The sequence below is a fragment of the Camellia sinensis genome, chromosome 15, assembly GCF_055761805.1.
Source record: "Camellia sinensis isolate YWXY chromosome 15, ASM5576180v1, whole genome shotgun sequence".
Lineage (NCBI taxonomy): Eukaryota > Viridiplantae > Streptophyta > Magnoliopsida > Ericales > Theaceae > Camellia > Camellia sinensis.
The window spans coordinates 15,717,854-15,778,801 of NC_138975.1; the positions used below are offsets into that span (position 1 = coordinate 15,717,854).

The 60,948-nt window shown below is 38.4% G+C and overlaps 3 protein-coding genes and 1 pseudogene across 3 annotated transcripts; all 4 read left to right on the forward strand.

Moving 5' to 3' along the window:
• Window positions 1-8,710: 8,710 nt before the first annotated feature.
• LOC114292939 (protein FAR1-RELATED SEQUENCE 5 pseudogene) lies at window positions 8,711-9,889 on the forward strand (annotated as a pseudogene).
• A 10,326-nt stretch (window positions 9,890-20,215) lies between these two features.
• LOC145812818 (uncharacterized) lies at window positions 20,216-22,663 on the forward strand. Its single transcript, XM_082908044.1, has 3 exons — window positions 20,216-20,708; window positions 21,339-21,710; window positions 22,104-22,663. Exons 1-3 carry the CDS (start codon window positions 20,216-20,218, stop codon window positions 22,661-22,663), a joined length of 1,425 nt encoding a protein of 474 aa, XP_082764170.1.
• Window positions 22,664-24,557: 1,894 nt separating this feature from the next.
• RH20 (DEA(D/H)-box RNA helicase family protein) lies at window positions 24,558-50,917 on the forward strand. The gene is made up of 10 exons (XM_082908665.1): window positions 24,558-24,757; window positions 24,853-25,112; window positions 26,106-26,285; window positions 26,393-26,554; window positions 26,708-26,862; window positions 43,840-43,932; window positions 44,317-44,402; window positions 44,511-44,737; window positions 49,518-49,748; window positions 50,559-50,917. Exons 1-10 carry the CDS (start codon window positions 24,702-24,704, stop codon window positions 50,615-50,617), a joined length of 1,509 nt encoding a protein of 502 aa, XP_082764791.1. The 5' UTR covers window positions 24,558-24,701; the 3' UTR covers window positions 50,618-50,917.
• A 2,978-nt stretch (window positions 50,918-53,895) lies between these two features.
• LOC114278691 (WAS/WASL-interacting family protein) lies at window positions 53,896-58,423 on the forward strand. Its single transcript, XM_028220788.2, has 3 exons — window positions 53,896-54,235; window positions 54,437-54,595; window positions 58,052-58,423. The coding sequence occupies exons 1-3, from the start codon at window positions 54,193-54,195 to the stop codon at window positions 58,369-58,371; spliced, it is 522 nt and encodes a 173-aa protein (XP_028076589.2). The 5' UTR covers window positions 53,896-54,192; the 3' UTR covers window positions 58,372-58,423.
• Window positions 58,424-60,948: the final 2,525 nt, after the last annotated feature.

Genomic DNA, 60,948 nt, shown 5'->3' on the forward strand with positions numbered 1-60,948 from the left:
TGTCGCTTCTCCCTCACTGCCGCTTGTGAACAGATCGTGACCGTTGCCACCACCGATCACTGATCTGAACAGATTACAGATCGTGAAGCTCTATCTCTCTCTACCTCTATGTATGTATGTATGTATGTATGTATGTATGTATATATATATGTGTGTGTGTGTGTGTGTGATGATGATTGTTGATGATGCTGATAGATAGATAGATATATATATATATACGTATGTGTGGGTGATGAACAGAACAATCTCAGATCTCTCTTCTTCTTCTTTTTATGTTGATGATGATGATAGATACAATTTCAGATTTTATTTTTTTTTAAAGTTGTTGATGATGAGTGTTGATGATGATGATGAATACTGAAAAAACAGATTAAATTTTGATGATAAATTCAATTTTTTTTTTGTTGTGAAAAAACAGATTAATTTTGTGTTAAAAAAAAAGATCGGGGATATTTCGGGGTCGGGGAAACCCGATCCCCGATCGGGGGCGGGGGCGGGAGGAGCGATGAGCTCCCCGCTGGGGATCGGGGACGGGGACGGGGAATTTGTCACTTTCAGGGATCGAAGACGGTGGGTGTGGTCCCCGGCCCCGCCCCGTTGCCATTCCTACCATTGACGGCCATCTTGTCAGCATCACCGAATCCATGATTGCTGACGCGTTAGGATTTTTCTCCAAGCCATAATACCAGCCCTTCCCGGAAACAACCATACATAGCCTCACCCAGCAGTACTTTCCAGGGGCTCACGGTGACACCAGTTTCACATGCCTGCAGCGGAGCAAGCTGCCTGGTCGCTTGCTATTCATTGATTCTGTGGTCCATAAGAATGCCCTTCCACTTGGGCATAAAGTTGAGCGCCGCTTGGAGTTTGTTTGGGTCTTACACGGTTATCAGCATGGCTATCAGGTTTCGCTTGCGCACATTATCTTAAACCATTTGCGAAAATTTCTACGGGAGGCAGTTCGGCCTCAGCCTATGCAGAACCTGACTTGGCCACTACCATTTTCCAATTTGCTGACACTTGTCTTTGAGCTGAACGGTCTCCCCATTGATTCGAACGAGGAGATTAATAGAGATTATCCGACTTTCGGCTAGCAGGAATGGCAGCAGAGCATATCTCGCAGCCCGCAGTAAGTTGGTGCCCCGGTTGATGAGGCCCAGGACCCTGCCTATGACCAACCACCTCATCCTGCCCCCCCTATGCCTCATCAAGGGGACCCATTCTACATGACTCGCGAGGAGTACTTACAGCTTCAGCACTCTGTGGATCAAGTCTACAGTACTCTTCATGATCACCACCAGAGTCTCATGGGGTTGCACACGGATTTTCAGGCGCATCGAGACTATTCTCAGGCGGCTTTCGACCAGCTACACGCTCGCCAGCTCGACATTCAGCAGTTAGTTGCATCACTGCAAACTAACTTTTATACATGTCGAGAGTCGAGCCAGCAACGTTTTGATCAGCTCGGCCAACGGGTTCAAGATGAAGCCTTTGAGACGCGATCTTTGATGCACGCCTTGTTTGCCCAGCATTTCTCACCACCATTGCCACCGGATTCTCTCTAGTACCGATCTATTTTCTGCTTTGTCTCTTTTCTTTTTATTTTTCTTTTTAGTTATTTCTTATTTTCAAAAAAAAAAATGTGAAACATGTGTGTATGTTACTATATGCCTACCTGGATGTGCACCTACAATCTCCGATAATCTTCTCTCATTTTTCTTTACTTTTCCATTGAGGACAGTGTCATATTCAAGTTGGGGGATGGGGTTATATTTTCTTTTGTGCATTTCTATTTGGCTCATAATTCATGCTTATACCTGTTTCACTTAATTGCATTACTTTGCTTGATGTGACTTGTTGCTAGTATGGTGATGATATTTGCATATGTTAATTGGAGAGCATAGTAAACTTGTATGAAAAGGGTTTATTGGGTAGATACTTGCATGCGATGTTTGCATGAGGAGAGTTGTTTGTGTTTATGGTATTAGTACATTTGTCATGAGTATGCCTTAATTCATATGAACAAACTATCATAGCGGTGATCTTTTTATTATAATCACTGGTGTACATCATTGATAATAGCTAGGGTTGCAGAAAAGAATAAATGAGGAGCCAAGATTCTTAACCAAAAAAAAAAAAAAAAAACCTTGACTTGTTTGGGTTCGTAGCCTTTTTAACTCGAGTTATTAAGTCCGTAGGGGTGTCTCTACACCTAGTGCCCTAAAACCGTCTGGTTTGGGAGTCATTGGCCCAATACTTGCTACATGGGTTAATTAGAAAGCTTAAGAGACTTAGACATTGCACAGTTAAGGAAAAATAAGAAGAATGACTTGTTCGGATTCGTAACCTTTTTAACTCGAGTTATTAAGCCCGTAGGGGTGTCTTCACACCTAGCGCCCTAAAACCGTCTGGTTTGGGAGTCATTGGCCTAATACTTGCTACATGGGTTAATTAAAAAGCTTAATGGATCAAGATATTGCACAGTCATTAAAAAAATAAAAATAAAATAAAAATAACTTTTGAGAATCTTGGCTGCAACAATTTAGTTTTTTTTGTATATGTTGGGTGTTATTATGAGTTACATTGGGCTACTATAGTGGACAGTTAATTAATATAGAGATTGCACTTTACACCGAGGGTACTGATGATTTGTCTACTAGCATGCACAAGTACATGAGACTTTACTTTTGTATTAACTGAATTGTGGTTTTGACTCAATAGGTTCCTTCATGCTTGTCCATTGTGCCTTTAATGACTCATTATGTCTCAATATCACACTATAGTGGCACATAAGTTGATTGTTAGATGGAGTAATGTGGTAAATTGTTGTTGAGTATTGAGAGGGTAATTCATGAGCAAATTGGGCCAAGCTGGGTAATGGGTTGTTCTATGAGCCATAGTAAGAAGGGCTTAGTAAGTGGACCGTAGTCCAAGTGTTAGCTCGGTCCAGGTATGGTAGCGACCTAGCAAGGGTTAGCTCGGTCCGGGAATAATCATGGTTGCCACGGTCAGAGTAGATAGTTAACCCGGTCCAAGAGAGCTCCACCGTTAGCTCGGTCACCACACTCAGAACGGTAACAGTTAGCTCGGTCATACTATGTTGGGCCGAAGTATGTTGAGATTTCCTCAGAAACTTGCTATTGATTAGCTTGGTCCGAGCTCAATGTGATCAGTCCGGTTTCAGACAACCCAATTGGAATATGTCAACCGAGATACACGCGCAGTGAAAGAAAGAACCGAGCTAGTTGGAGCTCGGTCTAGTCTGCGGCTTTAGCGTGGCCATGTTATCTCGGTCGTATTGACAACCAACCATGGTAAAACCATCTCACTTGGTTTAAGCAGTGCGGGGGGTATTGAAGGATAAGCATTATCTTTCATGAATGTGATTCCTATGAGGACTCTACATGGAGGAGTAAGAGTCCTACTAGGATTGTGCTATACGGAACCTATAAAAACTCATAACATCACCTATGGAGAGGTAACACAACTTTGATTCCCGAATACACAGAGTTTTTTGTCTATTTGTTTATTTTGCTGACTTAGGCATCGGAGAGGTATCCGGTACACACCCGCCGGCTAGCTCACGTTTGTGTTTTCAAGGAGTAAAGCGACGTCGTACGGAAGAGCGCAGACTTGATCAACAGGATTATACGATAAAGAATATTTCTTGCTCGTACAAGTATATATGAATATGTTAATGTTTGTGGGTATCATTTCTGGAAACCTTCACAAGACTTTACTCGTCCATTTGGGGTAACTTTGTGGTTTAAAGGCTTGTTGCATATACTAAATGCAACCGTTTTTCCACGAAAGAGGACATAGCTGGATTTTGTTTAATTTTATTTTAGGGCAAATTACATATACCTCCCTTGAGGTTTGGTTAAATTACAGATACCCCCATAAGGTTTCAAAAATTACATCCTGCCCCCTAAGGTTTGTATTTTCATAACAATTTGTCCCCTGAGGTTTAAATTTCATAACAAATTACCCTCTAATTTGTTATGCAAATATAGCATTCAGGGGAAAATTTGTAATTTCTCAAACCTCAGGGGGATATTTGTAATTTAGCCAAACCTCGAGGGGGTATATGTAATTTGCCTACTTGCTTGAAAATTAGCAAGTTGTAAGTTGGGGGATGTGATTAAGGTCGAATTGTGCAACATTGAGGCCGTTAATTATGATCTCTTAACTTTACTTGCTTGTCAAACTGTATATTTTATGTGTGTTTAATGTCAATCAGGTTGTACATAGTCGGAGCATAAAATGGGCAAAAAGACAGAATTTAGAGAGAAAACAGATTCCCGCACGTGTGTTGACTTTCCCGCACGTGCGTTGACTTTTTTGGGAAATGGGCCCGATGTTTTAAACCTGTTTGCAAGACATCAAAAGTATAAATAGGCAATAAAATAGCTTGATTAGGGTTCTGAAATTGTTTTTGCAAAGAAAGAGAGGCTAAAGTTCCAAGAGGTGATTTTCTCCAAAAAGCTTGAAGGACACTTCCATGGGGTCTTCTTCCTCATCTTCTTTCTCTTTCCACTCCTCCATGAGTGGCTAGTCTTCTTTTCTAGGATTTTGATGAAACCCTAGCCATGTAATTAGTTTTTCTTTTTGATTTTCAATTATGTAAAGGTTTAAACAATTGTATAGTGTTTTAGAAGTTTTATATTTATATATATATATATATATATCTTCCATTATTTCTTCAAGTATTTGGGTTTCTGTGATTGTTGAATGTTTTCCATACAAGAGGTTTATATTCTTTCTCATTTAAGGTACGAGACGAACGATACTACGATGGACGAGTCGTGTCACTACCCTAGTTTAGAGTGAACGATTCGTACTACTTGAGATGGTTCGTGCTCGTACATTGAATGTGATGATTTTCTTGTTAAATGTTTTGAACTTTTAGTTGCAAGGCATTATCCCATTCGAACCATAACATAATTGATTTCAATTGAAAATCCTATTTACGTGACTAGTGGTAGACTCTTTGCCCTAGGTTTTTTCCCAAATCAGTAAATCCAATTTTATTTATAATTGATAATTTAATTACTTAGTTTAATTTATTTGTTATTAAATTAGGTTATGAACAATCAATCTTTTTATCAAAATTAATTTAGGAATTTAACAATTAAATTAGTTTAATTTCACAATTGTCCCTGTGGATCGATACCTGGATTTGCCATTATTTTAAAAGAATTTAGTGTAGTTTAGTGTTTAATTTTGGTGTGTGTAACGACCGATCAGATAATCATATTGTCCCAAAATTAAAGATGGATGCACACAATTTAATAACATAAATGGATGTGTGTGTTTATGTAGTTTGAATTTTCAGTAAATAAAGTTTTATTTTTATTTTTTATAATTCAATATATAATTTTTATTATTTAGATGTATTTTAAAATTTTGTATTATAATTGTTTTTTTCCCCAATAATTAATAACAATTTTTTTTAATAGATAGAATTAATAACAAATTGTTGATTTAAAGGACAATTATAATTTTAGAAAATGTTTTAGGCCCACGCAAAATCTCCCAATTCACAACGATGTGACAAGATAAATTTTAATTATTAATTTGTTACCACTTAGTTGTGTAAGGTCTATTTTTTTTGTCACGTGATTATAGATCAAATTAACCATTCAAATTGTGAATCTCTAACACTACTCTTAAAATTTTATATGCCAATTCATAAGTCCATATTTTTATGGTTTCATTTGGTTATGTGAGTTGGGTTAGGACTAAATCAACTATTAAAAGATAAAATATGTTAAAAAATTAATAAAATAAAAGATTATATTTAAATCATAATTATTTCACAAATTTTTTTTTCAAACAAATTTTTTAAAACTCAAATTTAAAATTCCAAATAAAAAAAGTCACCTAAATTTTTTTTTTTACCAAATGACAACTAGATCGATCAGTAAGGTTGAAGCCTTAGGAATCTATCATATATAAGTCAACCCGACTGTATGACTTGTTGATCGGTCAAAGCACATGGCTTGGAATTGGGCCTTCAATTTTTTTTTGCCTAGGCCGGCACATTGTAGAGGTGTTGGGGAAGTTGAGAATGATTTAAATAAGTATTTTATTTTTATTTTTTATAAAAAATATATGTAAAAAAAATAAAGGGATAGTGTAATTCAAAATAATAAAAAGTATACTTTTTAAGACAGGCCAAAACTCTCTTAGATAAATTACATACAATTAGTATATTTTAAAAAAAATATTACATTAATTAATAAATTTTAAATTTAGTTCGGGCAAATTACACCTATTAAAAAAAAGAAAGCAGCTTGTCTTCAGTCCTTAATTGGATTGGACGGTATTGTTCGGCAATGGGGATCCGCCATCGGTTCCATTTTGATAATCCGAACCGTCAATGTGTACAACTCGTCGAGTACTATATTCTTATAAAAAATCACGTTGATCGGATATCGATAGCTATCTCATCTTATCAGTTTTTTGTCAACTATTAATTTGTTCACTATCTATTTTTTTTATAAAAAACTGATTTGATTATATAGCTATCGATATCCGATCAACGTGATTTTTTACAGACATATAGTACTCGACAAGTTGTATATATTGAACGATTCAAATTATCAAAACAAAACCTATGGTAAATTTTCACAAACTGAATAGTACCATCTAATTCGATTAAGGACGAGAGACAAACAGCTCCCTAAAAAAAATTACTTAATAAAATTCAAACAACTGTGCAGGAAACATACCTGTCAATCATTTAAGACAATCCCATAACAACAAACAAAGCAGCACATTAGGTGGCACAGTCTCATTTTCGAATCTCCCGCTACTGGATTGGGTGTCTAAACCGAATCAAACCCCCTCCTTGAGTTTTCTACTTGACTTCTTACTTATTAGATTATTAGACTCACTTTTAAGTTCAACAAAGCTGCTACAGACCTCGAATATAATTGGCGCGAATGGCGCGAATGAAGCAATTTATCCATTCATCACGCACAGCAATAACTGTGGATTTCACGCTCCTACAAAACAATATTACGACCTAGCAACTCTGCTTCTTGGGAGATAGAAAGACCACGACGTAGCTGGCGACGATGATGACGACCTAGAAGACCACCGGTGACCATTGACCACCGTCTACCACTCTCCAATTCCTCCGATTTCACTGAAAATTTCGGCTCCACCACCAACAACGAACTGATTCGTGGGTCACTGGTATTGCTTCAAACATTGACATTTGCTTTACATTGGTTGAAATCTGGTTAGTCTATGATTTTGCTCATATTTTCTTTACATTGGTTGTAATCTTCTTGGTCCATAACAAGATTTTGGTATTTTTGTATTGATGCATTGTATGTGTTTGTTGAAAGTCCACATAGAAAGAATATGTAGAATTTCTGAGGCCAAGATGCTCTGTGTTTGTGTTAGAATTTCTGAAGCAGAATCCAATAGTATATCCAAGGAACCATTGTCTCTATGACTATGAACCCCTCACCATTCTTCTTCTTGTTTGGTTCTGATCCCATCTAACTTGTTTGTTTCCATCTTGACAATTGCTAAATGAACCAAAGTCTATATAGAATTCTATGACCACATTTTTTGTCATTTTCTGAACATTCATTGAACAAAATCTGTTACCCATTATGAAATTTTTTTTTTTTGTTTACATACGTATCCATTATGAATTTTGTTTTTTGAACAGAATATGTTATCCATTATTTTCTTTACATATGTGTTTTTTTGTTTTTGTTTTTTGTTTACATACGTATCCATTATGAATTTTGTTTTTTGAACAGAATGTATTATTCATTATTTTCTTTACATATGTGACCACATTTTTTGTCATTTTCTGAACATTCATTGAACAAAATCTGTTACCCATTATGAATTTTTTTTTTTGTTTACATACGTATCCATTATGAATTTTGTTTTTTGAACAGAATATGTTATCCATTATTTTCTTTACATATGTGTTTTTTTGTTTTTGTTTTTTGTTTACATACGTATCCATTATGAATTTTGTTTTTTGAACAGAATGTGTTATTCATTATTTTCTTTACATATGTGACCACATTTTTTGTCATTTTCTGAACATTCATTGAACAAAATTTGTTACCCATTATGAATTTTTTTTTTTGGTTTACATACGTATCCATTATGAATTTTGTTTTTTGAACAGAATATGTTATCCATTATTTTATTTACATATGTGTTTTTTTGTTTTTATTTTTTGTTTACATACGTATCCACTATGAATTTTGTTTTTTGAACAGAATGTGTTATTCATTATTTTCTTTACATATGTGTTTTTTTGTTTTTCTTGCTCTGTTTCATTATGAATTTTTCATGCCAATTATTTGTTGTTTTCTTGCTCTATTTTGTTTCATTGTGAATTTTCCATGGATTATTGAAACCTTCTCAAGCTTAACATTATTGGTTTGTTATTCATTGTGAAGCTGTTATCCATTTTCTTATTGAGAGGCCCATTTTCTTCAAATAACGGATGGAAGGTTCAAACAATCCTAGTCAGGAAGGTGAAGAACCCGAGAGTGGTGAAGTTGAAGAACCAAAGCAGGGGATGTGTTTTACTTCAAAGTAAGAAGTGTATGCATTTTATGCAAAATATGCGAAGCACTTTGGATTTGCTATAGCTTATGGAACACAAAATTATGATAATGATGGGAAACTAAAATACTTTGGAATTGAATGTACTCGAGCAAGGATGAGAAGAAAAAGATCGGAAGTGAACCCGCTAGAACCATCTTTGTCATCTAAAAATGATTGTAAAGCAAAAGTAAGAGGGAGTCTACAGAAGGATGGAACATTTAAGTTGACAACCGTTGTGCTGGAGCATACTCACGACTTGGTTCCTAGTGACTCACGGCATTTTGCAATGAATAAGAGAATTCTAACTCCTGTGAAAAGAAGATTAGAAATAAATGATGAGGCAGGGATAGGAGTGGCTAGGAATTTTCATTCTATGGTTGTTGAAGCGGGGGGATTTGAGGCATTAACATTTGACGAACGAGATGCCAGGAATCACATTAACAAGGCTAGAAGATTGAGGCTTGGAGTAGGAGATGCCGAATCAGTTGCGTTTTATTTTCATAGGATGCAACAACAAAATTCGAACTTCTACTCTGAAATGGACTTTGATGGAGAAGGACGCTTGCGGAACTTATTTTGGGCAGATGCAAGGAGTAGGGCAGCTTATAAAGCATTTGGAGATGTTGTCACATTTGACACAACCTATCTGACAAACAAATATGACATGCCGTTTGCTCCATTTGTAGGAGTTAATCACCATGGGCAGTCAATTTTGTTTGGTTATGGGTTGTTATGTAATGAGAACACTGAGACATTTGTATGGCTATTCAGAGCTTGGTTAAGTTGCATGTCAGACACTCCTCCGAATGCTATAATAACTGACCAGTGCAAAGCTATGCAAAATGCTATACAAATTGTCTTCCCACAAGCTCGACATCGTTGGTGTTTATGGCATATACTGAAGAAAATTTCGAAAAAATTGAGAGCCTGTTCACAATATGAATCCATAAAGTTTGCTTTGCAAAAGGCAGTTTATGAGTCTTTCACAAAAAATGAATTTGATGAAGAATGGCAAGCAATGATTGCAAAGTTTGGTCTACATGATAACGATTGGTTGGGGGGATTGTATGATGAGCGACATAGGTGGATCCCTGCCTATGTGAAAGACATGTTTTGGGCTGGTATGTCAACCACACAACGAAGTGAGAGTATGAATGCATTTTTTGATGGATATGTCAACTCGAAAACTACTTTAAAGCAATTTGTTGAGCAGTATGACAATGCCTTACGAAGTAAGGTGGAGAAGAGACCAAAGCAGATTTTAAATCTCGAAACAAATTGTATGATTGCCTAACGATGTATGCTTTTGAGAAGCAATTTCATGCAGCATACACAAACACAAAATTTAAAGAGGTTCAAGTAGAAATGAAACGATTATTGTATTGTCATGCGACTCTTGTGGAAGAGAAAGGATCAATTTGTACTTATCATGTAAAAGAGGCTATTCCAGTTGGTGAGCAAATGAAGAAAGTGGAATTTGTTGTGTACTGTAATTCCATTGAATGCGACATCCAATGCATGTGTCGGTGGTTTGAATTTAGGAACATCATGTGTGCCCATTCACTTAGTGTGCTCCTTGAGAGGTCCACATATGAGGTTCCGGATAAGTACATTGTGCAGAGGTGGAGAAAAGATTTGGAAAGAGGGTACACATGCATTCCTACCACATACACTACATATGGGGTTGTTCTGAATGCAAAGGTACATGATAACTACCACAAGACAATGGATGAAATTATAGAAATTGCTTCCAACGATGATGCTAAGCACAAAGTCATTCAACTTGGGTTAATAGAAATCAAGGATAGAGTGAGACAGGTTGAGGCCGGTTGTGCGAGTAATTTGCCACCTTCTACTAGTAGTGTCCCACATTCTACTAGTACTGTCCAACCTTCTAATACTTCCCCCAAAACTCAGGCCGGTCGTAGTTCTACAAATGCAAGCATGACTCACAAGGTGCTTAGTCCTATGGTTGCTCGCCGAAGAGGTCGTCCATGTACAAAACGGAAAGTTAGCAAAGTGGATGAAATAGTAAATCGGTTGAAGGGGAAGAATAAAAGGGCATCAAAAGTACAGGTAAAATTTTTATTTTGTTTGATATGTAAATCTCAGAATTTTGTTTACTTCAATCACTCACCAATGTGTGTTCCTATAGGGTCGTAAGTTGAATTTTGCTTCTATGGATGGAATGCAAGCGAGTCCGTGTATTGATGGCACACAGGAGAGTATGTACGTACCGGTATGTTTTAAACATATGACATGAAATTTTTTTTCCTTATTTTCATTTGTAGATATATTTGTGAATTTCTTCATATTATTTACTTTGTCATTGAATAGGCACAAGGTAGCCCAATGCAAATGGTGGATAATATTGGAAGCGGATCTGTTAGTCGTTCACGAATGGTCACCAATATAAACAGTCAAAGTGGACCAATTGGTTCAAAATTTATTGAGTTGAATATAGATGTGGATCCAAATGCCCCTTTCTATTTCTAGTTTTTTAGTAGTTATTGTAAGACTTTGTTTTGTAAACGTTCAATCAAGTCTCATATAGTTTAAAGTGATTTTGGATCCAATCAAGTCTCATATGGGGCTGTTTTGTCAAGTTCTGTTACAGGTCTGAGCATAGCTTCCTGGTTGGTACTTTTCTACTTTGCTGAGCATCTGCTGCACTGCTATACTTTGATCCTCATCTGCTATGCTGCCTATTGTTCTGCTGTGCTGCTATAGGCTTTGTTCTGCTGTGTTCTGTGCTGCTGCGGATCTGTTGTGCTGTGTTGCTATATGCTTTGTTCTGCTGTGTTATGTTGTGTTGCTGCTGCGGATCTGTTGTGCTGTGTTGCGTTGTGCTGTCTCATATTGTGCTGTGCTATGTTGTGTTTAGGTTCCCTATTGAACAGCTTGTTTTCTTGCTAGATAAATGTTTTTAGAACAATGAATTTTTTGGGGAAAGGTTGAATGCATAATCTCTTTTTAATGCATTTCCTATTTTTAGGTGCTGTGAATTTTTTAGTATGAATGCATTTCCTCTTTATTGGTTACTTGCTCTTGGCCTGTGCATGTTTGGCTGTTATTCTGGGTTTTTGGCTTGAGAATGATGCAAATTTTTTGGACCATTCTGCATGTCTTGAGCCAATTGGTGAGTGTCATTGTGGTCCAAGGATCCAATACAAGTTGAATGAGTATTATTTGATGTTTGAATGTTAAATACATAATTGGTGCATCATGTATGGAGATTGGAAGAATGATTGTTTAATGTTAACAAACATAATTGAGCATTGTCAAAATTGTGTATGTGACTAACCTTATTCAGAGTTACTACATCATGCAGATTGTTTGATATAGGAGGCAAACTTAGAAACAAAGCAGATTGTTGTCCAGCATTCTTTAAGGGTACAAGTTCTTGGCATCTCTCTTTCTATCTCTGTAAATTCACAGAACTTGATCCACATAGCCCACCCAGGAGCACTGAGATTAGATTAGAAAATAATAATGAAATGAAGGTGGCATTACCTATGATTTTTAGATTGTATTAGAACAAAATCCAAAACAACTTCAAAACTCCTACCATCTGCCTCTTCTACATATCACTCAAATATGATTCATGATAATAATAACAGATGATTGAAGTTAGATGTGATGATCATTGATTAGAGGCACAATAATATATAAATTAAATATCACACCATAATATATAAATTAAATCCTTCACATATTAAATTGGTTTTTCAGAATCTTTTTGTTTACACCATTTTTTCCTTTCTTTATTTCAGAATTTCAGTTAAAAAATAAGACAAGGCGGCCTCTAAGCTACTTCCTTGAGCATATAACCCAAAAGGAGAAGAACACAAAACCAGCACAATAACATTTACAACCAACCAAAAACTCCATTGTTGCTTTGCCATAGAAGGTTCAATTCCTTACAAAACCAGCATAATAACTTGTACACCCAAATGTATAAGTTTACGACATTCATTTTAACATTAAACAAATTACAAGCATTAGCATGTTAAAACCAGTACACACTATGCTTGCCATTGTAAGGAATTTCATAGTTCCTACATTTGCCTCAAGCTGCTCCAATCTTCGCTCCAATCTTCGCTCCAATTTGTCCAAAGCTTCATAGTTTCTTTCAGCATCATTCTTCCAGTCATCTTCATTGTTCCTCTGACTAGGATTAGGCCTCCATTGGATATCCGCTGCATTGCCATGTTGGCTAGTAGGCGCCCACCATGCAAAGAAATCGCATTTGCCATCTGTACACTTGAAATAAAGCCTCCCTGGATTTTTCACTGAGTTCGATATCTTAACGGCTGTTTTTTTCTCACATTTGCAACGTCGATTTTCAAAAAGGCGACCATCATTGCTTGAACTAGTCGAGGTGTAAGCCATTGACATGTTACTCCTAACAGTAGCATTTTCATAAATAAGTAGTACATTAGTCATCAAAAACAAAAACAAAAACAACAATAATAATGTGAAATGGCCCATGGAAGCACAAAACATTTCATTGAGGCATTTTATTATACACTTTCAATTCTCACACATGCCTTCAATTCATCATTTCAATAGGTTGATTTTTCTTCCAAAAACACAACACATTTCAACATGTTGAAGCATTACTAACAAGTTTACATTTTTTTTTACATACTGAATTTTATCATTCATTTTCTTACATGAATGAGAGGTCCATTTTCTTACATGAATGAGAGGTCCATTACTAACAAGTCTACTGGACCTCTTTGTAGACAACTTGTCACGACCCAAACCCGGCCCTATGGGTTTAGCACCGTAACCGGCCAGTAATCCGGGATTACCGAAGGCCTGCAGAACAGTAATACAGTAAAACAGAGTACAGGGCCTGGCGGAAGCCAATACAGTAAGTAAATAGTGTCCATTGAGCTGTGACAGTCTGTATGCCAAAAAGATTTTTCATGCATTCATGCATACACAAACAGTACAGTCTATACAGAATTTACAGTCACACAGTACGGGGACCTAATCCCCTGATAACAGTACGGTAAGCAGTCAGTGTATACAGAACAGTTAGACAGTATGAAGACAGGCGGGGGAAAACAAACAAAACACCCCCAAGCCATAGCATGGCAACTCGGAACCTCGCAGTGAGGCACAAAGGCTGGCTTGACAAAACTGGAGTTACCCTGACGCTCCTAGCTCCGATCTGGTGCCTGTACACCTACATATATATATATATGAGCAGTGAGCTAAAGCCCAGTGAATAACATAAAGCGTAAAGGGGTTTAGAATGAATGTCCTTACAGTAATGAAAACAGTTCAATTCAATCAGTATTTCAGTTGTTTAGTACAGTAAACAGTCATATGTGGTACATCCATTAGCATAACAGTGACAGTAGGTCTTAAAAGACCGAACAGTAATGATGGCCATCAGTCAGTAAACAGTAGTGGTTCCAACAAGGGAACCGACAGAGATCTCTGTAACAGTAACAGTAAACAGTAGGTGCTAAGGATGCCACAACACAGTTCAGAATATAGGACATACATTCATTCAGTTAACAGTAATCAGTTCAGAAAGCAGTACAGTTCAGTTCAGTATTCAAAAGATATCAGTTGAACATATCTTTACACAATTGTTACTCACAGAGTTCTGGGCTACAGTATGCTAGAGCGTGTCTCCCCAGTTGCCAACCCTACACAGTTCACAGGTTGAACACACACTAAGCTACACAGTTGGGAAATATCATAACTTAATCCCTAATTTGCCTTGGTGTGTTCTACAACGATATCCTCATCTAAATGTCTTAAACTAGGCCTAAGAATGCCTAGGATGGGATGAGGATGCAAAAATACACTTAGAAAACATTTCGCAAAGTTTGCTGAAACTAGGAGCCTCGCTCGAGCGGGACTTTCTCCGCTCGAGCGTAAGTCCAAAATCAAAGGCTTCGCTCGAGCGAGGAATCCTTCGCTCGAGCGGTCTGCAAAACAGTAAAAATACTGGATGCTGAGATTTTGCGCGCGATGGTCGCTCGAGCGGAGCCCTGGACAAAGGTGCTCGCTCGAGCGGGTAATCCTTCGCTCGAGCGAGGAATCCAAATCTGGAATTTCCAGATCTGCCTCCCAAGCTCAAACCAAGCATTCTACCACTCCAAACTCGACCTCTTGGGCCCAAATTCTGGAAAACATAACTAAATTCAATGTATAACAAGTTTCAAAGCTCAATTTATGAATTCAAGCCCCAAAGGTGAGTCAATTAAAACCATATTCAAACCCATTTTCAAACCAATTTCAAGAACAATATGAACATGCAACATGCATGATCTCAAATCATTTTCAAAGCTTTAATGCTGTTTCAAAAGAGCTCAAACCTTCAAAAACAAGATGAACTCATGGAGTATGACCAAAAGATGGACATGCATGTGAGGAAACATGGACTACAACCTCAAAACTTCAATATATGTACATGCATGCAACAATTAAGTTTCAATTCAACAACAGTGAACCAAAACATGATTTAGTTCTACAATGAAGCATGAATCATGCAAGAACTAGCTCAATGGCAACAATAAGAAGGTGAGTTTCCTACCTTAGTCTTGTATTCAAGGTTTAGGAGCTCAAATATGTTATCTACTCTTCAACAATTCTTCAATTAGCAAGCAAACCCAAGATGGAAGACAAGTTCTCTCACTCTCTCCCTCTCATGGTCGGCTAAGCTCAAGAGAAATGGCTGATGGAAATGTTTTGAGTCAAGTATGCAAGGCTCTAGCATCACTAGGTAGTGGGCCACTAAGGGTGGCAATATGGTAAATAAACCAAACTCTTTAATTAGCTTATTTTAATCTAATTTAATCATACCTAATCAGTTTTCAGATTATTATACCATAAAATCACATTAATTCTGAGGATCGTGGAACATCAATCGGTTTCTAATTCGGCCGCCGATATGGCCTTCAATTAGCAGTTTAAACATATAAGCATGAACAGATAATCATACAGTCAAACAGATAGAATGCAATCTAACTAACATATACTCAATCAATTCGGTTTCCAATTTCAGTCAGTCAGTTCAGTACTTTAATCAGTTCAATTATCAGTCATAATCAATTCAGTTTAACGGTAATCGATGGTTATCGGTAATCAATCAGTCATAAGTCGGTAAACAGTATGAGGGTTGTTACACAACTCCACTATTAACAAGTCCAAAACAAGAAGTAATGGGCATGGAAAGAAAATCCATGTACCAAAATTCACAATGAAACAAAACTTGGAAGAAAACAGAGCAAGAAAATTCATGTACCAAAATTCATGTACCAAGAACTCTACTGTTAAGCTTGGAAGAAAACAGAGCAAGAAAATTCATGTACCAAAATTCACAATGAATAAAATTTGGGTATCTACGGCTTGATCAGAACATATAATACGGTTATCGAAAATTCATCGATAACGGGAGGATTTTCAATAATGGGAGGAACATATATTATTTTGGTAGGGAGGATTTAAAAATATGTTCGATAAGTATGTTCTGAGCAAGAAAATCCTACCAAAATAATGGGAGGATTTAAAAATGCAAATTTTTTTGAAAAATCACACAACTACGTCGCTCGAAAAGGATTAATAAAAATCAAAAATCAAAAAATCTGACCTTTTCTTGCTTGTCAATGGAGGAGATTTGGGGATCTAGGGCTTAGGAACGGAGAAGATTTGGGTATCTACGACTTGGGTAAACAAAGTTTCGTCGTCGAAAAACGCCTACAGACCTCCACCGCCGGCTGATGGGTTGGCTAAATTCAGGGCCGAATCAGTTTATGGGTTTCAATAGAGAGAGATGGAAGCTTCATTTTCGGGTTTGAGGCTTGTTAATGGGTTTGTGGGGTTGAATACCGTAAAGTAGAAGAGAGGGAGCGTGAATCACACGCGTCGAGGCATTCGCGCCTCACTTTGTCGAGGCACCAATCTTTTTCCTAAGTTCAATTTCAATAATTCGAACTGTTCACATTTTAAGATTTGTTGAGTATATTATACCTGTTAAAAATCAAGTTGATCGGATATTATAAAGCATGTGTTCGGATCATCAAACTAAAAACTATTTTTTTTTTAAATTTAATAAACAGTTTTCCGAACACATGCTTTCTGATATCCGATCAACTTGATTTTTTACAGGTATGATATAATCAACAAATCTTAAAATGTGAACGGTTCGTATTATCGAAATTGGGCCTAAAAGTAAGCCTAATAACCTAACAAGTATGAAGTCAAAGAGGAAACTCAATGAGTGATCCTGATTCGTCTAAACCGACGCTTGGGCTTGTGACTTGTTTGGCACATATTTAGTTTCTTATTGATTTTTTTGGTCTCTTGGTTTGTTTCTTTATATTTTCCTCCGATAAAACTAAAAATAAAAAAAAAAACATTTAGGACAACCCTCAATATTACATTATTGCATTTTAAACATCGAGGTTTAGGATTTGGAGAAATTAAAGAAAAGTAAAAAATTTATAGGGTTATGGATGGGCTAAACACCTAAGTATCGCTTCCGTCCATACTCTTATTTTTTATATTTTTGTATATTTCATTTTTTGAGTTCTATTTTAGGTTCACAGTGATAATTTAAACAGTTTATATTAAAATCACACAATAAAAACTGCCTGCGTAAAAAATTAACTTCATTTGACATCGATGAATATATAAACAAATTTTTTGTTTTATAAAAAGGTTTAAGTTTAAACTTATAATTACTATTTATTTTAAAAAATAAAATGTAATTTATTGATATCTAGTGATATCTGATAAAATTAATTTTTTTACATAACACATATAAATTATTAGAATTATGAAATGACCGACTTAGTTTGTCAATATAAAAGTAGAATAGAGCATAAAAAATAAAAGGGTAAATTACAAACATACTTCTGAGATTTTACTTAAATTATAAATTATTCCCGTGATTTTAGAAATTATATTATGCCTCATAAGGTTTCTAATTTCAAAACAAATAGGCTCTTTTATTAATAAATCATGAAGTTAATTAATAGTTTTTAATAATGTTAAAATTTTATTTCAATTAATAATTCAAATAATTTTATTATTGCATAAGTGAACAATTAAAAATTTTATTTTTTTAATTAATTCTGATAAATAAAAAATTCTAATAAAGAGATATTTGTAATTTTTCAAATCACAATGAGTAATTTAGTGTATTTATAATTTACCCAAAATAAAATATCAAAAAATATAAAGTATAAAGGTATGAAGAAACTAAAAACCAGTACTTACTCTCTCTCTCTCTCTAGAATGAGTGACCCAACGAATTGCAACACAGACTCAGTTACGAAATCCCAAGAGGAAGAAGATCATTTGATCAGAAGCATTAAAAAGATCAAAAGCCAAGAAGATACAGGTGAAGCAAGCATGGATATTGCTGAAATCCCTAGCTTGTCCTCTCACCAATTAACCGAGCATGAATCGCAAGCCACTGCAAAGCATCCTCTGATAACGGAGGGCCAGAAGTTAAAATCGTTCAAGGAAGCTCTAGCAGCCCCCAAAAATAATGATTTCTACTTTGATGAGACTATGGATCAAATTTCGATAGATAAGGAAGATGATGAGGGAGACACCTACATCCATGAAGGAAATCTTCCCTAGACCCACCAGGGTATCTCACAGGTACAAATTCCTAAGAAATTGCTGGAGTAGATTCGAAAACCTTGGACTAATACTCTAATAGTTCGACTTCTGGGTAAAAGCATCGGATACAAACTGCTCTATACAAGAGTTAAAATATTATGGGGCCTACAAGATGAATTCAATGCCATAGATCTAGGCAACAATGATTTCTTATTCAAATTCTCATCCAAGGATGACTGTGCTAAAGTTTATCCAGGAAGACCGTGCGTCATTATGGACCACTACCTAACAGTGCGCAAATGGCAGCCTGACTTTAAGGCGTCGGAAGCCTTTGAAACCTCTACCGCTGTGTGGGTTAGGTTTCCGGAGCTTCCGATAGAATATTTTCAAGAGAAGATGCTCTATGCAATAGCCAGACAGATTGGTAAACCCTTAAAAATTGATATGACCATAACCATGGCTACCAGAGGTCGCTTTGCTTGGGTGTGCATTGAAGTGGATTTGAGCAAACCATTATGTCCCAGATTCATATTAGGTAAGAAAAGTTACAATATAGAATATGAATCCATCCACTCATTCTGTTTTTACAGTGGAAGGGTCGATCATCGCAAAGAACTGTGCAAATATCAAGCGGCGAATCACAAACCACAAGAGGCCCACCGAAGTAGGCCGCCGACAGAGGAACGTTAACTAGCCGTTACAGGGAATATGGATCAAACTACAACGACTACCTCTGGTACCAACGGCAACCTGCAACATACGAACAGAGAAAATGATACATATGGACCTTGGATGATGGTCACTAAGAGATCTTGGGAGGTCACGATTCATAGAAAGGCCCAACCATCTGGGTCAAGCCCAAACACAAACAGGTTCACAAAATTAGGTAAAGGAGTCCAACAATAAGAGGCCCACGGTAGAGGGAAGAAAACTACAAGATTGGGCCTAGATAAAGAAGCATGCAATCCTCACTTTCAAACCCAAGTTGGGTCAAGCAAGACCAAAACAGCTAATCCACAAGCTCTCAACCCACAACAATCTGACATGAATCAAAAACAAATCCATAGCCAACCAGAACAGTCTCCACCTAAAGCTAATAAAACTAAAGACAAGGACTCTCTGTCCCAGGCAACCCGTAGTCAACAACCTAGTGTTCAGCTGACTGCCAACCTCAGTCCTTTGGGAAAAGAAATTGAAACCCCAAAAATATTAATGGCTGAATCATCTGGGGAAGTACCTTCAAACCAAACATCTCACCCACCTTCATCAGATCTCTTACCTAGAAGCAGAGATGTACTCTCAACTCCCAAACACAGAAAACTGCCTGATCCAGGAATCCATCATAGAGACCGAAGAAATCCCACGGCCGGAGGTCTTAATACATAGGATGAAGAATCACCCTCTGAGCCTAATGTTAGATCAAGGGAGAGAAGCAATTCACCTCATCACTACGGTATGGTGGATCGAACAACTACGGTTGAGAATAGAGCCAAACTGGTCATCCAGAGTGGAGCCATCAACTCACTTAGTTCAGATGGCATCAATGAGATCAAGGGACCAAGATCATAGAAGGATTAGAAGCATCCTTACAAGTTTGGCTACTGACCTCCTCCATGATTACCCTGTTATGAATTCTCTCAATATGATGTTTTGAAACTGCCGAGGGACAGGCAACAATGCCTTTAAACGCAACATGAGGGAGCTTCTCAGCACTCACAAACCAACTATACTAATACTCATGGAAACTAAAATCCCTTACAGTGCTATGGGCAATTTCTTCAATAACTTGGGGTTCACTGTTGCAACCATAGTGGACCCAATAGGAAGAGCATGAGGAATTTGGCTACTATGAGACACTGACCAAGTCAACATCAGAGCATCTCATGCTACGAATCAAGTTATCCAAGCTACCATACATAAGGAGGACTATGAGGAATGGATCCTATCAGCTGTATATGCTAGCCCAAACTCATCTCAAAGGGAGGAACTATGGGTCAACCTTGAAGAGACTGCTAAAACCATGGAGAAACCTTGGCTAGTTGTAGGGGACTTTAACAACTTCACCAACCAAAATGAAAGAATAAGCTATTCTCAAACTTACAACCATAGCAGAGCTCAAAAATTCATAAAGAGAATCAACAATTGCAACCTCATTGACCTCGGGAGTATCGACCCCAGACTCACCTGGACAAACAATAGAAAAAGCTTGGCTAACACCATGGAGCGGCTGGACAGAGCCATAAGCAATGACAAATGGAGAGCCCTTTTTCCAGAAGGCACTGTGAGGACTCTACCCCGCACCTACTCAGACCACTCTCCACTGGTTGTACTTACCCAAGGTATGCACTCCTCTAATCCTAAAAACAGGCCTTTTAGATTCGAAGCTTCATGGCTTTGTCACCCGAATTTTTCTGATGTTGTCTTGAATTCTTGGGCTAACATGAACTCTAATCTTATGGAAGCTATCAAAGAGTTTACCAATAATGTGCAAACTTGGAATAAGGAAGTCTTTGGTAATGTCTACAGAAGGAAAAGATCTCTCTTAGCTCGTATATAATGCATCCAAAAATTCCAAACCCATAATTATTCCCATAATCTTTTCCTGCTTGAACAAGATCTCATCAAACAATATAATTCCACCATTTTTTAGGAAGAACTTATCTGGTTTCAAAAACCTAGAGTCAAGTGGATCACCTTGGGTGATCAAAATACCAATTTTTTCTACATATCCACCCTTAATAAACGCAAGAAATTGAAAATCAATTTACTTATGAATGATACTGGTAACTGGCTTGTTAATTTTGATGAAATCAAAAATCATATCCTTCATCATTTTAGGGAGTGATTTAACCCAGGGGGGAGTATTATTTTGGATAATTGGGGGAATATCAATAACACCTGGTTTACTAGAGAGGACAATAAGAGCCTGCAAGCTCCCATTTCCAATCATGAGATTTGGCTAGCCATTAAAAGCATAAAAGCCTTCAAAGCGCCCGGGTCTGATAGCTTACAAGCTATTTTTTATCACCAAAATTAGAGCATAGTGGGCCCCTCTATGTGTTATTTTGTCAAACATTATTTTTCTACCAATACCATTCCCAAAGAGATCAATGAAACTCTAATTGTTCTGATTCCAAAACTAGACAATCCTGAAAACATTAAGCAATTTAGGCCCATAAGTCTGTGCAATGTGACTTACAAGACTATCACCAAACTCATTGTCAACAGAATTAGACCTTTGCTTCCTGATCTCATTAGCCCCAACCAGAGTAGCTTCATCCCTGGTAGAACTACCACTGACAATATTATCATAACTCAAGAAATTATTCACACCCTCAGGAATAAGAAGGGCAAATCTGGTGGTATGGTGCTTAAGATTGACCTTGAGAAAGCCAATGATCGTATATCCTGGAATTTTATTCACCACACACTTAAGGAATTTAACTTGAACCCTGATTGGATTAATCTCATCATGAATTGTGTTATTTCTGTTAATTCTTCTAGCCTTTGGAATGGTGAGCGTCTTCCTAGCATTAATATTGGAAGGGGTCTTAGACAAGGGGACCCCTTATCCCCTTACTTGTTTGTGCTTTGCATGGAGAACCTTTCTAACATGATTAGACTCAAAACCTAGAATGGAGTTTGGAAAGGTCTTAAGGCTGCCAACCATAGCACCCCTATCTCTCATCTCTTTTTTGCTGATGACCTTATATTATTTGCTAAAGCTAACAGAATAAACTGTGATTGCATCATGGAAGTTTTGACTGAATTTTGTGATATTTCTGGACAAAAAATTAATCTTCACAAGTCAAAACTGTTTGTTTCCCCTAACTTTCCCAGGAGTGAGGCCCTTCCCCCTAGCTACCAATGTGGTATACTTCTTACTAATGATCTTGGCAAATATCTAGGTACCCCTCATCTTCATAGTAGACTTAACAGAAACCATGTTAAAGACATCATTGCTAAACTTACTAACAGGTTGTCTGGTTGGAAAGCTATAAATCTTTCTCTATCTAGCAGAATTACTCTTGTGAAATCAGTTACTTTAGTTATCCCTAACCATCTTATGCAAACTATGGAAATTCCTAGAAATATTTGTGACAAAATAGATAATTTAAACAGGAACTTCACTTGGGGCAGTACTGACACTGCCAGAAAAGTCCATCTTATGAATTGGAATCAAGTTTGCAAAAGTAAGAAACAAGGTGGGTTGGGCATCAGGAAAACTAGAGAGCAAAACTCTGCTTTAATTTCTAAACTAGGTTGGAAAATTGCTAGCAATGCTGAGAACCTTTGGTGTAATGTCCTCAAATCTAAATATCTTCAACATCATTCCATTTCCAACTGGCCCATAAAGAGGAATGCATCTCATACTTGGAAGAGTATAATTAAAAACAAGGAGGTCTTAGAGGCTAATATCAAATGGAATGTAGGGAATGAGAAGAACATTGCACTCTGGACTGATTAGTGGTGTGGCACTCAACCTTTGTGTAACACTAATCAAAGCTCTAATATTGACTATAACACGATATTTAGTTCTATTCTTGATGAAGAAGGGAATTGGGATCTGACCACAATCCAGCACCTCATCTCACTACAGGACAATGATAACATCCTTAGTATCTACAGATCAAGATTTGTGACTTTCATGGACACTCCAACTTGGCAAAGAACCACAAATGATAACTTCTCTACATTTGCAGCCTACAATGCTCTTACTAAACAAGATGAAAATGAAGTTGATTAGCACTAGATATGGCAAATGAAAGCCCCTCAAAAGCTTAAAACCTTTCTTTGGTTAGCCATGTATGGTGGACTTCTTACAAACCAGATGAGACTCACAAGAAAACTTATTGATTCTGATATCTGCCACAGATGCCAAAGTCACAGAGAAGACATGATACATTTGCTTGGAGGTTGCCCCAAAGCTAAAGCCATATGGCTTCAGTTGAAAGGTCTCCATTGGTAGATCATAGAAGACAACAAGTCACTAGCTGAATGGCTCAAATCCAACTTGAAATGTAAAGGAAAGATAACTGATCTCCAATGGCCAACAACTTTCTTAACAGTTATCTGGAACATATGGAAAGATAGGAATAAGGAGGTGTTTGACAATCAAATTCAACCTGCCCATGTCAGTACAAAAAGAATCCTCCAACAGGCCAAATAAATACATGAAACATTTCAAAACCCCCTTAATTCTAATTACTTAGAACTAAGACTAATTGATTGGTCTGCTCTTTTTGCAGGGAAACTAAAACTGAACACAGATGGAAGTTCTAAAGGTAATCCAGGTTAGTCCGGTTATAGAGGATTGTTGAGGGATGGAACAGGTACCTGGCTGTGGGGCTACCATGAATACCTAGGAAACTGCACAAGATTGGAAGTTGAACTTTGGGGACTTTACAAAGGTCTCACAATCATCATGCAAAAAGGACTGGCCAACATAGAGCTGGAGACAGATTCCCAGCTTGCCATGAAGCTAATTCAGGATGAAGCTGAAAGTTCATCCCCCTATAGAGCACTGATTGAGGACGCCAATTTCATGTTGAAGAGATGCAAGTGTAGCATCAAATATATCCCAAGAGAAGCAAATCAATGTGCAGATGCACTTGCCAACATTGGAGTCAACCAATCTGAGCACCTGGTGTTCCTTGATGACCCTCCTAGCTCTATGTCTTCTCTTCTGATTGCAAACATAGTTTCTTCTAGTGTAGCTAGGGTCTGATGGCCTTTGTTTGATTATTTGTTTGTACCTAAACTCTGTTACTTTATTCTTTTTTCACTTGAATCAAAAAAAAGAAAAAAAAAAAGAAAAAAAAAAGAAGAAACTAAAAACCGGTTCAAAGTTATTCTCATGCTTTTGATTAGAGTATAACTCCACGGTCCAACCAAGCGAACCAAATAGGGTTTCGTTCAAAAAGTATTAGAGACCTCAAAAATTCTATTAAAAGTTTTATCAAATGTCTCACGTGTGACGTGGGACTCACATAGGACCTATTTGTGTGGGTCCCACACCCATGTGAGACATTTGATAAATTTTTTGAAATTTCTAACATTTTTTTTTCGTTTCTATTTCGCTTAATCAAAATAGTTATGCTAGAGATTTTAAATATTCTATCAAATCTCTTATATATACACATGTGAATTTGTATGAGACCCACTTATATAAGAGGTTTGATAGAATATTTGGTCGGTGGTGTTACATGTACTAATTAATATACTAACTAGTAACTAGTATATCAATACTATTTATAATATTATTATTAATGTTACTCATTAATCATATTTTAACTACCAAAATTTTTTTAAATTATGTCATATTATGAGTTTATACATACCGTGCATATGACATTTTATTCATATTTGGTACATAGCATTTCTCTAATAAAAAACACGAAGAACAGTAAATATAAATAAATAAATAAATAAAATCTACACAAACCCTTCAAAACCTCCCAATCCACACTCTCAATCTCACTTCCAATCCCCAATAATCCCAATCCATGAGCCGCTACGACAGCCGCTCCGCCGACCCCGGCTCCTACCGCGACCGCCGAACGTAACCCTAGCTCTCTCTCTCTCTCTCTCTCTCTCTCTCTCTAGGGTTTTAGCTGAATTTATTGTAATTTCACGTGAATTCGTGTGTTTTTGCAGTGATTCAGGGTTTGGTGGTGCTTCGAGTTACAGTGGAGCTCGTTCATCGTCGAAGAAGGACTACGATGGGGCAGAGTCACCGCGCAAGTTGGATTTGGATGGGTTGACTCCGTTCGAGAAGAATTTCTACACAGAGTCGCCTGCTGTGGCAGCAATGTCGGAGAGTGAAGCTGAGGAGTATCGGAAGCGAAGGGAAATCACCGTTGAAGGCCGGGATGTGCCCAAGCCTGTCAAGGCTTTCAGGGACGTTGGGTTTCCAGGTAAATTTGTGTGGTGTTGGATTGAGAGACTCTATTTTTATTGCAGCATGAAAATTATGAAATTGTGGGTTTTGTTTTACCGCTCTGATGATATTGTGTGTTGGATAGTGTTCAATTTTGTACCAAAAAGCAGAATGTGTACTTTGTTTGGATTTATATTTTTGGGAAAAATTAAATTAAAAAAAGGCTAAAGTAATTGGGGAAAAAAATTTGTTCGCAAAATAATTGGGAACGATTCCATCTTTGGAGAGAAATGAAATGATAGAACAACACTAGTTAATGGGGATTGGCGAGAGAAGGCACAAACTTCTGTGGAGATGACTTTCTTTTGAGTGATGAGCATATTTATTGGGGCTTTTTATATTATTCATTTGGCTAACTAATCAATGTTAGCTTTGTTGCTTTAGATGATGGTATGTGTTATTTGTCAAAACCCCATTTGAATTCATGGAAAACAATATGAATTCATACTGGCTTATTTTCAAATTTTAATTGTAGAATTGAGATGGTGCAACTATGGAGATAGTTTTGTTGTTGTTATTAGTATTCTTACGTGGTTCTCCTGAATTGGATTGTTTCTCCCTTTATGCAATGAACTCCCAAAATTCAGCTGAAGAAAATGGAGTAGGGGGTTTGAGCAATAACACAATGCAATTGAACATGAATAGAGGAATAACAATTCTCCACGTTAGAATAAAAATTAAAAAAAAAAAAAAAACCTGAAGTGATTTTGAAATATATAGACAGATGCCCAACGAAACTATGTAGAGAACTACTGGTTCTTCTTCTTCTTCATGCTTTCATGGCAATACTTACATCTTGCAGTAACTACATTTTCTGGTCATATACTTCTAGCTACTCCATCGTATCTCGGTGATACTAACTCTCATATTAAATAAAATTTTGAAAATAAAATGACTACTTTTTTGATAGTTAAGGGCTAATACGCCCTTGAAGTCTAACTATTACACATGTATACCTTTATGACTCCAGAATACGTCATTCAAGAAATTGTAAAAGCTGGCTTTACTGAACCCACACCTATTCAAGCTCAAGGATGGCCAATGGCTTTAAAGGGCCGTGATCTAGTTGGAATTGCTGAAACAGGTTCAGGAAAGACACTTGCCTACCTATTGCCTGCAATTGTCCATGTCAATGCTCAGCCAATTTTAGGTAATCCTAGTTTTTTCTTACACTTGGTAGTTTTGGTTTGGTATGCCTTCGTTTTTTATTGGCACTCTCTGAGCACAGATATTAATATATTTCCCATATTTTCTCAGCTCCTGGAGATGGTCCCATTGTGTTAGTTTTAGCTCCAACCCGCGAACTTGCTGTTCAGATACAGCAAGAAGCTACAAAGTTTGGTGCATCATCAAGGATTAAAAATACCTGCATATATGGTGGGGTTCCAAAGGGGCCCCAAGTTCGTGATCTCCAGAAAGGTAGGTGGTGATTAAGTTCAAGATGACTTAACTGCTGTATCGTGATACACATGAATCGGGTATATCCTAATGCTTCCTTTTTAATATTCTTATCCTTGTAATCCTCTTCCTCTTCCTTCTCCGCCTCATCCTTTCCCCCCCTCTTTGGCTTAGGTGTTGAAATTGTTATAGCTACTCCTGGAAGGTTGATTGATATGATGGAATCTCATCATACGAACTTGCGAAGGGTTACATACCTTGTGTTGGATGAGGCAGATCGAATGCTTGACATGGGCTTTGATCCTCAGATTCGAAAAATTGTTTCTCAGGTTTGTTTGATTTTTGTTCTGCTTCATTGTTATATTTTTATTATTATCTTAATTACTGAGAAGCATTTTCTATTTATGTAATTGATTCCCCCTTTCCTTCTTGGGTTTATATATATTTTGCTAGTATCATTTTTGATGTGAAGTCTTTTTGCAAAATTGAGAAATTTACTGATTTCCAAAGAAAAAGGGATGTATCTTTGCACATTGTGACTAGGGGTGTGCATAATACCGCCGAAACCGTCGAAACCGTCAAAACCGCACCGAACCGCACCGCCAAGGCAAATTCATTATTATTTGTCAATCGAACCGCCGGTTTTTGGTAAGAAAAATGGCAAATTCTAATGACACTTTTATCAATCCGCCGGTTTCTATTTTTCTTCCAAACCGCACCGACCCGCACCGCTATTAAATCATGTTTTATAGGATTTTAAAAATTCTTTTTCACTTAAGTTTGCTTGCTGTTCTATACCTTAGAATATAGTATTACATTACTGCTCGAGGAGAATTTTATGTATTGTATTTGATCATTGTAGCTTCCACAGATGCTTGTAATGAACTGATGGCATAGTCGTTGATATTATCATGTTGTTGCTACACTTGCTGCATCAGAAGAAAGTTTCGCAAGATGCTTAATATCACGATATCTCTCGTCTTTTTTTTTACTCTTTGATTTAAGTTTTGTAATTTGAATTATATTTTTTATAAACCGCCAATCTGCCTGAACCGCAAAGGCAAATCCGCCATTATTTGTCAACAGAACCGCCGGTTTTTGATAAGAAAAATGGCAAATTCTAGTGACATTTTTATCAATCCGCCACCCGCCATACGGTTTCTATTTTTCTCTCAAACCGCACCGACCCGCACCGCGCACACCCCTAATTGTGACATTGCTATGATTTAAGGAGGATGATTCAGAAAGCACTGTAGAAGCTAATGTTCCACCGCCTCAGGTGTGACCTGTAATTATGTACAACAATATTATACATTTGGCCTTGGACACCTGTTGTTTCACAAATCTTTGACTGTTTTCAGAAGTTAACTAATTTTTGAGATGTTAAGGCCTCGTTTGGGAACAGGTTTTTTTAGTAACTTTTTGGCTTTTTGGCTAAAATATGATGTAAAAAAAACTAGTATGTTTAAGATGACTTTTTGATTTTTTACGAAAAGATGTGCAAAAAGTAGAGAGAAAAGAGAATCTTTGACTTTTTTGTATAAGTTATTGACTTTTTGATTTGTTTAATAACTTTTTTGGCTTTTAGGCTAAAAGAGACAGTTCCCAAACGAGGCCTAAGTTGTGTTATTAGTCATTAGGAGTTTTCTGTTGTTAAACAATTGGGATTAGATATTCAAACTTTCTTATTTGAAGGAGACTATTCTTGTAGTTTCCTTCATGTTGAATGCATTGTCATTCATTCTTTAATGTGCTAATGCTAAATATAGGATTGTGTTGGAATAAAGGCTGTAATGAGTAGATGTGTGATATTCTACTAGCCGTGACAAGAAAAATTAACCCGATTTGAGCTTAAATATTTGGTGAGCCCCTCTTATAAAATACATATATGTTACAAGCCTCCTTCATGGTCACTTGCAATCAAGAGGCTTTGGTGTAGCAACATGTGCTTTATGGCTCCTAGTTATCATACATCTATGTGTTGTTACTTGATGGATAGTATCTGTTACACCATTCCTTGATGTGACATCACTCCCCTAATTCTTGATAATGGGCAGGATCACAATTTCTGTAAATAAGTAAAGAACTATTGAAAACTTATAGAAACTTACAGAAAATGTTATAACAGCGGAAACTTCTGATTACAAGACTCGAAACTCAATTTCAAGTGTCAAGTGTAGTTTTTGGAACTTGTCTTGATTCTTGAAACTATAAACTTAGAAACCTATTTATAGAGAAAATATCAAAGATGCATGCAATAATGCCGAGTACACTGTTAGCCTCATCGACGCATTATTGGTGTCTTGATGATTCTCCACTGACACAACTTGACTACCAGGATATGACAGGTTCATAACTCTGGTTCACACAATTACATTGATGGACGAGCCAGATTATGACAGGTTCATAATTCAGGCACATTATTGCAAAATATCTATAATAGGACAACTTGAGATTATTCCAACAGTTTTTCTCAGATGCCTGAGTATTGATTAAAGTGGAATAATACTGACCGACGCTATTGACAGACGACAATATTGACAACTATGACTAAGACTAGACCATGCCCACCACGTTCTTCCATTATTAAGGAGATAAGCATGAATAAGTTCCACCTGTTGATCTTATCAGTAACGAAACATTCTCATCAGCATGACGAGATCAAATAATTCTCCATCGATTTCATTCAGCTCACAGGTCTGCTGATGTACTTCTGGCAGTTTATCAGTGTACTGGTTGTCACTGCAAGCGGCTCTAGCGATGGCTTCAAGCTTGAGCTGCTGGATTTTTCGTAACTGTTGAACTGCTGTTCTCGCCTGTTCAATGGCGTTGTCTTCTTCTTCGGCGAGACTGGCCTGGATTTCTGCCATTTCATCAAAGGAGATTCCTGAGTCGAAGGTGAACCTATCTTCAATTTGCTGCATGAGAGATTGGTATCGTACAGCAATGGGATGAAATTGAGGATCAATCCAGCGACTTGATGGCTCTGTCTGAGAGAGAATGATCCTTTCATGTCGTTGAAGGGCTGGATAAGTTCTTCGAGCTGCTGAAGGCCGATTAACAGCTCCATATCTTCCGGTTCCTCCTTGGTTAGCCATTCTGTAATAGAAAACAGTGAATATACAAGCCTGGATAATGCATCAGCAAGAGTATTATCAGAACCATTAATATGTTCTAATGACACATCTATGCCTAAGCCAGTTATGTAATCCGTGAAGGCTATCCATCTGGATCGTGATGGTTTATGATCCACTGTCTTATTAAAGAAACTGATTATGGCCTGACAATCAGTTCTTAGAGTAAGCTGCTGTTTATCAAGATAATAGATTTTGAAAGACTCCAGGGAATTCATGCATGCATAGATTTCGGCGTCAATGGTGGACTTTATCGGATTGAACTTTCCACTAGCATATGCACAAATCTGTTCCGTTGATCGTGGGTCTTTAGCAGCTAATTTCCACTTGCAGATTCCTCCCCACCCTTCCATGCATCCATCTGTTTCAAGAATAATGGAACACTGTGCTGGAGGAATTGACAAATCAGGCAACTTCTGGATCTTGGCCTTGATCTTATGGATCAGCTCCCAATCTTGGGCATTTAACCTCTTTTCCCCATTTGGGCTGACCTTCGAGTATAATGGGCTTAACATACGGCCCAAATCTTTAATATATTGCCTGGCATAATTGAGGAGGCCCAGCCAAGAACGTAGGCCCTTAGTCTCTTTGAGCGTTTCTTCTGGGAATTGGGCTACCTTGGTTACAACATGTGGTTGTAGCTTTATTTTCCCTTCCCCAATTGTTGACCCAAGAAAATCTATCTGGGTTTTGGCAATTTTCATCTTCGTTGGGCTTAGAATGAGCCCATTCTTCTTGCAAATTTCCAACATGGATTTTATGTGCTTCACATGCGTCTTTTCATCTGGAGAGAAAACCAGGATATCATCAATATAGACAGCAATGTAATCTTCAGTTCCTCTGAAGCATAAATCCATTTTCCTCTGAAAGACTGCTGGAGCATTCTTCAATCCAAATGGGAAACTGTATGTATAAGGGATTCGAAACCAATTGTCCCCTATATACATCTTTCCACCCTTTAATTTCTTGTTGGCCTTTGACTTCGAATTTATACCATTGAATTCAACAGTATAAGTATTTTCTTCCAAGGTGTCACCTGGGACGGAGTCAGCATCTACGACACAAGTGGTTGCGCCTGTATCAAGAATTGCGCGTAGTTGGATGCGTTGTACTCCTGGAATTTCCAATTCCACGGTGAGATTGTAAAGCATGTTCTTCTTCTTCTCCTTGAACTCTTCTCCTGCAATGATTTCATCAAGAGCAAGAATCTTTTCTGAGGGACCTTCTTCAAATTGAACATGAGCTTCAGCTTCTCTTTCTAGCTCCTGAATTTCATCTTCTTTGTATTTTCCTTTCTTTCTCAGTTCACGTTCATCTTCCTGAAGCTGAATTGTTAACTTGAGCTCCTCAAGTTCAGTCTTGTATTGGATGGCTTCCTCACGGAGTCGCTTCATTTCAGCTTCGCACCACCGGATGTACTCTTGTTGCTCCTGTAACAATGGCTTTTGATTGTAGGGAATTGGAGTTTTCCGAGTAATGAACGTAGTAAGGTTTTTTTTTGATCGGCAAAGGAAAATTCCATTAAAAATATGAAATTTAAAAGTACAAGGAGATAAAACACATTGAGAGAGATTCGAAGAGTAAATACTCACTCTCCTACTACTGCTACTCGCGTTCATAAAACCAACCTCTTAGCCTCACGATTTTACATTTTAAAATACAACTAGAAAATAAAAAAAAGAAAAAAACAACCACACTCTCTTGAGCCCCCACCTAGACACAGATACACTGAAAATAGACCCACGCCTGAAACACTCTCATGAGCCCCCGCCCCCACGTCTGACTCAAACACTGAGACACTCTTGAGCCCCACGCCTGACCCGAGCACCCTGCGCCATTGTCGGACACTCAACCTCCAAAATTGCCAGACACTCGGGCTCCATTACCGTCGAGGACCACCCGTCGAGAACCACCATTGTCGGACGCTCAAGCTCTGAAACTACTTCTTCAGCTGGACTGCTGCACCGGGACTGCTGCTGCTACTGGGACTGCTGCTGCTACTGGGAATTCAACCTCCACAGATACACTAAAAAACCACACACTCAACCTCCAAAATTCTTTGCTCCTGACTTCAACCTCCACCGGTTGCCTGATACACACTTGATGCACTGATACACACTTGAAATACTCAACCTCCATACTTGCCGGACACACAGACTCCTCCATCGCCGTCGAGGACCACCCGTGACCGAACCTCCTTTGCTTCATCTCTGAACATCGACAGCCTCTGAACATTTTGTTAACACTCTAAAATTAAACCCCTTTCCTTCTTTCTCCTCTGAGCCTCTGGACCTCTTCACTTCTGAACCTCCTTTGCTTCCTTCTCCTCTTCTCCGTGACCCAAACATCACCCTCCATTGCAGATGCTTAGCTTTTTCTTGCTTCACTCTCCTCGTCAAGCTTAACCGAACACAAACACCGACCACCAAAGGATTGAACGGAAATCATCCCTCAAACTCCCACTCGCACGGAGCGCTCGAATGAAGATCCTAAACATCTCTGAATCCTCCACCCCTCAAACTCCCTCTTGCAGCGAAGTGCCCGAATGAATTTCCTGAACCAACCCATCCAAGGTCAACGCAAGGCCGAAGCTGAACCCAAGGCCGAGAAACGAACCCACCAAACCCACCCAACAAAGCTTCCAAAACACCAACCCACAAAGTGAAGAAAGATCTAAAACCACCCAAGGTATAAACAACTAAAAAACCCAAAGAAAACCTGAGAACACAAACAACCTAAACTAAAACGAAAGGACCCTAAACAGATCTAGAGGTTAGATCTGAAAAGGAAGAAAACTGGGAAACAAATGGGGGCTCAAGATTATTAGGAGAAAAACAACAGCACAAAGAGAGAAAGCTAGGCCAGCCAACCGCCATGGCCAAAGGCGGCGGCCGGCCGGCCAACGGTGAGGCCGAGATGGAGGTTTTTTAGAGAGAGAATTTTTAGAACGAGAGAAGTTTAAAGAGAAAATAATGGTGAATCTTTTTGACAGAGTATGAGCTAAGAAGTGGAATATTAAATCAAAGGCTGCTTCTTTTTGTGAACGTAGTAAGGTTGAAGTAATGCTTGGCACAAAGAGCACATGTCAAGGCATTACATTTGTTGCAGAAAGCCTTCGAGATTGAGGATAAATCCCTTTTGCATGTGGTGCATTCTGGTCTCCTGTCTTCAGGTAATGGGTTTTGTTGATCCCATTCATGTTGACAGTGGTAAATCTCAGGTGAGATCTTAACTTGAGCCCTGTATCCTCCTTCCTTTCCAAGCCAATAGAATGTATCAGCTTCTCGAAGCATGTATATTGTTTCTGTCAATAGTCCTCCGATTTGTTCAGTATCGTCAAATCCTTCTGACACTGAATAAATTGCATCCGAGTCTTCATCTCCTGGTTCTACGGACATCACATCATAGTCATCAGGAATACTCAGATTTTCAAATACAGCTACCCTTTTGACATTCTTCTTTTCCTTTGTGCAATCCCGGGCATAATGTCCTTCCTCTCCACATAAGTAGCATTTACAGTGTTTTGACTTTTGTAAATACTTTCTTTTGTCGATTCTGACATGAGAACTATGTGGTTTGCCTTTGTAGGTGGTAGCTTTTCGAACACCATACTTCTTCTCTGGTTCTTTGTAATATCCTGGAATAGGAATTTCTCTGCAAAAGTCCAGATTACGAAGTGACTTCTGGAACGCCGCGTTCTTGCATTCAGCCTCCAGATATTTGTAAGCGTAAAGAATTCGAGGAACGACGCCAATTGTGTTAGCCCCATGTCGTTCTGCAAATCCTTTCTTGATTCTTTCACCAAGGTCTCCTGGCATTTTTGACCAAAGTTTTGAGGATAGTTCTTCCCCAATGAATAATCTCCCTGACTTTGTTGCAAGGTGAAGATAATCATTTAGAAACTTGATGATATCCTTCACATTTTGGCATGAAAGTCGTTCAAGATCACGATAAGCTTCCTCTTGCATAAGAGTTGATCCTTGGTAGGGGTCTTCAAGAGTAAACACAGTTCTCATCTGGGAGATGATGTTCTGTGTACCTTCATTCCCATCGCCTATAGCAATAAGGTTAGCATATTCATCTGCATACCTCATTCGCCATTGTGTCCAGATTAACTTCTCCGTTTCTCCAAGAAGATTCTCCATAAACAGAAGTTTATCTCTGACATCTGTAAATCCTTGAGAAGCAACATAAGACCTTGTAATTGATTCCCATCTCATGAAAGCATCATCAAATCTTCCAAGAGATTGTGGAATAACAAACATAGCTCGTGTTTGTTGCATTGCGGATGGTAAATTCCACATTTCGTTGTTGGCTCCTCGTCGGAAATTTGTTCGTATTCCTGTATAGGAAGGTCTTTCAGGAATATTGATTGAAGGACCTTGTCCTGTTGCTGGTGGATAACCTGGGGGACCCATCATTGAATCCTGTGGAGGATTATAATGAGAGGTTACGGCTGATGATGAAGACAAAAGATAATGAGGCTGTTTCTGTTGTCGCCTTTCAATTAGAGCCTTTATCTTTGCAATTTGCGGATATTCAGTCTCCGCTTCTCTGTCTACTTCTTCCATCATGGCAATTATGTTGAGAGTAGAGTCAGATTCTTCTTCATCATGTTGATATCCTAAAGGATCATGGTACTCCAAAGAGTCATCTGAATCATTATTTTTGTACTGCAGGGCAGCTTTCCCAGTGCTTCCAAATCCTTCAGTATTCCTCCAGTAACGAGCTTCATTTCTATCGTCGTGTCTGATGTCGCATAGATTACGACCATCTTTTTCCACCATCCTTGGTAAGGAAACCTTCTCAAAGATTATTTGAGCAATTCTGTCACCGGCACGAACTACGAATTCCTCCTGATTATGATTGAAAAGGAGAACTTTCACTTCTCCTCTGTAATCAGGATCAATGACTCCTGCGCCAACATCGAGACCATGTAGTAAAGCAAGGCCAGATCTTGAAGCGATTCTTCCATAAAGGCCGTAGGGTATCTCCATGGCTATACCAGTAGAGATTAACATTCTTCCTTGAGCTGGGATGACATACATAGCTATTGATGTTAGATCATATCCAACAGCTCCGTCAGTTGCACGAGTTGGTCTGGTGGCTTGTGGCAACATTTTGATGAATTGAACAGCGTCAAATCCTTCATATTCACTCATAGGATAGCAAGTTCGACAAAGTTTTTCTTTCTTGTCTGTCTGCTTCTGCTTCTGCTTCCTTGATTGTTGTTGAGAAGGATAGGATGATTCAGCATCAGTATCGGTTTCCAGTAGTTGTGGTTTTGGTTTTCGCCTCCTCCTTTCACCACCTTCCGTTCGTCGGTGATACTCTGCATAACGAGTGTCCGGGTGTCTGGTACTAGCTTGTTCCAGAGTTTCTTTGAAAACATTTGGTTGTTCTTCAAAGAATAACAGAGTTTCTTGCCGATTATGAGATTCATTTTGGATAGACTGAGTGTCATCGTCAGACTGCATCACTTCATTATCATTAGAATCATAATTAATTGGGTCTGCACGTTGAGCGGCTACATAATCTCCGAATCGCAAGCTGAAATTTCCTCCCGGCAAATTTCGAGAGACAGCCGTGGTTGGCTGTTGAGGATGTACCCTTCTAACTGGTGGTCGAATAATCCAGTTACGTCCTCGCAAGACATCAGTAGGGACTTGTTCTCCTGGTATGGCTTTGACCCCTCGAGATGTTAGAAATTCAGTTACTCCTTGAATTTCATATGCAAATCCAACGTTGGGAGTGTTGGATAATCTTCCGACTAATCCTCGAGTTATCAATAGGTTGGCTTCTCCTCCCCGCCAATTCTCGTATCCCCTTGTCTGAATCACTATCTGCACATGATTGTAGAAATCTCCGATAGTCATCATAGTATTGGGAACTATGTAGACCATCTGTATTCCTCGTGTAAGATCAACCTCCATAGATGCGAAGGTTGCTTGATCTCCCGTCCATCTTGTGTCCCGAAGAACTAGAACAGCAAGATTCCCTTGTTCTATCCGATGTAGGACTTGAAGTCGAATTTGAACAACTCCAAGATGGATATACTGCATATGGCTCCTTCGTAATTCTTCATAGCTTTCTTCCTGGATGAAGGGCCTTTCAATCTGCGTTTCTCCTACGCAAAGTATGGCTTCTTCAGATCTGTGAACATAAACTCGATGATGAGCATCATCTCGTCTAGTCCTGTATAACACCTCTGCTGGTGCTATATTTGCTCGATCCGCCATAGATAATTGTAATTGCACTTCTGGAGAGATCTGCTGCTCCAAAGTATTTGATGCAGAAGGACGCCCCCTTATTCGTCGAAGTGCGTTTCGTGCTCTTCTCTGCAAAACATAGTTTCGTCTCTGGTCCTGACGATACTCTCGGATCTGATCTTCAAACAATGGTGCTCCAGGTGTTGCTGTTGTTGGCCGTGGTTGGTTGGTAACTCGTGGCAGGGTCACCGTCCTTGTCCTGGATGTTGAGGCCATTATGAATTCTTAAGCCTAAGTTTGTCAAGCTCGTCTTGTAGCAACTTGTTTGGATCACGATGAACTCTGAGAAGTCCCTTCCCTTCTTTTGGCTTCTCCTTTGGTCCGAGTGAGAGTTTTGCGATTTTTGCAACAAGGTCGTCGGTTGAAAGTGCTGGAGACTTCTGGGCTTCCAAAGCTCGGAGTCTTCCTTCAAGTGCTTCAACCTGCTTTGACAACTTTAAACAAAGTTCAATTATGGTGTTATTCTGCCGAATCAGGGTTTTTACTCCTGATGGTATGGATAGCTTGTCAGAGGAAGTTGATAAACCGATCCCTGGTGCTTCTGTGGTTTCTGATGCTTTGAGAGCTTCAAGATACACCAGATCGTTTTGACTCATTCAACGAGTGCTCTCTTGAGCTGTTGAAGAATCCCTTCTATCGTTCTCAGCTGTTGTTCTTCCTTGCTACTCGACTTGTTTTCAAGGAAAACCTGAGTTAAGGAATTAATTCCTTTTTCAAGCTTTTCCACCTTTTTGTCAAGTTGATGGATTGACGCTTCTAGGGATTGAATTTGAATTTGCTGGCTTCTAAATTCTTTTAGGTTAACTTTACTTGAGAGACAAACTCGATCGTAAATTACAGCAATATTATGAGCTAGTTCTTTAGTTGATGGCTTTTCAGTTGAGGCAAGATCAAGGTAGTTCAGGCGTGAAGTATCAGATTTTTCATACCATTCTCTAATGTTTTGTTCCCATATATTTGTCATAGCATTTCTACTGGTCTGAGTAAGAATATATTAACTAGTCTGAGCTGTCTGAATTACCAATTTACCAAAAGGAAGCGCTATAGACTATATTTAAATCTCAAGGTCCAAGTAGTCCTTACCAGTTAAATTTCTTGTTCACCACAGGGTTTCACTGGACTTACTCCTCTCTGCCAGATATAGGGCCTGTGTCTTTTACTTAAATCTTAACTTCAAGGATGATACTGCCTTTAGAAACTTAAATATAGAAATCATGCTATACCTTTTTATAATTTTTGGAAATTTTAACAGCCTTTGCCTTGGTTAATATACGATTACCTTTGCCCTGGCAGGATGTTAATAACAAAGATATAGTTTAAAACATTAAATAAAGCATAATCAATCTTTAAACAACAGAGGCCTTTACTACCCTGATAAGTGTTTACGCTACAATAGCCATATTAACTAGCTCTGATACCAATGGGCAGGATCACAATTTCTGTAAATAAGTAAAGAACTATTGAAAACTTATAGAAACTTACAGAAAATGTTATGGAGGAGTACGTATCGAAGGAGACAATGTTACATTCTACAAGAATGTAATAACAATCCAAACCCGTCAATCAGTGAACCTTCTGGAGGAGCTTGAAGAAGAAGAGGATTTTACAGTGGATCATTATTATGAACCTTCAACTGAATGGTTATTTCATTCCACTCATATCAATCCTCATTTTGAGCAGCAATTTGAAGAATTGATGATGCAGCTCAAAACCTGTGGAATCATAGGTGAAGATCCTATGAAATACTGGTCGCACAATCAGATTACCTGCAAATTGGACCTGAAGAATCCTGATTTCACAATCAATGATCGTCCAATGAAACACATAACTCCGGCGATGAAGGAAAGTTTCAAGAAGCATATTGAGCAGCTTCTACAACTAAAGGTAATCCGGCCAAGTAAAAGTCGACACCGTACCACAGCGTTTATTGTAAACTCTGGTACGTACATTGATCCAGTCACGAAGGAAGAAAGACGTGGCAAGGAACGAATGGTGTGTAATTATAAAAGGCTAAATGATAATACACACAAGGATCAATACAGTCTACCTGGTATAAATACCATAATGGCAAAGGTGGGCCATAGCCGTATTTATTCCAAGTTTGACTTAAAAAGTGGATTTCATCAGGTTGCTATGCATCCTGATTCAATCGATTGGACTGCTTTCTGGACACCCCTTGGGTTATATGAATGGCTGGTGATGCCATTTGGATTGAAGAATGCTCCAGCAGTCTTTCAGAGGAAAATGGATTTATGCTTCAGAGGAACTGAAGATTACATTGCTGTCTATATTGATGATATCCTGGTTTTCTCTCCAGATGAAAAGACGCATGTGAAGCACATAAAATCCATGTTGGAAATTTGCAAGAAGAATGGGCTCATTCTAAGCCCAACGAAGATGAAAATTGCCAAAACCCAGATAGATTTTCTTGGGTCAACAATTGGGGAAGGGAAAATAAAGCTACAACCACATGTTGTAACCAAGGTAGCCCAATTCCCAGAAGAAACGCTCAAAGAGACTAAGGGCCTACGTTCTTGGCTGGGCCTCCTCAATTATGCCAGGCAATATATTAAAGATTTGGGCCGTATGTTAAGCCCATTATACTCGAAGGTCAGCCCAAATGGGGAAAAGAGGTTAAATGCCCAAGATTGGGAGCTGATCCATAAGATCAAGGCCAAGATCCAGAAGTTGCCTGATTTGTCAATTCCTCCAGCACAGTGTTCCATTATTCTTGAAACAGATGGATGCATGGAAGGGTGGGGAGGAATCTGCAAGTGGAAATTAGCTGCTAAAGACCCACGATCAACGGAACAGATTTGTGCATATGCTAGTGGAAAGTTCAATCCGATAAAGTCCACCATTGACGCCGAAATCTATGCATGCATGAATTCCCTGGAGTCTTTCAAAATCTATTATCTTGATAAACAGCAGCTTACTCTAAGAACTGATTGTCAGGCCATAATCAGTTTCTTTAATAAGACAGTGGATCATAAACCATCACGATCCAGATGGATAGCCTTCACGGATTACATAACTGGCTTAGGCATAGATGTGTCATTAGAACATATTAATGGTTCTGATAATACTCTTGCTGATGCATTATCCAGGCTTGTATATTCACTGTTTTCTATTACAGAATGGCTAACCAAGGAGGAACCGGAAGATATGGAGCTGTTAATCGGCCTTCAGCAGCTCGAAGAACTTATCCAGCCCTTCAACGACATGAAAGGATCATTCTCTCTCAGACAGAGCCATCAAGTCGCTGGATTGATCCTCAATTTCATCCCATTGCTGTACGATACCAATCTCTCATGCAGCAAATTGAAGATAGGTTCACCTTCGACTCAGGAATCTCCTTTGATGAAATGGCAGAAATCCAGGCCAGTCTCGCCGAAGAAGAAGACAACGCCATTGAACAGGCGAGAACAGCAGTTCAACAGTTACGAAAAATCCAGCAGCTCAAGCTTGAAGCCATCGCTAGAGCCGCTTGCAGTGACAACCAGTACACTGATAAACTGCCAGAAGTACATCAGCAGACCTGTGAGCTGAATGAAATCGATGGAGAATTATTTGATCTCGTCATGCTGATGAGAATGTTTCGTTACTGATAAGATCAACAGGTGGAACTTATTCATGCTTATCTCCTTAATAATGGAAGAACGTGGTGGGCATGGTCTAGTCTTAGTCATAGTTGTCAATATTGTCGTCTGTCAATAGCGTCGGTCAGTATTATTCCACTTTAATCAATACTCAGGCATCTGAGAAAAACTGTTGGAATAATCTCAAGTTGTCCTATTATAGATATTTTGCAATAATGTGCCTGAATTATGAACCTGTCATAATCTGGCTCGTCCATCAATGTAATTGTGTGAACCAGAGTTATGAACCTGTCATATCCTGGTAGTCAAGTTGTGTCAGTGGAGAATCATCAAGACACCAATAATGCGTCGATGAGGCTAACAGTGTACTCGGCATTATTGCATGCATCTTTGATATTTTCTCTATAAATAGGTTTCTAAGTTTATAGTTTCAAGAATCAAGACAAGTTCCAAAAACTACACTTGACACTTGAAATTGAGTTTCGAGTCTTGTAATCAGAAGTTTCCGCTGTTATAACATTTTCTGTAAGTTTCTATAAGTTTTCAATAGTTCTTTACTTATTTACAGAAATTGTGATCCTGCCCATTGGTATAACAAACATAGCTCCTGTTTGTTGCATTGCGGATGGTAAATTCCACATTTCGTTGTTGGCTCCTCGTCGGAAATTTGTTCGTATTCCTGTATAGGAAGGTCTTTCAGGAATATTGATTGAAGGACCTTGTCCTGTTGCTGGTGGATAGCCTGGGGGACCCATCATTGAATCCTGTGGAGGATTATAATGAGAGGTTACGGCTGATGATGAAGACAAAAGATAATGTTAATCTCTACTGGTATAGCCATGGAGATACCCTGCGGCCTTTATGGAAGAATCGCTTCAAGATCTGGCCTTGCTTTACTACATGGTCTCGATGTTGGCGCAGGAGTCATTGATCCTGATTACAGAGGAGAAGTGAAAGTTCTCCTTTTCAATCATAATCAGGAGGAATTCGTAGTTCGTGCCGGTGACAGAATTGCTCAAATAATCTTTGAGAAGGTTTCCTTACCAAGGATGGTGGAAAAAGATGGTCGTAATCTATGCGACATCAGACACGACGATAGAAATGAAGCTCGTTACTGGAGGAATACTGAAGGATTTGGAAACACTGGGAAAGCTGCCCTGCAGTACAAAAATAATGATTCAGATGACTCTTTGGAGTACCATGATCCTTTAGGATATCAACATGATGAAGAAGAATCTGACTCTACTCTCAACATAATTGCCATGATGGAAGAAGTAGACAGAGAAGCGGAGACTGAATATCCGCAGATTGCAAAGATAAAGGCTCTAATTGAAAGGCGACAACAGAAACAGCCTCATTATCTTTTGTCTTCATCATCAGCCGTAACCTCTCATTATAATCCTCCACAGGATTCAATGATGGGTCCCCCAGGTTATCCACCAGCAACAGGACAAGGTCCTTCAATCAATATTCCTGAAAGACCTTCCTATACAGGAATACGAACAAATTTCCGACGAGGAGCCAACAACGAAATGTGGCAGGATGTTAATAACAAAGATATAGTTTAAAACATTAAATAAAGCATAATCAATCTTTATCCAACACTCCCAACGTTGGATTTGCATATGAAATTCAAGGAGTAACTGAATTTCTAACATCTCGAGGGGTCAAAGCCATACCAGGAGAACAAGTCCCTACTGATGTCTTGCGAGGACGTAACTGGATTATTCGACCACCAGTTAGAAGGGTACATCCTCAACAGCCAACCACGGCTGTCTCTCGAAATTTGCCGGGAGGAAATTTCAGCTTGCGATTCGGAGATTATGAGTAACTGAATTTCTAACATCTCGAGGGGTCAAAGCCATACCAGGAGAACAAGTCCCTACTGATGTCTTGCGAGGACGTAACTGGATTATTCGACCACCAGTTAGAAGGGTACATCCTCAACAACCAACCACGGCTGTCTCTCGAAATTTGCCGGGAGGAAATTTCAGCTTGCGATTCGGAGATTATGTAGCCGCTCAACGTGCAGACCCAATTAATTATGATTCTAATGATAATGAAGTGATGCAGTCTGACGATGACACTCAGTCTATCCAAAATGAATCTCATAATCGGCAAGAAACTCTCTTATTCTTTGAAGAACAACCAAATGTTTTCAAAGAAACTCTGGAACAAGCTAGTACCAGACACTCGGACACTCGTTATGCAGAGTATCACCGACGAACGGAAGGTGGTGAAAGGAGGAGGCGAAAACCAAAACCACAACTACCGGAAACCGATACTGATGCTGAATCATCCTGCCTGATTTGTCAATTCCTCCAGCACAGTGTTCCATTATTCTTGAAACAGATGGATGCATGGAAGGGTGGGGAGGAATCTGCAAGTGGAAATTAGCTGCTAAAGACCCACGATCAACGGAACAGATTTGGGTTCGTTTGGGAAGTGGGTTGACTTTTTGGCTTTTTAGTTATTTTAGCCTAGGACTAAAAAGTCTCGTTTGGGAAGGGCTTTTTAGTTTTTTTGACTTTTTTTGAGATAAAGAATATAATGATTATGGGTTGGATGCGATGTTTTGTCTTATTGGATTAAAAAGCCTATTTTGTCTTTTTGTGGCTAAAATAGCCCCCAAACCCAACCCAACTCAACTCAACCATTCTTCCCAAATGAAGCCTTAATTAAATATTTTTGGCATGCAATTCATGTTCTTATGGTTGGGCAAAATAATTATAGTGCCAGTTTAAAAGTTGTTGAAGTTTGATTTTAATTTCATTTCATTTGGTTTGGTTTTGGCCATCCATTAGATTTGATAACCTAGAAAGATTGTGATAGAATGTCTTCCTCTCATTGAAAGCCTTTTGCTGAGCTTATATAGGCTTTGTTTGGAAGAGCTTTGGAATTGTAATTCCACCTCTTGGTTTGCATGTGGTGTTTGGTTGTAGTTTTCAAAAATTAATTCTACACCCACTTTTGAAAACTCATTTCCAAGCGGGAAATTTTGGCTAAGCCGGTTGTCCCCTGGATGTTCGGCTGGTTGACCAGAACAGTGTACGTTTTTATTTTATTTTTTATTTTTTTGCACCTATTATTTTTATATTTTAAATATAAAATATTTTCAGAATTTTTTATAAATTTTTTATAAACTTTGAATAGGATTTTGGGTTGTGTGTTTGGTTATGAGTTGTAAGTTTTTGAATTAAATGTTATATGTCACATCATTCATTTCAAACTTAATTCAAAACTCATAACCAAACAAATTTTCCATACTCAAATCATAATTCCAAAAATCAAAAACTCAAAATACAACTCTATTCTCAAATCATATTTAGAAAACTCTACCGAACACTACCATAGTTTTTTTTTTTCCTTCGATTTGCCGAGCTTATATAGTTACATGCACTGTTACATAACTCTTCGTGTTCACGAGATACAAAAAGGTTAAGTGTATAGGATATTTGTTCCACCCCTGTACTCTTCTATTTTCTTCCTAAATAGCAATGAAGTTTTTCAAAGTATTAGGAGAGGCAATCTTCTTGCCATTTTTGCATAAGTGGCTGATTATGTGCCCATGGCCTGCGATGTTCATTGCTTCTCAGTTATGTTCAATCTTATCCTTGGTGTCTCGACAAGTTGGCATTGGTTTATATTATACTCTCTCCATCTGACATTGTTATTATTTTTTTCAAATTTGGGAAGCCCCAAAATGCTAGTCATCTTTGAAAAGTTAAAAATTTACAAATTTTCAGAGCTATACCTTATAAGTGACTATGAATATATTTAACAGTGGGAATAAGGGATAATTTGGAAACCAATGCCTTTTTATTTGAATATAAATACATTAATTGCATGCGCCCTTAAAAAGTTGGAACTCCCAAATGGAATTAACATTGTGAGACGGAGGGAGTACTAGTTTTTATATTTTTTGGTTGGAGGCATCTCTAATTAAAATAAATCTGCAAGCAGATTCGGAGGTGTGGATATTATGTGTGGTTACTGCATCATGTGCTTAAGATTGGAGCTTTTGTGCTTGGTAAAAATTTTGGACTAACTTGTGGCTTTTCTTGAATATTTCATCACTGTGGTTCTGATGATTTAATTTTTAGATGATTTAAATAGTTCCAGTAATAACATCTTCTATTAGAATGATGACAGCACCATCATCTCTGATGCTTAGCTTGAGCTGAGTGAGTTTAATCAAGGGCATACTACTGTTGTATAGGCTTAGCTCTCTCTCTCTCTCTCTCAATGTGTGAGTGTGCATGCACCCACCTGTTCTTACTTTTTCAATGGTTTGTTCTATGCAGATTCGCCCAGATCGTCAAACCTTGTATTGGAGCGCTACGTGGCCCAAGGAGGTTGAACAACTTGCGAGAAAATTCCTTTACAACCCATACAAAGTAAGATTTTTTTCAGTACATTATGATTTTATGGACTTGTTGGCAAGCACATAACTGTGGGCAATATATTTGTACTTGATTTTTTGACACTTCATGCAGTTCTCAATCCTGCTATGTGGCTGGCTGTACTTTAGGACTATTAAGTCATTTCCTCGAAATGTGTGAATTATTTTATCCACAATACTCTCAACATCTTTAATTTTAAATGCATGCATGTATATATATGTATGTGCAACTTCTCCAGATGAAGTGTTCTGGTTTGCAACAGCAAGAATTCCTGGATCTTGGCGCTTCCTGGGAATCTGACTTAACTGTTTTGGCTCTTCCTTCAAATGTTATTGATACACATTTGTTTTACTTGTTCTCTCCTTGTACTCCATACAGGTTATTATAGGTTCTCAAGATTTGAAAGCTAACCATGCAATTCGCCAGCATGTGGAAATTGTTTCTGAGAATCAGAAATATAACAAGTAGGACTAAATTATTTTGGTGTTTTATTTCCATTAGTTTTGCTGTGCTTCTATACATGTAGGACTTTATGCAGGTCTTGTTTTACTAGTATTTTTTACTAAATTCAGATTAGTTAAGTTGCTGGAGGATATTATGGATGGTAGCCGGATTCTGATATTCATGGATACAAAGAAAGGGTGTGACCAGATCACTAGGCAGCTTCGCATGGATGGCTGGCCTGCTCTCTCTATTCATGGAGATAAGTCTCAAGCGGAGAGGGATTGGGTCCTCTCGGAGTTCAAAGCTGGCAAGAGTCCTATAATGACTGCAACAGATGTTGCAGCTCGTGGTTTAGGTGCGTATAGTGTCCTTGTTCTTTCTTATACCATAATCTGCATTGTTTATCCTGGTAATTTCTTTATTGTTTTTATTATGCTGAAGCTTTTTCATATGAGATAAAGGACATTACCTAGTGTTGGTTTCCGTTAATCAGGAGTGCTGGAAAGGATGGATGTATACGTACATGTCATTTTGGTATTTGTTGGGCAAAGAAGTTTCCCTTATATTTGTACTAAAAGTTTCAAGCTTGATACCAAAGCTTTATCACCCTGAGCATTTGCATATCCAATTAAGACCTCGTTTGAGAACATGCTATTTTAGTAACTTTTTGACTTTTTGGCTAAAATATGAGGTAAAAAAAAGCTTGTATGTTTGGAATGACTTTTTGGTTTTTTACGAAAAGATGTGCAAAAATTAGAGATAAAGTGGAATCTGACTTTTTGGTAAGGTTATAGGCTTTTTGGTTTTTTTAGTAACTTTTTGACTTTTAGGCTAAAACTATTACTTCCCAAATGAGGCCTAAATATGTATGAAATTTTTTATGCAACCTTTTGTTTAATTAGAATTAAATCAAGGGCAAATTTCCCTGTACCCCCGTTCCTGTTGTTAGGGCCATGTTCACATAACCCCCTAACATTCATAAATAAGTACTCAACTCCCTATGGTTTTTGGACTATAGTACACTACTAACTTTCATTAATGGTACTAGTACAATTGATTTCAATACCCTCATCTTCTTTCTTTTCTTTGTGAATGATTTTCTTCCCACTCCCTACCGCCACCACTGTTCATCTCCCCTTGGCTCCTCCCAAAGGTGATCTTATGTTTATAATAAAATTTTATTTAATTATTAGTTACAATCTGATTCTGAATCATCTCTTTTGTGAAGTGGTATGGTATACATGAAGCAAGCAATCATGAGGACCAAGATTTTTATCTTCATCCAGAATCTGTGACTAATATAAAACACAAGCTGGTAGCAATATAACAATAATTTTTAGTTTGTCGGTACTCAGGACCTATCATCTATGTTGTTTGTAGCTATATCTTTTGATCAGTAATTTCTTAACATTGAGAAAAAATATATGTATTATTGATTGAGATAGATGTTACAAGATTGTTGTATTGATGTGTTGTATTACAAATCAGAGTGGCATTATATAGGAGAGGGTTTGGGTAGTAGGTGTAGTGTAGTGGAGGTGGTAGGTGAAGTGGGTGCTAGTGGAGATGGTAGGTGGAGGAGTAAATTGGTAAATTCTAACAGCCCCCCGCAAACTCAAGGAGGATAGAAACTAACCAACTTGAGTTTGAAGAGAGGAATAAAACAAGAAAATACATAAAAATAAAAGATAGGAGACACTGTATGGTCGTGTCAGACCGTTGGTGAAGACACTGAAAGGTGGTGCCATAACGTTGTAGAGGACACTGGATGGTTGTGTCAGACCGATGTAGAAGACAGTTTACGGAGTCTTGTCGGACCCTTGTAGAAACTAACCGGAATCTATGTCGGGACAGTTTACAGAGTCTTGTCGGACCCTTGTAAAAACTAACTGGAATCTATGTCGGGACAGTTTACAGAGTCTTGTCGGACCCATAAAGGAGCTAACCGGAATCAATGTCGGGACAGTTTACAGAGTCTTGTCGGACCCATGAAAAAGCTAACCGGTATCAAATGTCGGGACAGTTTATAGAGTCTTGTCGGACCCTTGTAAAAGTGGCACCCTCAAAAGGTGTGCCCAATTTTGTCAAAAGGCGTGCCATCAAAAGGCGTGCCCAATTCATCAAAAGGTGTGCCGGACATGATGGCGAGGCACGTGGGCGCCTTGGCTTGCGTGCCCGTTTGTCGGCTGGTGGTAAGAGGCGCGCGATGCGCGTGGCTGCCTCGACTATTTAACCAAGGTTGAGGCGGAGGCTGTGCAAACCAGTCTGAAACTGCCGAAAATCCTTTGAAAAAACTCTTCCGTTTCTGAGAAAGAGATTCTGGAACACTCTGTTGCCATTCTGTCACCAACCCTTCCGAACATTACCAGTCTGAAATTGCTATTTCGCTGAAACACTGAGCAACCCAAAAAACATGGCCTCGTCTTCCCGTCCAGCTACCCAGAACCTACTCACGCTCTTTCCAGAACTGAACGAGCCCACAGGAGAAATAACTGGTGCGGTGTCCAGTGAACCGCAACCAAACACCTCTGGTTTTGCTCCATTGAACTTTCCGATGCGGTCGGTGGAGCAAAAAATGGCGGTGCAGTCGGATGTGGAGGCCAATCAGTATACTCTGAAGGCATGTGTGGAAAGCATGACGGCGGTCACAAACTTGTCGAACCGGCTGCAGAGTAGAACAAATGAGGTGCAGCATTTAAACTCCCAGCTGGCTCTGCTCCAACGCATGTATAAGGATGCGCGAGCAGAGATAAGTGTGCTAAAGACAGAAAATAAGGAGCTGAAGCGGAAGGCCACCGTGATGTTCCGATTTGGAGGGCCGCCATATGCTGCAGTGGAGGAGTATGGAGGGAACGTGCTCGGTGGACTGGGAAGCACTGAGGCAACACCGTCAAGGGCCTCCCAGGACGGAGGCAAGAAGAAGAGACCGGCGGCAGAGTAGAGAAGGGATGTCGGTGTGTGGCCGGCTGCATAAAAGTAAACAAAGCCGTTGTTTTTTTTTTTTTTTTTTTTTTTTTTTTTTTTTTTTTTTTTTTTTTTTTGATGTGTAAAATTGTGATCGGGGGTGATCCCGAAGATGAATAAAATATGGGTTGGGGTGCAAAGTTGTATGTTTTTTTTTTATTATTTTTTTTATTATTTTTTTTTTATTTTTTTATTTTTTTATGTGGAAGGAAGAAAAAATATATATATATATATATTTAAAAAAAAAGTGGAAAATGTGATGATGGTGTTGGGGGAAAAGATGGTAAAATATGTGAAAATGGAAAATATGTTAAAATAAGAAAGTGAATGGGTGGCCCGAGGAGGTTCAATGCATGTGAGGTGCTGATGTATTTATTTATGGTATTTGTTGTTGGTGGGTATTGTATATTTTATTGTATTGTTATTTTATTTTATTTTATTTGTTGTTGTTAAAGCTGCCGAGAGAGTGAGAGAAGGAAGTGGGTGGGTGGTGATAGTTTAATAAAATATGAGAGAGTGGGTTTTCAATTCTGCCAAAAAGAAGAGAGAGTGAGTGTAAAGTGATGTAAAGAAAAAATAAAAAAAATAATAATATCGTAGCCCAACGTAATGGAGTCTCGACCTCCTGCTTCTGACAGGTGAAAACCATGACCTCCTGCTGCTGACAGGTGCAAACCATTTCCCTCCGCCAGCCATCTTCGATCTCATTCTTTTGTATTCTCTTGACCTAAGTACTGTTTTCATAAGATTTATATCCTCGCAGATCTCATGTTCAGAAAGAGATGCCAGACCGGGCAGTACATCTCTCTGAAAATCTTTGAGTCTCCTCCCCCTTCTCAACTTACTTCGACAATCCTTGTTATCAAATTCGTCAACTTCAAATGGTTTTGACGACACACAATAGTCATCCACACTGCTTTCTGGTAACTTCAACACAATCGACTCATAAGAATCGAAAGAATCGAGGATACAGCCGAGTCCATGGCAAGAGACGAGCGACGTCGTGTTGTTGGCGGAGAAAGCGTCGCTTGAGGTAGGTCTCGAGGATCTCCATGACAGAGACGAAGCGCTTCATCTCGGCGAGACGGCGGCTGAGATCGGCCTCTCGGGCACGGGCTCGCTCCAGACGCGCCTCCGTGTCGGCCAAGCGGAGCCTCAGGTCTTCCACCACGGCGGCGTCGGTGGGCGGAGGACGAGTCCAGGAGGTGGGTAAGCATGATTGTGGCCTATGATTTGTTTGGAAATGAAACCGGGTCCTGGAAACCGCCCGTGACGGAGAGGGATGGGTTCTGGGAGCAGGCTGACCCGGCTCCTGTCGGGTCGGGTCAATTGTCCGGGTTGGGGTTTCCTTCCGGTCTAACGGCAGACGTGACGGTGCGGTCGTGACGGTGTGTAGGGGTCCGGCGGGCGGCCAAGGTGAGACTGCCGCCCGCCAGTGAAGCAGAATGATTAGGTTGTTAACTTGGCTCTGATACCAAGAAAAAATATATGTATTATTGATTGAGATAGATGTTACAAGATTGTTGTATTGATGTGTTGTATTACAAATCAGAGTGGCATTATATAGGAGAGGGTTTGGGTAGTAGGTGTAGTGTAGTAGAGGTGGTAGGTGAAGTGGGTGCTAGTGGAGATGGTAGGTGGAGGAGTAAATTGGTAAATTCTAACACATTGTCTTGAATCAACCCAAAAAATAAGGGTTGGTTTGAGATGTTCTAAAAAAGTGCACTTTTTGACTTATTGGCTTATATGGGTTGGGGTTGGGTTTGGGTTGGGTTTGATGTGATGTGTTAGAGAGGTGATGTGATTTAAATAAGATGATGTGATTTAAATAGGATAGTGACTTTTTGACTTTTTGTATTATTTAGTAGATGCCAAACTTGGCCTAAAAAAAAAATCTTAGGATGTTGTCTCACTCTTACCTTATTTATGGTATTATCCACACTGTTGTCGTATTGGAGTATCTCTTGTTTATTTCTGTAACTTCTCCTCGGTGGAAAGGGTTAGAAGATATATCGATGTGAAGTAAGAAACATTGGAGACTTAGGTTTATATATATATATATATAATTGCCAGTTTTTTAGGAGAAAGGAGGGGTTTTGAATTTGAATCCTGGACTTACTTCAGAAGTAGTAATTCTCATTTGCTTTGACCTTATTCTAAAATGGTGTCAGATGTGAAGGATGTGAAATATGTGATCAACTATGACTTCCCTGGATCGCTGGAGGATTATGTTCACCGCATTGGCCGAACAGGAAGAGCTGGGGCCAAAGGAACAGCATACACTTTTTTCACAGCTGCAAATGCCAGATTTGCAAAAGACCTTATAGTTATCCTTGAGGAAGCTGGACAGAAGGTCAGTCCTGAGCTGGCAGCAATGGGTCGTGGTGCACCTCCTCCTCCAGGTTAGTTGATTGGCATGATTTTATTTTTGGTTGCCAACTTGCACGCATTCGGACACATGATTTGGTTGTCGATGGGATTAGAGTTGACAAAGCCAGATACGTCTTGAGAAGTTTAGACAACCTTGAAATTATTTTTGTTGATATTTAAGTTCAGGCAGTGTTACCAGAGAAAGCCAACACCCTAGTGATTTACGTTTTGGAACACATTTTCCAAAACATGTACACTTGTGTTCTAAACTGGTGAATATAATGATCCATAGTGATGCCACAAAGTTGTCTATGTTTTTCATTAAGAGTTCTCCTTAATAGGGAAAAAGTCGAATATAATGAACCAAAATTCTAGATGGAGTGGAGTTTTGGATTGACAAAATGTAAAACAATATCATAATGATCATAACTATGTTGTTGAATTGGGCCCTATTGCTGTACCCAAAAAAAAAGAATTGGGCCCTTTTTAACTTCAGGCCCAATAAGTAAGCAAATTTTTTTGGGCCTAGTACAAGGAGCAAATATTTTTGAGACACTGAATGTCATTAAAAATTTTGGAGGCTCTAGGTGGCGGTGTCCTTGCCCGCCTATGCCTAGGGCCAACCCTGAAGTTAAGGAGACTCAGAACTTGAGTCTGTTGGCGCAACATGACCTAAGCTGTGTTTTGTAATCATTACTGCATCATTTTTGGTCTAAGACAGTATCATCAATAAGACAGTTGCATCCATAACTTGCTGACTTGCTGTGCGTATATGTGCGCACGTGCACATGGATTTAATTGTGTACTGAGAATTTTTTTTGTTGTTGCTTTTCAATGATTAGGTCATGGGGGTTTTCGAGACCGTGGGCGGGGATACGGTGGTGGTCGCCCTTGGAGCTAATGAAACTCAGCTATGAACAGGATGCCAGCAAGGAATAACAATGGTGTTACTCGCACTGTCATGTTGACTTGTAGTTGGTGTTGCTTTGTGGATAGCACATACTTGTTGGAGTCCCATTGAGTAGTTCTGTTAAGTTGGTGGATTCTCATTTGTAAAATTAAAGAAGACTCTTTTGTGTTCAAGGGGAGTGCCCTTGTATCTTTTGCCCATATGAACTGGATACCCTAGGATTGATTTATTTCTGTAAGATAAACACCAATTTACATTTTTCCCAAGTTCTCAGATTTGCTTCCATGTTAACATCTCTGTGTGTTTCTTTTTTTTTTTTGGGGGGGGGGGGGGGGGGGGGGTAGGACAATTGGGAAAGACATTAAATCTCTTGACTGTTTAGTAAAATGCATGGTTCTGACCAACTGAACTAGTTTGATTGTGCACGGGCGATAATCATTGTCACTTTGTTAAATTATAGAAAGGTTTCATTACGAGAGGAAGATGGTAGTGCGATTGGGATATATGATTTTTTGTTTGGTATGTGAGATGATCAATTACTTGTCCATTGAATAAGTGGTTAGGATATATGATCTTTTGTTTGGTAAGTGAGATGATCAATTACTTTTCCATTGAATAAGTGGTTAACCAAACGAAACCAACCCAAGAATCAGTGAAGGGCTGAAGATTGTGCAACCCCAACTCAAGGTCATGGGTATAAAATGAACTTACTATTCGAGTTAGACTCTTTGAATTTAGAAGTTTGGATGAGATTTACTCATTTAATAATTTGAACTTGTTAACTTTGTTCTCCTCAAATTCTGTTTGATGAAGCTTGTAATATATCATAAAAATTAAGCTATTTGAGTTTGGCTCAATAATGTTTGTTTGAGATTTGTAAATATGCCCACACTGAAATAATTCTCACTCGAGAAATTGTAGAAAAATAAAAATTAAAGCAAAAAATTACAAAAGCATAAGAAATATAAAATGTGAGAATCTATCCTTAAATGATGAAAATGATCATTCCTTGCTCTCTCTATCATTCCTCTCTTTTCCTTTTTCTTTGTTGGCTTTCCCTTCCTTACCGAACCCTGTCATTGCCAATTTCACCCACATCCTTTCTAGCTTTTTTCCATGCCACCTACCACATTCTTACCCGCTTTGTTTTATCAACCCCTCTTTTGCCATTTAAACCCAATTGCAAATCAAAACCTTTTTATGACAAAGGTTTAGAAAGAGGAAGGAGGTTGCAATGGGGTTAGTCGTTGCGGTAAGAGGTTAATTAGGGTTTTGATATGGTTAGGGCTTTGCAGATGGGAAGAGTGGGAAGGGTAAGAAAGAATGGTGAGAAAAAAGAGAACATAAAGGGCAAAACAGTAAAAAAGTTTTTGTAATTACGTTTTTTAATTGAGGGTTGCTAAAAATCCTTATCTGTTTTTTTTGGACCCCAACCTATTTTATTTTTTTATTTACAATTTTGCCCTAACATCAATTTTCATTTTTTACCACATCCTTATCTTTCAAACCCTAACCTTAATCCGAACCCCAACCCCACCTCTACCTCTACTCCATTCCGGCCGGTAGCCTTCTCTTGCAGCCATCTTAGTGCCTCCCCACCAACGGCCACCCTCTCATCATCGCGATCCCCTTCCACTTCTCTCTCTCTCTCTCTTCTTTTTCTTTTTTTGGGTTCGTGGTCATCCTGTCGTCGCGAACTCCTCATCACCATGGCCGCCGAGTTTGACCTCGATCTCGATCCCCAACCATCTTATTTTTCTTTTCCCAAAACTCTAACCTTAGCCCTAGGGTTTTTAGAAATGGTAGCAGTGATCTGGGTTACGATGAGAATAAAAAAAAAGAGGAGGAGGAGAAGGAGGTAGTGATAACAGCGGCGGTGGATTGCGATGGGGAAAAGAAGAAGAGAAGATGAGGTAGCGAGGTGCGACAATGGTTTGTCGGAGCTGAGACAGAGGAGGTGAAGAAAAAGGAATAAGGAAGAAGAATGAAGGTAATGACAATGGTAGGACTGCCGATGATTGAGCTGCCGGAGGTGGTGGTTAGAAGTGGGGCTAGGGTTTGGGTTTAGATTTGGATTTGGATTTGGATTTGGAATTATGTGCATAATTGCTATTAAGGTAGGAATTCAATGAAAAAATTGAGGGATTTCATTTTGTTAGGTAAGGATTCAAAGAGTGGAGGCAAAAACAACCCTCTTTCTAATTTATTTACTTATATATATATATATTTATTTTTTTTTAAATTTCTCCTGAGTATCATTCAAAATCCTTTGTTGGCTGCCTCTATTTGCACACTGCGTTTCATCTCAAGACACACCACTACTTAAGGCACATCTTTAGTAATTTGATAAATAAAACATTTGCTCAATACACACTACAATCTTCCATCTTTACCCTTATTTGCACACTCCACCCATAATCTTTCATTTTTACCCTCACTCACTTACTCACTCATCCACGATCTTCCATTTTCCCCTCCATTCTCTGTTACATTGTCGTGCCATTCAAAACCAGTGGTGAAGACCCATTCTCCTTCAATATCTGTTTCCTCAAAGATGTTGCCGGTGGTGCTCGTTGTTGTCATCATAGTTGGAAACAACTCCACATTAGAGATACAATAGGTGAGAATTCTCATTTGGCTTAGATTTTAGGGTTTTATGTACGTTTTTCCATTGTCATGAGCATTGTATTTGAAATTTCATTTTCTGAACCGTTCGACACTGTATTTTTGAACATTAACCATTTGTCCGAATTGATTATGTCAAACAATGTAAATTTATTTGACACTTTAGTGTCGAACATAACTAAATTATTCGGAGGTAGCCTGTCGAACATAATTATATTGTTCGAAATTAGAGTGTCGAACAAAATGTAATTGTCTAGTTCTATACTTCTGAACAGACTTATTCTTCACTGTTTTTTGTTTCATTTTCAGAAATAGATGACCCTTCTCGTTTTCTACCCATTATCTCAGAGAGGTGACGTCGTGCATTAACAAATCTTACTCGTGGCTGAGGTCGAGGTCAGGGTGATGATATTGAGAGAGAAAATACGCAAGTAACGTTTCAGATACTTGGTGTGTATTGTATTTATTATAGTCCTTTATGATAATTTTACAAAAGATGTGTATAATAACCTTTTGTCCTTTGTGGTCTTGTGGTCCTTTGAGATGAAAGATGATGTGTAAATAGAGGCTCCCCTTTAACCAACTAGGCCTAGTCTAGTTGGCCACCATACCTTCTTTAGGAGGCTTAGTGCGAAGAAGGTTATGAATTCAATTCCTTTTAAGGGAGTTGAATTAAGAAAATGTAAACACTTGAGTGCTTTGCAAGAGTGAAGAGATTTTCTATTGGTGTTGATCTAATAATTGCCAATTAACATTAACCCATAAAAGAAAATAAAAATAAAATGGAGGCTCCCCTTTGTCACGTCAATGGACGGCATCGTTCCATCCAAGTGTTGTGTTATGAAGGTCAAATACCGATGGCGATGGAGAGGTAGAGAGCCGCTACCAATACGAAGAAGATAGAGAGAGAGAGATCATCAGTATCAGCAAAGCACTTAACAATGAGTGAAAGTCCGAAGCTCTACGCCAACAAACCTAAGAAAGGTAAATATAAATACATCAATCATCACTCTCAATACTTTTCACTACTTTACAAATCAATATTATTATTCTGTTTTTTGAAAACAGATTGTTGTGGTCGGAGAAGAAGAAGAACCTTTTACTTTTCCTTTTTACATTTTGAAATGATTTGTGTTCTCTGATGTGTATATATATATATATATATATATATTTGTGTATTGACAGCGCAGCTGAAACAATCACCACCACCACAGTCGTCTTCGTCAATGGCAACTCAGCCTCCGTCGAAGCCTCCTCCGCCTCCTCAACCCCCGAAGGAATCATTCGCTCGCCGTTACAAGTTCGTTTGGCCTCTTCTCCTCGCTGTCAATATCGCCGTCGGAGGTTTCTCTCTCTCTCTCTCTCTCTCTCTATATATATATATATATATATGTATGTATTTATGTATGTATTTGTGAATTGTGAATTTTTTAGCGATTGGTTGAGCTAATTTATTTAGGTTTTATATTCGTTTTAGATTGAAGAAAGGAAACACTAGATTTAGGGTTTAGTCGCATTTCATGTCTCAGAGAATCAGAATTTTTGGATTTGGTTGGTAAGAGCATTTCCAACCCTTCTCCAAATTTTTTATCTAATTTGATTATAAATTTAAGTAAAAAACTTGTTTTCATATGGACTACTCTAATCATTTTATCAAATTTTCATCAAAATCTGTTTTAAATTTCCCTCTTATCCCAAATTTGATTTAAAAAAAAAAAAAATCCATTGCTTCATCTTCTTAAATTTTTATCAAACTCAAATTTGATGAATTCTTAATTCGATGAAAAAAATGACTCTCCTTTGATTTGATGGAAGGATTTGAGATGATTTTTTAGTACTTTTTCATCAAATTTGAAAGAAATGAAAAATGATGAAGGATTGGAGATTCTCTAAGTGATGCGATTGTGATTTTGGCAGAATAATGGGGAGAGATTTGGAGGACTAATTTGCTTGATTTATGGAAGCCCCACTTTGTTTGGTAGTTTTTGACCTTTATTCTTGAAATTCTATTAATCAGCCTATAAATATAGATAGATGATATATGGCTTGGTTAACAAGATAGTAATTATATTGCCTTGGGGCTTTGTGGAGGTTAGATCCCCTCAAGGTGGTCTAGTTGGAAGTCCAATCCCCTTGAAGTGATCAATTTCTCCTCTGTTCTGTAGTAGTTCTTTTATTTTTTTGGAGTGATCCTGGAGTGTTCCTATCATTTAGTAATCTTTAATCAAGAATGGTGAGAACCAATGCTGAGTGTGTGAACTCCTCAATCAACATGGCATGTCCTTGGAGAGGAAACAAAAAGTATCGATCAACTTCTAACGTCTGCGGTGAACATTAACAAGAAGCCTGATACACTCATTAAGTGGTGAAGCTTGATACTCTCATTGAGATATTTAAGAATCATGACGGCTCTGCAACCAATTGATCCTCATTGCTTATGGATCACATATCATCACAACACCATGAAGATCGTGGAAAAGTAGGTCATGACGAACACTAATAACGACCACGATCACAACCACCACGTTGGGTGTTCTTGAGACTCAGACCAAGGACTTCAAAAAAATACTAAAAACTAATTTAGGCCATGTTGGACAGCCAATTTTTTGGCTCAAAAAGCCAAAAAGCCACAAAAATTTTCAAAAGTCAAAAAAGCCAACATGTCATATCATACACATTAATTAACCACTTTTTTTCTCTTACAACTATCTATTCAACTAAAAAAATCATTCCAAACACACTTAGCTTTTTTCATCTCATAAAAAAATCAAAAGCCACTAAAAAAGTCAAGTTGCCAAGCGGGCACTTAGTAAAAAAATAATAAATAAAAAACACTCATCATTTTCATATAGTTTTTACATGTTTTTAGGGCAAAAAAATATATTTTTTAAATTTAAAAATATATTTTTGGTGTTTATTCTTGTCAAACTAATATCTATTTTTTTCAAAAACATTCCATAAATTTGATTATGAAATTCAAACCAAACAAAGCCATTATTTTCAGTTTTATCCAACAGTTGGGAATATGAAAGTTGAAATTGCTTCGATCAATCTTGAAAGGGAGGCAATTTAGTAGTATGACTGCTTCGAATCTAATCGACGTATTCTCATGTGGATGAATTTGTAGAAGGGTTAATGGTTCACTTTGGCCTTTTAGCTTTCAAAGTGTGCATACACCTCTACTGTCTTAGAATACCAGAGCTTGGTTTGAACGCCTTTTAAATATAGTGTGACGTTAGTCAGAACATTAATTGGTTGGGACTTTTGTTGAAGGATTGAAGCCTGAAATTCGGCATTAACTTAAATCATAACGCACGATGATGAACACAATTTCCATTGGGTACATGCAGGAAAAACGTTTGTCAAATGACGAAAGGAGATCTTTTCAAAAATTTAGCCAAAAAAATGGTTCAATAGAAATTGACACACTCAATTGCTTAAATCATGTAGAGGCCCTAAAAAATATTACATAGAATGAATTAAAGAGTGCACTAAAAAGGGGCTTTGTTGGAATTTTGATGAGAAGTGTCAAATAGGATGTCATTGCAAAGAAAAATTATTATTGATGTTTGAGTCTGTCAAGGGTGGTTCAGACAAGGAGCTTGATTGTGGTGATGTTTGTCTAGTGACATGTGCTCTTCTAAATGTTTGAAGTACCGTGTCGTACACATAACACTTGGGTAAGGGTACAGAATATGTCTTACATGTGTAGTTAGACATGCACCTAGTAGCATATGTAGGAATCCGAGTTAATCATAAAACTTTGCATAAATCCCATATTATGTATAAAATGCTGTGGCACCTTGTGAACACCATTTTATCCTAAAAAAATAAAAGAAGTATATTAAGAAATATAAAAATTTTGTTGTTGCTCCGTGTCCTTGGACATGGAATTAGATGCACTGTACAGACATATACCCACAGTTGACACTTATACCCGAGTCTATGTAACACAGATGATTGTGCAAAGATACTTATCAACCTTTAGGAAAGGTTGTTTAAAAGTAGGGGAATGATACGATTGTGACTTTAGTTGAATAATGGGAAGAGATTTTTAGGACTAATTTGCTTTTGATTTTTTGGAAGCCACTTAGTTTGGTAGTGTTTGACGTTTATTTTATAATTTCTATTAGCTTACAGATATATGTAGTTGCTGTATGGCTTTGTATGGCTTGGTTAAAGAAAGTAGAAATAATATTGCCTTGGGGCTTTGTGGAGGTTAGATGCTCTCGAAGTGGTCTAGTTGGAGGTCCCGATCCTCTCAAAGTGATCGATTTCTTTCCATTCTCTAATCGAATTTTGCTTTTATTTTAGGGAGTGATCCTATAGTGTTTCTGTTTAGAGGGAAATTAAAATTCCCCAGGCAATACTGAAGATTCAAGAATCATTTGGCAAGACCTTTTTGTTATTCCCATTTGGTTTTTTTATTTTATTTTCCACAACACTTCCTAGTGCCAAGATGAGGTTTGGTATGCTGGTAACTTGGTGGGTTGAAGTAGTAGGCAAGTATAATTTCTCTTGGAATTAGGTGATTTGAGTGAGATATTTTTGCTGTCCTGGATCTGCCGCTTACAAATCACATTATGGATGTTTTGGTTGTTGTGAGTTACTTTTCACCATTGTATATGTGAAGACAACAGACATATATACTAGTTATGCAAGAAATTGTTCACTGTAAAACTAGCAAATTGATTAGGTGGTGTGACATTGGAATATAGTAAGTGGAGTATACTCAAATTTGTTTGCAAATTGATGGGAATCTTAGTCACTTCTTATCTGACTGGGATGTAAATTTTGTAGCTTATCTGTTCATGAGGACAAAAAAGAAGGATGCAGGCGTTGAGGAAGGAGAAGTCCCAAATGTTCCTCCCACTCCAGGTCCAACAACTGCTGCTGCAGTTGTTCCAATTGGTGAAAAAACATCATTCCCTACACCCATCATAGAATCTGTGATGTTACGTGACCCAATACCAGAGAATCAGCAGCGTGAACTTTTCAAGTGGTTATTGGAAGAGAAGAGGAAGGTGAAGCCAAAAAATTCTGAAGAGAAGAAGCGTATTGATGAAGAGAAAGCCATCATTAAGCAGTTTATTCGAGCAAAATCGATTCCAAGTTTGTAATTCCTAAACATTTCTAGTTTCACAGCAATAGGAGATTCTATAATTGGAATTCTTTCCCTGTGTTCACTCTTTCTTTTGGGTTATGGTTGTTTGGGATTTGCTTCCTTTGAATATCAATACATGTGATGGAAAAAACTGGTTGAGTTTTCTTTTGTTTATTGTTTTTTTTTTTGTTGCTCGAGTTCATAGTGAAAGAACTATCTGGTCATCCTCAACCTCATTAAAGCTTTTACCTTTTCAGACTGTGACATGCATGCAGTCTTATCTAGGTCTTACATCTGCGTAGCCTTGTGATGGGAAAAAGTGGTGCTCTCGTCATCTTCTTTGAGCAATATGGCGGTTGAATGCTGCCTCCATAAAGTTTACTCCTTTTCCAGTAAGAAGTTTATTTCATGCTCGAGCCACCTACATTGCTGTGAACAACTTGATGTTTGGGAGCCATTCCTGAAAAGTAGTTTTCAGCTTTCAAGAGATCTTAGACAACGAGATATTTGTCTCCCTACATGTTTCTCCTATGTGTAGAGATCTATCTTCTCTTCTTTGTTGAGGTGACCTGGATGGTGTTATTAGGGAGCCAAGGTTACTTGAGGGTAGGGCTGAGAATAAATTGAATAGCTTGGTGCTCGTTGAGGGCTCGGTTTGGCTTGGTTTGTTTAGTAAACGGGTCGAGTTCAAGTTCGAATATTAGACTCGTTTAGTAAACGAGTCGAGTTTGAGCTCGTATAAGTTTGGCTCGTTTATCTTTATTTAAATTATATAATAAATTGGAAAATTTATTGGAAAGTCTTATTTTGGGAACTTCTGTATCATTTGGTCCTACGTTTTTAGGAATGGCAACGGGGCGGGGCGGGGCCGGGGATCACCCTCCCCGTCCCCGATGGCAGAACTCCCCTCCGTCCCCGTCCCCATCCCCGACGGGGAACCCACCACCACTCCCACCCCCGCCCCCTACGGGGATCGGGTTTCCCCGACTCCGAAAATCCCCGGCCAAAACAACAACATCAACATCTCAGTGAGCTCAAAAAGTAACATTAAGAAGATTATAAAAAATCTGTTCTTCTTCATCAAAAAAAAATCTTCTTCAGATTTGTATATATTAGGGGTGGGCGCGGGTCGGTTGCGGCCACGGAACCTCTAATCCGCCATCCGTCCGCCAGATTGGCGGATTGAAGAAAATCAATCCGCATCCGTCCGCCAATCCGGCGGATGTGGATTGAGCGGATTGGCGGTTTGGCGGATGGATGCGAATCGGTTTGGCGGTTTAAAATTTTATAAATTTTCAACATAATTCAACTTGTGCACTTCCTCAAATAAAAAAAAAAGAAAAAGAAAGTATTACAGTCAATGACTTAAAAAAGTATTACAATCATTGTATGCCTTATCCAAAGAAAAAAAGTTTGAAACTTTAGAATATCACGATCACTGCATGCCTCATCCACATATTACAATCACAGCATGATTCATCCCCATAAAATATTACAATCTGTGATTCTTAAAATATAATAACAATTCATTCCACCAAAACCATGAACAGAGCAGTAGTAGAGATTGAATGTCTCTGTATTGTTACATCTACATATGTTTTTGAAAACAAAAACCAACCAGCATATATCATATTTTCTATTTATTATTTTTAGAGTTACATTTAAAAACTAAAAAATATATATGAATAATACGTTTATTTTTTTCAATTCAAAAAATATATTCTAGTTGAAAATTTTTTTCAACTAAATATTTAAACTCTTTTTCAATTGAAAACACAAACATAATATTTAAACAAATTGAAAATACAAAGTCTTATAAATTACTAGGGGTGCTCGTGATTTGGCGGTTTGGCGGTTCGGTTGCGGCCAAAAAATCTCAAATCCGCCATCCGTCCGCCAAATTGGCGGATTTGAGAAAATCAATCCGCAACCGTCCGCTCGTCATCACGCATCCGTCCAAAATGTGGCGGATCGGTTCGGTTCGGTCGGTTTTGGCGGATCGGTATATCCGCTGCTCACCCCTAGTATATATATATATATATAACATAAAAATTAATATATAAAAAAATTAACAAAAAAATTAAATCTTCTTCACAAAAAAAAATCTGTCATATATATATATATAACAATCATAAAAAAAAATTAATCATAGATATATATATATACACAACAATCAGATCTGTTCTTCATCAGATATATATACAGATCTGTTCTTCTTCTTCAGATTTTCAGATCTTCAGAGAGAGGGAGAGAGGCAGAGAGAAGAGAGAGGGAGGAGTGACGCCGTGAGCATCGCAGCAGAGAGAGGGAGAGAGGCTGAGAGAAGAGAGGGAGGAGTGACGCCGTGAGGGAGAGAGGAGGAGCGGCCGACGCCGACGCCGGCGCCATCGCCGACGCCGGCGCCATCGCCGTGAGCATCGCAGCAGAGAGAGGGAGAGCATCGCAGATTCGCAGCAGAGAGAGGGAGATCATCGCCCCTAGAGAAGAGAGTGTGAGTGGGAGAGAGGAGTGAAATGAAAGGAAATAACCTAAACACATACTATATATATTCGGGGATATATACAGGGTGTGCTCGGGCCGGGGCCAGGGCGGG

Excerpts from the sequence above, each read along its gene's own strand:
- LOC145812818 (XM_082908044.1), top strand. The coding sequence starts at position 20,216 with ATGGAGAAACCTTGGCTAGTTGTAGGGGACTTTAACAACTTCACCAAC. Across the intron at positions 20,709-21,338 it reads TTGGAATAAGGAAGTCTTTG|ACAATCCTGAAAACATTAAG; the intron begins GTAATGTCTACA and ends TTCCAAAACTAG. Across the intron at positions 21,711-22,103 it reads TTCTTCTAGCCTTTGGAATG|GTACCCCTCATCTTCATAGT; the intron begins GTGAGCGTCTTC and ends GCAAATATCTAG.
- LOC114278691 (XM_028220788.2), top strand. The coding sequence starts at position 54,193 with ATGAGTGAAAGTCCGAAGCTCTACGCCAACAAACCTAAGAAAG. Across the intron at positions 54,236-54,436 it reads CGCCAACAAACCTAAGAAAG|CGCAGCTGAAACAATCACCA; the intron begins GTAAATATAAAT and ends GTGTATTGACAG. Across the intron at positions 54,596-58,051 it reads TGTCAATATCGCCGTCGGAG|CTTATCTGTTCATGAGGACA; the intron begins GTTTCTCTCTCT and ends TAAATTTTGTAG.
- RH20 (XM_082908665.1), top strand. The coding sequence starts at position 24,702 with ATGAGCCGCTACGACAGCCGCTCCGCCGACCCCGGCTCCTACCGCGAC. Across the intron at positions 24,758-24,852 it reads TCCTACCGCGACCGCCGAAC|TGATTCAGGGTTTGGTGGTG; the intron begins GTAACCCTAGCT and ends GTGTTTTTGCAG. Across the intron at positions 26,286-26,392 it reads CAATGCTCAGCCAATTTTAG|CTCCTGGAGATGGTCCCATT; the intron begins GTAATCCTAGTT and ends ATATTTTCTCAG.